Source organism: Trichogramma pretiosum, unplaced genomic scaffold, assembly GCF_000599845.2.
Source record: "Trichogramma pretiosum strain Unisexual culture from Peru unplaced genomic scaffold, Tpre_2.0 scaffold78, whole genome shotgun sequence".
In the NCBI taxonomy this organism is placed as follows: domain Eukaryota; kingdom Metazoa; phylum Arthropoda; class Insecta; order Hymenoptera; family Trichogrammatidae; genus Trichogramma; species Trichogramma pretiosum.
The window spans coordinates 542,058-614,146 of NW_019641605.1; the positions used below are offsets into that span (position 1 = coordinate 542,058).

General features: G+C 39.5%; 1 protein-coding gene across 1 annotated transcript; it reads left to right on the forward strand.

Annotated features, from left to right (window-relative positions):
- Window positions 1-24,284: 24,284 nt before the first annotated feature.
- LOC111693561 (basement membrane-specific heparan sulfate proteoglycan core protein-like) lies at window positions 24,285-52,994 on the forward strand. Its single transcript, XM_023458377.1, has 5 exons — window positions 24,285-24,439; window positions 25,877-26,120; window positions 28,178-28,610; window positions 52,761-52,879; window positions 52,947-52,994. Exons 1-5 carry the CDS (start codon window positions 24,285-24,287, stop codon window positions 52,992-52,994), a joined length of 999 nt encoding a protein of 332 aa, XP_023314145.1.
- Window positions 52,995-72,089: the final 19,095 nt, after the last annotated feature.

A 72,089-nucleotide genomic window follows, 5' to 3' on the forward strand; every position in this document is an offset into this window, starting at 1 on the left:
GAGGCATGCGAAAAGCATCGTATTCTTTTTTCTCTTATAAATAATAAATAATATCGCGATGGATGTAAATAAATCAGTACATCCAATGAAACAAAGCAGAGGTAAATTTAAAGGTCGATTTATTAAGACAAAACGTAAAGAAAGAACGGAAAAGTGTATATAAGGTGCAACTAATGCGTTGTTGGAGGCGAAGAAAAGGAAATCTGTGAGTATTTACATAAAAATATAATGCGATGTTTTATTTACTTAACGTATTTGTCAACATAAAATATAATTTTTTTTCAGTCTGAGCCTGATGAAGAAGAAGTTGAAGCGTCTAAGTACATCAATGTCTCAGGCAGCAGGATTGTAAACATTGAAACTTTGAAAGATAGCTTGTGGTGCTATATCTGTCAAATTCCTCTATCTTTTAAAAATGCATTGTCTGAACAGCAGCAAGGATTAGTAAGCTTTATAACTATTGCCTGCACTAAGTGTCAACTGAGATACAACTTAAGAACCAATGAAAATGTAATTAACGACCAGCTGGCCCTAGGTAAATCTAAATACATTTGTTTCTGTAATTGTTATAACTATTATGACGGCGCATCCGCGCGGGCGACATACGCCTCGCTTTTCGCTCGTAGATGCGCCGCAATTTAGCTTTGTCGTCTCGGTGTGCTCGTCGGCTTTACCGCAAAGGCGAAGCGCCAGACGACCGCGAGGTCGTCGCCGACGAGCGCCACAAACTACTCGAGAACCATGTGATATTGACATATAATTATGTCTACGAAATTGTACATATAATCGTACATATATAATTGTACATATAATGTCTATGAAATTGTACATAATATAAATAAAAATGAAATTGTACGTAATACATAAATGGAATTACTGATAGATTGATTTACATTCTACGCTATACAATTGTAATTCATCGTTAAGTTTTTATTTATTTTTTTATTGTTAATTTTTTTGTTACTCTTTTTTTACAGTGAATCAATTACATTTTACACCAATTTTTAAAACAATTTTTAACATAAATCAATTAATATTTTTTTATTTTTTTTATTTACAATTTATTTTTTTATTAGTAATATTTGAAATTATAGTAAGTTTATACGATTATTATCATTTTTTTAAGTACAGTTTTTATATACAAATTTATGATTAAATTAATGCGATTCTTTTATATATATTTTATCTGTGAATTCGCAGATACCAAAAAAGCAATAAATCTCACCACAAAACCAATTTATTCGTTATTTCTCTTATTTTACCTAGAGAAAATTCCTGCAACAATAATTTATCCTCAACTGCCTCGAAGACTTTATCGAAAGGGTCGTTTGACGGTGCCTGGCAAAAACGTGGAACCGGTCACGCGTACAATAGTTTGTCCGGTACACATATTTTATTTCGAACGTGCGTTAATTTCAGTATCGAGGCAACGAGTAAATTTAAATTTTAGGTCATGCAGCCGTTATAGGATACCACTCGGGGAAGATAATGTCTTATGCTGTCCGCTCGAAAGATTGCCGATTGTGCGCACTTGGACATGAACCACAAGACCATGATTGCCGTAAAAACCATACTGGATCGGCTAAATCGATGGAAGCCAGAATGGCAGTGGAACTTTATACGAAGAATGTTTTATTGGAAGATAATGGAGCTGTTTTGAATGTTTTTATCGGCGATGATGACTCGAGCACGATTTCTGCTATCCGAGAGAGCAGAGTGGTGATGGATAAGTGGTCCGATTTCAATCACACAAAAAAAAATTTTGTCCATGATCTCTACGAACTGAAATTATCGAAGGCCCTAATTGAATATTTCTCTTATAAATTCTCGCTCGCAATTAAAATGAATAAAGGCGACAAATTGGCCATAAAAAAATCATTAGATGAAATAGTTCCTCATGCATTCGGAGATCACTCTGGATGCTCTGATGATCGTGGGTGTAAAATTATGGGCGATACTTACGTTTACTTGTTTCTGCCACGTAGACGATGTCTGACCGATCTAAATTTGCGCGCAGATCTAACATCAATTATCGCTAGGTTCTCGCAAAATGCTGCGAAAATAACCCAGTGTGGATCAACTCAAGCTAATGAGTCATTTAATAATTTATTTTTGAAAAACCCAAAAAATAAACATTATGGTGGATCATCATCATTAAATTGTAGAGTGGCCGCGTCTGTGTGCCAAAAAAATATGGGATATGATTACACATCGAGAATTTTACAACGATTAAAAGTGAAATCTATGTTCATTTCCGAGCAATAGAGACTGAAACAAAAAAAATTAGCTATGCAAAACTGCGCGTACAAGAGCTCCAATAAATTCAAAAAACGCCGTCAGTCTTTAAAAAAACTAAGGAGCAATGACATTTCCAAGTCAAAGAAAAAAAAGGCACATCGTACAAGAGTGGAACGGGCCTATATGATGTGTCCAAACTAATCGATTCGAATCAAAATATATTGATCGTGGACGAACCACTTCCTCCATTAGATGAGTGCCACATAGTTATGTTCGACTTGGCGACAACTGGACTATCGATCTACGACGACATCGTACAGGTACAAATGCATACTTTACGTACATATATTTCTTTTGTCATTTTAAACGATCATTTATTATAGATATCAGCTGTCAACTCTTCCAATGAAGTATTCAATTGCTATATTTCTCCGTCAAGACCAATGACGAAACAGGCATCACAAATTACAGGCTTAACCGTGATCGACGGAGATCTGTACTTGAAGGATGAAAAAGTTAATGCAGTATCGGCCGAAAGTGGTGTTGAATCATTTTTAAATTACATGCAACAGTTAAAAGGTCCTGTGATTTTAGTCGCGCATAATGGTTTTAGGTACGTTAATATTTTTACGATTAATTTTATTGATTTCAATTTTATATTTTAACGTTTCATAAATCCTTCAGATTTGATACTCCGAAAATTATGAGATTAGTTTCGAAATTACAAAAGATGGAAAGATTTTGTCATCTCATAAAAGGCTTCAGCGACACATTGCCTATTTTTAAAAAAAAGTTGCCCGAGAGAGTTAAGGCAAAAGAAAAATTTAAGATATCAGCTCTTGCAGAAAGTTAATTGGGCAATGAAGATATTGGTTGTTTGCACAACGCAATAGAAGATGTGCGAGTAATGAAAAAATTAGTCGCTCATCAAAAAATCGATGATGAGCTTATTTATAAATTTGCTAAAAGTATTTCATCAATAAAAAATAGTGCCGCTAATGATGAAATAATAAAAATGAACAAAGCCACTCTTAAAGTTTTTAAAGATGACTTTTCAAGCTTAATGTTGAAAAAAATGGCTTCTCATGGCATTACTCATAAATTGTTAAGAGACTCGTACGAAAAAAATGGCCAAGAAGCCATTTTATTCTTATTTACAGAGAATTTGAATGGAAAACCCCGAGTCACTAAAGACAAAAAAATTTTGGAAATAGTGAAAAAGTTGTTTCCGAAAAAATGAAATTTTCATAATTTTATTGTTTTTTAATTTAAAAAAATTATTTGTTTGTTGTTTTTAAAAAAAATAGGTATAGTAGTTAATAGTATTTAAAAATAAGTAAAATAGAAAATAATTTAAAAAAAAATTAGTTCCCGAAAAATGTAATTTTTACAATTTTATTTTACGTCTTTTCAGTGTTGCAGTTGAGAGAGTTGGTACATTGAGAGCCGATAATAATGAGTTGACGTGTGTCTCTCCAATGCCTACATCGATCATAACTGAAATGACACAATTGAATAAATGTAACTAATTACACTGTAAATATATTATTACAATTTTCATGTTAACCAAATGTTATTACTAACCAAATGCTAAGGCATCATCGACTTTTCTATTGTTGGTATTGACATCTTTCTGAACCTTACATTTGATACAAAGTATAGTAAATATGCTTTCCAAGCCGATCCTTCTCTCAGAAACTGCATTTCTAAATGACAGAGGAATATTGCAAAAATTGCACCACATCTGAGTTTGCAAAGTTTCCATGTCAACAATTCTGCTCCCAGAAATTGCAGAAAACTTTGTTATTGCAGTACTGTCAGCAGGATGGTTTTTAGCCTGTCAACAACACAAACATAAAAAATAACGATACTTATAAGTTAGAATCAACATTTTTATAATGTATATATGTGTGTATTGGTATAAATACTTATCAATCAAAAACATAAAATACTTACTTTATTTTTTGATTGTGCCTTAGAAACGGCCGCATAAATATTTTCCATTCTTTAGACAACTTTTTTTTTGGCAAATTGGCCCTTTTTTTCCCCCGAAGCAACTTAACTCCATAGACTGCTTTTTTATCATTCATAATTATCAATATAATTATAATAAAAATATTCGCAATTATCGAATTTTATCGTAGCTACAGGTGAGCCGTGATGTAAATAAAAGCTGACGACAAGTCTGTTGCTCTGCCCGCGACTAGTCGCATAGCACATGTGCACCATGCATTAGCGCTCCGCACGCTTAATGTAAAAAACATTGCAGCGAAAGATCCTCCTTAAGTACGTCATAATGTCATCGTTCTGTAAGTATTCATGGTACTTGCTGACAATGGAAAGTATACGCTCTTCCCTTTTTACTCGTTTCGGATCCTGACCTTTTCTTATTCTTTACCCTACGTGCAATTGCCTCAACATTATTTCTGTATCGGCTTGCTCTTTCTTTAGTTTGGTGATGGAAGCGTATAAACTCGGGTGATCCTTTCCCATTACGACTTGAAGCCTATTGTGCCAGCCTTCGGAGATGTTGTTTGTGCCTGCACTTTGTGCCAACACAGCTTCATATTGACTCCACAAGCAAGGTCTGTATCGCGGGGGAGTAGTACGTGTTCGAATTTTACCATTGATCTTAACTCTCGTTGTTTTTCCACGTATGTAAGTGTCTGCAAAATACTTATAGATTATTTTAAACGTTTTTGAGATGTGAGTTCCTAGAGTGCGGAAATGGGTTTCGATGTCCTCGGGTGGAATGAATGCCAGAGCTATCATTTGATGTGTGGCATCTCAGATCCACGAATCTTCCTCACGAGTGTAATCCTTCTGAAGTCCTTTTTTTCTGCAAGTATCTGTACATACTTTGGCCGAGATAGAACAGGCAACAACGCACTCTATCCGAATTGAAAGCTTCTTGAGCTGCATTGATTATTGCAAGCTCAAAATCGCTCATAATTGCCGGAAATGTGACATTGAAGTTGTATTCGTTTGCTCGGATCAGAATGACATCGAAAACTTACTTATACGAACTTTGCCCTTTATTATAAAAAACCGGACATATGAAGAGAATAGCTATAACCACGCGACGATTTTATTAATTCTACTTGTGCCATTATATCACTTGTAAAAACTTTTTCAACGTGAGAATTTTTATTGCAGGTAATATTGCGGGTAACCAAAAAGTATATGAGTTAATAAAATAACAACATGAAGTTAATAACGTCATGTACATGAATACATGTATATGCACATCATGCACATTATAAAAAAAGTACTTTATAAAAGTTTATATTATAAAATATGGTTTTTATAAAATTTTATATTATAAAAAAATGATTTTATAAAAATGTGTATTATGAAAAAATAACTTCATAAAAAAATGACTTTATAAACACGATTTTATAAAAAATGTCCACCAACCCACAGAACATAATCATGACTTTGCGTGGTCCGATGTCAAGATCCTTGACAAAGAACCTAATTATCGCAAACGTCTTGTCTCTGAGATGTTACATATTAATAAAAATAAATCTAACATCAATAAGAAAGAAGATATTGCCTTCTTGAGCAAAATTCACAATCCTCTTTTTGACGTATCTTAACCGCCGAACTATTGTATTGACTGATCATTTGTTTACGAATGTTTTAGTCAGTAAGACATTGACTGTTGTACTGGTAACAGCACAACTCTTAACTGACTGGTACGAGAATCTTTGAATTAAAATTTTGTGTTATTTTATATATTTTATGTCACTTAATGGTAAATGTTTTCTATGTTACTCAATAGCCTGAAGACCGTTTCGTTTAGCTTTAGTTCTTTTATTTTCTTTAGCAGTTTGACAGGATCTCGCAGATGTGACACTTTAGAGTAATAAGAGATATCAATTCTGTTTATAATTAAATCTCTTACCCTAATTTTATCCTTTTCTAGCTGTTCTTCCGAGAGATTTTTCTCTCGACTGTTTACAGGATCAATAACGTAAAGTAGGTCGCACAGAGTGAGCTCAGAGGAGAGAAAATAAAATATAGAAGAAAATCATAAAATATTTCGTAGATGACTTCATTGGTCAATTTATAGTTTCTCTTGCTCGAGCTCTCTCCATTCGACACTTGTATCTGTATTTTGTCAGATACATTAAGCCTGCTCGAATTTTCTCTGTAACGGGTCATTTCTTCTCTAATTGTCTGCCAAATCATGTCTCTGCTTATACCTTGAAATTGATCAGGATCTCTTACCGAAACTTGAGGATTCTCTCCTTCCAACTTGTCGCATCGATCATTCAGCATGTCTAACTTATTTATCACCTGCTCCGAAAAGGTGGTGAATTTTTCGTACATGAAGTGCGCAAGTTCTCTTGCTACAGTAGAGTCATTGGCGCTGGTTTGTATTTTCGTTCTAGCATCTTCATTTTCCTTTTCTAGCGCTGAATTGAACTCAAGAGTATTAGATTTAACATTACTGTTCGAGCATTTGAAGGTAATTGACTCTTTCATACGAGGTGTGGATTTACCGGCAATTCTAGCATTTAGTTGCTTTGTCATCTCAACCAGCTCTTTCGACTGCTCCTCGGGTTCAGGTTTGTCACTTGACTCCCCTGAGTCATTCGCGGAGACGACCGAGTTCACCTTTGACTGTTGTTCGTCATGCTTGGTCTCTGTCAAGTCGATATTGTCACCCCGACGCTAGTTGGAGTCTGTCAAAGCGATGGATGCAGCGACGACTCGCCTGGTGTCGTCGGAGATTTCCGTCACTTCATGTCTTGCTCCAGACTCGGTGCAGACGAGCACCGTCTCTCCGTCGATCTCCAGAGAAATTGACTCCTCGCCGATGTTGAAATTCTCGAGCTGAGTCAGGATGAAGGCTTGAAGTGTCCTCTCGTCTATAATGGTAACGGCCAAATTAATTAGTTTTAATTCATTGCTCTATCTAGCTGTCGTCTATCATGTACGCATTCTAACTAACCTCATGTATTTCACGATATATAGCTAAATAAAATGTACACTTGCATGTCTCGAAACACACGATAACACGCAATTTACATATACTAAAATATATATCCTTTTCGAGTATTAGTTTTTGTATTGTATTACTTCGTCTAGCGTTCACATAGTTCGTTTGCTTTACACGTGTTTCGGAACGCACAATTGCACACGCACAGCTCACGAAGCTACTCACACCGTCCTAAACACATTCACACGTAACGCGTCATGACAGTTCTCGTGATACGTACGAGATTGTACTCCGGGCGAGCATGTAAATAACATAAATACGTATACATGCTCCATGCACAGCAACTCACACTCGCAGCAGTACACACGGGACACACATGAATATACCGATGCGAGTTGCGGCCCAGCGCACATGCACACACACACACACAATGATCAGCTTCCTTGGCTCAGTGGGTATAGTTCTTGCCTGCTGATACAAGGTACGCCGTAGGGCGTGGGTTCGATCCCCACCAGACGAATTTTCGAGGTTCGTTTTTTCGCCTGGTGTGGTCGAGCCTGTGCCTGAGGTGGAGCGGGTACCACTCAAAAAGAAGACCCGGGCTATGCCATCAGCCTCCGAAGCGGTAAAAAACCCCGATCACTGTGCGAGCTGGAAGCGATAGGAAAACCGTAAGTAGGAGCCCGAGGCGAGGACTCACAAGGCTGGCAATAGATGGAGCACACCACTCCCATGATGAAGTCGGAAGCGAGAACCACACACACAAGAGGGCGCCGGATGTGAGAGCCAAGGCTCTGCTGGAGCACAGATGGCGCCTGAAGCGTGAACCACACTCACAAGACGACAACAGAAAAAGAGGAGTTCAAAAACTCACGGAGACACACAAGGATAGCGCCGGAAAGCGAGAACCACACTCACAAGATGTAGCCGACAGAGCAAAGCGGCGGACTTGCCATCGGCTGCAGAAGCGAGAACCACACTCACAAGATGGCACTTGACAGCGAATTCTAAGAAGAGAGGCCCAACTCAGGAGGAGATGCCAGCAATGTGAGCCCACGCAATAGACGGCTCTGAAAAAGGGGATACGACAATCGCCGACGGCATCGTGCGGGATCGGAGGTTCACCAAGAAGATAAAGATGAGTCCCTGAACCCCTATTCGTCGCATATCACTATGCGACGGATGGGGGATGTATGGAAAACAACGACTAACAGGAGTAGCAGAAATGCTCAACCAACCCCGGCCTCACCGAAGCAATGCCTAACGACGGATACCGGTGAGTGTCCGAATGGGGTGGAGTAGAAAAAAAAAAAAAAAAAAAAAAAAAAAAAACACACATACAATGATGCCTGTATATGTGCGCACAACACTTTTGCAATTCTAGCAGTAGGCTCGACTACGAGTCGCAACACATCTCGATCGGCGCCACCTCTCAGTCAATCGTCCAACCACACAGTGACCGGCGCTTGTGCTCGCGCGCGCGTTTGACTTTCCAAGAATTTCGAACATTCGAGCAATCTTCAAAACAAATGAACACGTGATCGCGCATCGACTCGTTTTGTCGCTTGTGCGAATGTATGCGAAAATGGCCAATATCGATGTTCGTCTTTTCTTTACGCACTGCCGATTTTTTTCTCATGCACTCTATGATATTTTTACAAGACTTATCTCTTGTGGTTAAGAAAACCTTTCTTAACTTGGAGCCTTCCATTTTTCCTGTTAGGTATAGCGTGACGATCGCCTTTACCGACGCGAGCGCGACGGCCAGCAAGCTGTAGCCAGAGTGGGGACGCGTGACCTGCCGGCCCAGTCAAGTCTCTCTCTCGTCCTCCGACTGTGATCTACGCAACACACGCGTGTCTCCTCGTGAGACTCTCCGTTGTTCAAATCTGATCCCTGTTGTAGTTCATCTAATGTAATCTTACATTGCGATATTCATAACTAGTTAGATCGATAGATAGTGTGTTAATTAAGAATGATTGAATTATTTAAGTAAATAAATAAGTTTTGTTTCATCTTAATAAAGTAACAGTGTTGTATTCATTTATCATTTCATCCCGATAATCTCTGATGGCATAATATCCCTTCATTTCCAACTGCAAAAGAAAACTTATCAATTCTAGCTTTGTTTCACTGTTGTCGCTGCAACGAACACAATTGCCATACAACAGATTATTAACTTTCACTAAACCGCCCTTCAAACAAGCAAAAAAATACAAAAATAAGGTTTCAATCCCGTAGTCACGCAGTGGAAGCGTGCTGGGCCCATAACCTGAAGGTGTTTTGTGGCTGTGAAGGGGTAGGAGAATTGAAATAAGTACTCACTTCACTGTTTTATTTAAATAATCACTGATTTTTTTATTGAGCACACTTCTAGCTTGTTATTGATTATTTCTAGCGATGTTCTAACTTATTTATTAACTTAATAAGTATTAGTTATAAATGTTATTTAAGCAAACAAAAAGAATCGATCTGTTGAATGTGCCCAAGGCAGCGAGAGAACAGAGAGTGACGATCGCTCGTGTCGCAACGTGTCGGCCAGCGTCTCGCGGACCGTACATCGATGAGAGACGGAGTAGGGGAAGGGGCAACTGAAGGGTGATGCCACGCGACACCCAACAATATATAATAAAATTATTTTTTTTTTTTTGGTCATCGATTTTCCAGTTTTGTTGGGGAGGCCAAAATTTTAGCACGAGATTCATTCAACGCGTAATATATGGACTAGCGCCGTCCTCGCTCGCTAACGCTCGCTCGGGTGAATGAAATATTTGATAGAAGTTTTGGGGGAGTTAGAATTGTATTATGGTTTTAGCATCCACTATCGTACAAAACTGCGCAGAAGACTTATTGATTTATTATACGTAAATATGTATGTAAGTCTTTAATTTAATTATTAATTTAAATATGTATGTAAGTTTTGAATTAGACAGTGTAATATATGTAGAATAAATATGTTTATTTTCAAAGAAAAAATTTATACAAATTCATTTGTAAAACAAATGAAATTAAACTTAACGAAGTAAAGAAACTGGACTTATGATGACAATTGCAGAAGTTCTGGATGATACGAATGGTATCGTTGGAAGTACCAGTTTAATGAACTTATGGGTGTTCCAGCCTACATTGAAAAATAAAAATAAATATATTATAATTATTGGTAATGGAATGATAAATAAAAGTATTAGTTCATAACTGTATAGAAACGTACTGGATATCGCATGATGCATTAACACTAATAGCGGTTGCATGTTTGTAAGTCACCGTAACGCCATTGTAAATGACGATTCGATCTTTCGGCTTCAAATCCATAATTTTTTTGTCCCACATAGTTATTTTAATCTAGAACAAATAGTAATAAATATAGAACGTATTAAAAGCACAAATGATATCGTTAATAATGATGATAATGATACTTACTGAGACATCATTTTCATCAGCGATGAATAGGCTTTTGAAAGGGACACCCCTCCATGCATCCTCGGAATCAATAAATAAAACGGTACCACGAACGTCTTGAAAAAGAATAAATGTATACAGCGTATGAGTATAAAAATAAGAATAATTAGTGTATTTTCTTACTGCATGTATTTTTCGCTGTCATTTGTTTTACTTCTGGTATAGTGTTGAACTCGATTTCGGCTCTTGGGAAGTTAGGATGCTCTGAAGTCACGTCGAGTACCGTTGTATCGGGTCCAAAATGAATTTCCATAGGAAACCCCGTGTTGTTGAACTTAGAATTTGGTGGCGAAAAAAACATTTTAGTTATTGATATAACATTATCAACCTGGAATGAAAAATAAACGATAGATAGGTCTTATTTTGACTTGAATTTTAATATAATGAGAGAAAATAAATGGAGCATACTTTAATGGCCTCGTGATGAGATCGTGCATTAACAGAAACCGTGGCTTTAAGTTTCGTACCAGCGATATCGAGCAGTGTCATGAAAAACATGACCTGAATGCCTTCAGCACCATACGAGTTCTTCGAATCAATCAGGGCTGACTTGAATAAAACACGACATTCAATTTGATATCTGTAAATCAAAAAAAATTACGGAAATGAAAATTTTATCACGTTGTGTAATTTTATCGCAAAGTGCAATCGAGGTGCAATCAGCATCATAGCGTAATAATAGGGTATAGGAATCACTGCACTTACTTGTTAATGTTTCTGTGTAAATGAGTGAAATCTGTTGATTTTAACAACAGCGGTGATAGCACCGATTCGGTGAGTTTGGTTTTTTTCGTCGGAACTGGCGAATCTGGCGGAACTGGCGAACTCATGGTTAACTTTTGATTGCTTCAAAAGATGCACGTGGTGAACTGTTCTAAGTAACGAGTGATTTAGGTTAGAAAAGTAATTGTTGCCTGTACTATATCAAGCACGTCGAATGAATCGAACCGCATAAGAAATTCAAGTCGTAGTATTGCATGTGCGTTCACGTGTGCGCATATGCGCTCACGTGGTAATAATTACCGATCGAGTGTAAACATTAAAGAACTACCAACTGTGAAAAACTAAATATTTATACTGCTCGGCTGGTGTCACTAAATTAAATATGCAACACAAATGTTTATATTGAATAAATAGTATTGATATAAAATTGAATAACCCATTATTTATTCTAATTGTGAATTTCTATCAATTATTGGTTTATATATTTGATCGGTTAATATAAGATATTTGCTGTTCGCTGAGAAATTGAAAAATGTTAGGTTATGATATCTGCTTCCGCCAGCGAAATTCCACATCAAATGTCCCCAGATTAGTGTCAATAAATTATTATTAATTAATTGAGCATTAAAAAGGTATACAATGTCTACGAAAATTGAACTGTACGTTCTTTGATAGTTTATTATTATACACATAAAATTTTATTAGAATCTTTTCGGTAAATTTTGAGATATTCTCTTGTATGCTGACTTTCTTATAAGACTCAATGTTAAATTGAAATACGAATATCTTCTAAATGAAGAAATGAACTTGCATATAATTTTGCAAGTTCAGTATTAATTCAGTATTCAGTCAGTATTAATTGTGATAAGTTGGCAGTAAATGTTTATGAAAAATTATGTAGACATATAATGCATTTTTTCTTTAATTCGATCGATTTCGATAAATGTCTCGATTTCAATATGACCGATTGAATGGACGATCGATACATCGTTTATTCAGTAGGATCATGTAATGCGTATCTATGATAAAGCAGACGATTTATATCATATGGAAAAACATCCACGTGGTGGTTCTATCAACGCAATAACATATTATTATTAGATTAAAAATCAAGGTACATACATTGTTATAATTTTTATAGTAGATAGTACGATAATAAAAAGTCAGTGCTGTGGTGAGTGTGAATTAATTTATTATAGTACAGGGGTGAATGTAAACATTTACCTACGATATAATAATAACGACGCGACTGCATAGGTGGTGATAGTGAAAAAAGTTGAAAACTAGTAGCTGCGAAGAAATACGGTACATGTTTATAGTGTAGATCAGTTTTTAGATTATAGTAAGGATTAATTAAGCGTATTATCATGCTGTGTGAGGCCGATTTACAGATTGTGTTGTCGTCTGGTTACGAGAGTCAATTGGCTACGGAGCATATTGATCAATTTAATCAATTATTACGATTATACTCATGTTATGAGATACAATCACCAATTTTATTGCAGAGATTAGAATGTATTGCACCTGTCAATATAGATAGATCGTATGTGCAAATATTATTTAGTGGTCCATCAGTGGCAGGTCACTGGATAGCTATTTATTACAATAGAGGAATAATTCACGTATATGATAGTGCAAATAAAAGGTACATGCATGATGATGTTAAATTGTATATAAATAAATTATTTCCCAATAAGGACGATTTATATATAATATTTGAAAACGTTCAAGACCAAACAAATAATTTTGATTGTGGCGTATTCGCCATTGCAAATGTAGTTAGTATAGTTAATAATATAAATGCTGCATCTGTAGAATATGATATTCTTAGAATGAGGGAACATTTGTATTTGATGTATTGTAATGAGCAAGTGCAGATGTTTCCATTGAAAGTAAATACAAAGTATATCAATTTAAAGGAAAATAAGATTCCAACTGTAATAGCAAATGTTAGGAAAAATAATATAATACCACTGTCGTCAGTATTTGCTTCATTTGACATAGTAAACGCTGAAACAAAACTGAATGAGTCATTGCATAGCAGTCAACTCAGGTTAAAGGTCGGTAGAGTAAGTCATACTACGTAAAAAAATTTATATTTATATATGTATATTATTAATTACAAATTCATATTTCAGAATAAGAATGAAAAGGTAGTAGGTGATGAAAATCAGTGTAGTGCAGAGGAGTCTTCGGATGATAATGCCATTTTGGAATATACAGAAGCTGCGAGCTCATTTTTTTCAAAGCAGGAGAGATCTAAAGTAATCACAGTTGAAAGGAAACAAACAAAAGTTCCAATCAATTTTTCAGACTCTGAGTGCAACGGTAAACGTAGTATAGCATCGAAGTTGACAAGAATTAAACGTCATTGGAAGACAAATATAACATCTCAAATATCAGCATTTGTCAAAGATAATAGTAAAAACAGTCTAAACGGTGTTACAGTATTAGAAGACAAAACATTGAAATTGCGTGGTAATAGTCAGAACGATGTTAAATGTACAGAAAATATTAGTGATGAAGAAAGTAGAAAAAAACAATTGATTCGACAGAAATTGGCTAAGTTCGCGTGCGGGATAGGGAAAAGGGATATTCGAGAAAATCGTAAATCGTCCATATCGACGGTGAAAAAATACAATGGTGCAAATACTTGCGTACAGAAATCATTTTTACGGTCAGGAACAGATAGTTGTATGGAAGTAGACAAGAGTAATCAGAATGCATCAGAGTCATCGGATGATAATATCATCGTACATTATACAGAAGCGTTTAATTCATTTTTTGCAAAGCAAGAAAAAAGTAAAGAAACCAAAGTTAAAAACCAGTGTAATACAATTATAAGTAATTCATCAGACTCCGAGTATAACGATAAACGTAGAATAGCGCTAAAAAAGACAAAAATGAATCGTCGTAGAAAGACAAATAGTACATCGAAGTTATCAACATTAGTCAAAAGTTATAATGGAAAAATTATTAATGACGACACGATAATTAAAGGCAACACCATGAAATTACGTGATACTGGAAATAATGAAATTGAAGACACACAGAATGGCAGTGACGAAAAAAATAGAAAAAAGCAATTGATTAGAGAGAAATTAGATAAATTCACGTGAAAAAAAAAAGGAAGCTGGAGTAAGAAACAATTGTAATTCGTTGACCTCGAAAGCGAAACAGTACAATGTTACAAATGAAGGCGTTCTGAGTGAAAGGAAAGAAAATAAATTAGAAATCAAAAATAAAAAGAAAACGGCTCATTATGAAATAGCATCGATCGCCAATGCAGTTATCGATGAGGAGATGTACGAAGAGAATAATATCGGTAAAATGGATAATAAGTGTGAATATTGTGGTGCATTGTATTTCATAACGGAACTTACGACACGGAAAGAATATACCATGTGTTGCTGTAAAGGCGAGATAAAAATATCTGAAGATCCAGTATTTACCAAAGCTATAGAAAAATTAACGTATGCTCGAGAATTTCTAAACACATCTAGACAATACAACAGTGCATTTGCTTTTGCAAGTTTTGGAGCTGCAATAAGTCCGAATTTAGGTCTTCCTATTATTAAAATTTGTGGCCAAATCTATCATAATGTTTATTCGTTGCACCCCGAAGAAAAAACGCCTCGCAAATATGGTCAGTTGTACATATTAGATTCTGAGTCAGCCATAAATGAGCGCATGCTTAATGAATGTAATACAAAATGTGCACGAAGTATATTTCAAACGATCGAAATAATACTAAATGAATCTAATCCGTATGCCGCTTCATACAAAATGATGTATGAAGTAGAAAAGGAAGAAATAGAACGCCAAGCAGTACATGGAAAATGTTCTCGAGAGGTGCAAATGATTATAACGCGTAATAATAATCAAAATTTGGATAAAAATCGATATAATGTTGCAACATGTAACGAAGTAGCTGTTGTGTTTGTTGGTGACGAAGGTGCATTACCTATTGAACGCGATGTGTGCGTGTATTCTCGACCACAAAGTAAACCAATAAAAATTCCGTTGATTAGAAAACATAACGATCCAATATCGTATCCACTGATGTATCCATGCGGAGGAGCCGGATGGAGTCCGTACATGAAGAAGGAAAAAAAAAAGAAAAGAAAACAGATGATATGATAAGTACATGCGAATTTTACAGATATAAATTCGCCAGTAGAGTAAATTTCAATCCATTTATTCAAATGGGTCGATTATCGCAACAGTTCTTCGTAGATGCATGGGTTAAAGTTGAGCATTCAAGGTTATACTTTGTCGAAAAAAATCAAGACCTTTTAAGAACCGAAATGTACCGAGGACTGATGGATCATCTCGTAAAAAAGACGGAAGACAGCAACACTAAAATTGGCAAAATGCTTATATTACCTTCGAGTTTTACGGGTAGTCCTAGGGCCTGCAAAGAAAACTACCTAGACTCAATGACGTTGGTTCAATCGAAAGGTAAACCAGATTTATTTATAACCATGACATGTAATTCAGCCTGGTCTGAAATTGCAGATAATATGAGATCTCATGAGTCCACACTTGATAGACCTGATTTAATAGTTAGAGTATTTCATGAAAAGTTAAAAGCGATCTTGAATGATATAACGAAGCAACATATATTTGGTGAATGCGTAGCTTACACGTATGTGATTGAATTTCAAAAAAGAGGTTTACCTCACGCGCATATGTTGTTTTGGCTTAGTAAAGATTGTAAAATCAGGAATGCAAATGACGTTGACAAAATTATTAAAGCTGAAATACCCGATAAAGATATAAATCCACGATTATTCAGTATTGTAAAAAAATTCATGATACATGGGCCATGCGGTGAAGAAGACGTCTTCGCTGTATGTATGGATCCAGAAAAACAAATCTGTTCTAAAAAGTTTCCAAAATCATTTGTAGACTCGATAGTATATGACACTACAGGCTATCCTCTTTATAAATGATCACGAAGTAGCAATATAATAATTTATTATCATAAAAATGGTAGAAGGATCGCAGATAATAGATTTGTTGTGCCATATAATCCCTATCTACTGCTACAGTACAATTGCCATATCAACGTTGAAGTGTGCACGACAGTTTTATGCATTAAATATTTATTTAAATATTGTTACAAAGGCCCTGCCTGCGCATTGATCGAAATGACAAATACCCGAAAAGATGAATCCGAAGAAGTATCAGTCACTTTGAATCACGATGAAATTAAGTCGTATATAAATACAAGGTATGTATGTCCACCAGAAGCAGTGTACAGGATTAATAAGTATAAAATGAACGATATATCACATGCTATTATACGCTTGGCAATTCACAATAAAGATGAACAAAATGTATATTTTAAAGATGGTTGCGAAACTGAAGTACTAACCAAGGACGTTGAAACTACTCTGACGTCTTGGTTTACTTTAAATAAAGAAGATCCAAAAGCAAACAATTTGTTGTACACAGACATTCCTTATCATCACGTGTGCGAAAACAAAAAATGGAAAACGCGTAAAAGAATGACGAAACCAATAATAAGTCGCATGTATTTGGTCAGTCCCAAGCAAAAAGAACGGTATTATTTAAGAATATTATTATTGCATACCCGAGGAGCAAAATCGTTTGACGATTTGAAGACATTCGATGGAATAAAGTATAATACGTATTTGGAAGTCGCCAGAGCCAGAAATTTAATAAAAATCGACAATGAATGGGATTTGTGTTTAGCTGAGTCAGTAGAGACTAAATTCCCGCATGCCATTTGTGAATTGTTTGCGTTCATTTGCATTCATCATAATCCAATAAATAGCCGAGATTTATACGACAAATATAAAAGTACATTTTATTTTCCGCATATGTCCAGCGTAGATGGTGAGAATTGGGCTTTAGGCAAAATACAATTAACGCTGCAAAATCACGGCTACGAGTTGAAAGATTTCAATTTACCTGATATAACCACGCAAGAGTGTGTCGACTATAACAACGAAGAAAGTGTTACAGACTTATCTCATCAAGTTGCAAACGTTAAAGATGTACGTCTAACACAACCGCAAGAAGTAATATTTAATACCATTGTTGAAAGTTTAAGGTAATCGAGCGATGGAAAATTGATTTTTATTGACGGACCCGGAGGCAGCGGTAAAAGTTTTCTACTGAATTATATCATTAATTATATGATAGAACAAAATGTGGAAGTATTACCAGTTGCTTGGACCGGTATCGCAGCCAATTTATTAAAAAATGGCAAGACGTCTCATATAGCATTTAAATTACCTCTGGACATCACGTCAGATTTCGTTTGTAATGTATCGCCAAATTCAATTTATGGAGATTATTTGCGTCAAGTTAAAATCATCATATGGGATGAAATTAGTATGGCGTCAAAAGACGCATTTGAAGCGGTCGATCGTTTATTAAAAGACGTTAGTAACAACGATAAATTATTTGGCGGAAAAGTTATTGTTGTAGCCGGCGACTTTAGGCAGACGTTACCGATAGTGCGACATGGAACTAAAGCCCACATAATTGCGAATTGTGTGAAGCACAGGAATATAGGAGATGGTTTATTTAAAAACCAGTTCGAAAAAGAGACTGAATCAATCCTTGTTCCTGAAGACATGTTATGTACGAAAGAAAGTCTGGTTGATCAAATTTATGGAACGAAAATCGATGTAAAGGACATGCGTTCACGACATAAAGTGATTTTAGCGCCAACGAATGCTGATGTTATAGAATTAAATAAGGAAATATTGTCTATAGTTGAAGGGAAACCAGTTGAATATCTAAGTATAGATGTGGCTGTCGATGATAACAACGAAGAAATGAACACTTCAATGCCGGTAGAATTTTTAAATACTTTAACACCGAACGGACTGCCACCTCATAATTTAACACTGAAAGTAGGCGCCATAGTTATTCTATTGAGAAATTTAAACATCAACAATGAATTAAGTAATGGCACACGTTTGAAGATAAAGACGTTAATGAAATATAGCATTTTTGCTGAAGTTGTAAGCGGCAATGCAGTAGGATCATCAGTAATTATACCACGTATTGATTTAACTCCAGCAAACGGAGAATTACCGTTCAAACTGGTCAGACGGCAATTACCCGTGCGATTAGGTTATGCAATGACCATCAATAAATCACAAGGACAGTCATTCGAAAAAGTCAGAGTTTTGTTACCAGCCCCAGTATTTGGTCACGGACAATTATACGTTGCCTTGTCTAGAGTAAGATCACGTGCAGGAATTAAAGTAGTTTTACAGCACAATAATGTCAAAACGCATAACAACGCTAGATTGGGAAAAAGGAAAATTGATCAATCAAGTCATTATACTAAAAATGTTGTTTATAAGGAAATTTTGTAAATATTAATTATTTACTTTTACATTACATTACATTTAATTATTACGGTAATAATTTTTACGTCCACGTCCTGGACGATACGGCTGGTTTCGCTTGACGTACCAGTTTCGGCGCCTTTGGACCCCGCTCCCACGATAACGGACTCGTACCGTATTTGAAATAATAAATGTTATATGCACTCTATGCTGACATGGTACGGTTTGAAACTTAAAATAATTTACAAGAGAATGTAATGAAGGTCAATAATTATACTAAGTGGAAGGTACTAGGAGTACCTGAACCGGCGAATTGGCTGGTGCAGTACGGTACAGTAGTAACAACATAATTTGAATATATTTGAATATTTCATAATTGAAAAATATGAAAATAACGTAATTATTTATTAGTTTTGCTGGAGTGCAGAGTTCGCCGTTATATGAAAATAAAAAATGAAGTTATTGTATTAGTATATTACATTGTATGAAATATGAAAATTGTAGGAAAAATAAGGAAATGTGTGGCTCGAGTAAATATCGCCATTTAAGGAAAAATTAAAAATGGAATTTAAAAAAAACAAAAAAAAACAATCGAAAATATACGAAAAATATTAGACTGTGTGGTTCGAGTAGAGATCGCCATTTTTTAAAAAATATTATTTTTCTTTAGAGAATTTTAGTAAGGATTTTAGGGAAAAGCAAGAATTTAAAAAAGAATTTTTGACTTCACCCCTCAAGATATAAAAATTAAATTAAAAATGAATGAAAAATAAAGGTTCGTAAAAAAAAAACAGATCGATGCAGAATTTGATTCTCTTAAGTAAGTACGTAATGGTTATTTATGTGATAATTTTGAAACAGTTATGTCACATTATAGATGCCGTAAAAGTGAGCGGCCATAAAAATAATCATAGGCACGATCAGAGGCATATTTAGGTATAGGCTATATAGGCTATAGCCTAGGGCGGCAAATTTTGAGGGGTGGCAAGCTGAAGAGAAAGAAAGTAAGCATAAAAATGTCTTGTCAAAAATCCCAGAGTAGCCGCACGATACGTGCAGTGCACCTATCACATGCAGTGGTCCTGTATAAAAAAAATCGTAATTATCGACAATACCACACCAAGTTGAAGGCATAGAGGTAGATGGCGTATGCAAGTATATATTAATGCATGATTGTGTGTGTATCGTGGAGTATTTTATATGTTTAAAGAACGATAGCTCTGAAGTGGTTAATTGACAACAATTCTGTGCAGTGATAACATGAGTGAACCAGAAATTAGGATAACGTCACCGCAGATGATTAAAACAAATGGTTTTGATCATTTGCTGAAAACTATAGCAAAGTAAGATTATCAATAAATTATAATGGTCTTGATAATAAGAATACATAGTTATAATACATAGTAGCTGTAAGTATGAATAAATCATGAACGTTTCATGAATTGTTTGTAGAGTATCTGTTACGTGTCGTATAGTAAGCAAATCGAAGATTACAAGTTCGGAGCGTACAAGAAAACCAATGTTTCATTTTCTATGCATTGATAAAAGTGGAAAGGAAATGAAAACAGTCGTGACAACGAACGTATCGGATGTGTATGAAAAAATTAAGGTAAATATGAGGTATACATTGTAATGATACGACAAAATTTGTTTATAAAATAAATTGTAATGTTCTAGATAAATCGAGTTTATGAAAGAACAGACATGTTATTTAGTGCATATAATGAAGATGAGACAAGTAATTCAAGTATAAACATTATCATTAAAAAAACAACGAAAATTGAGGATGTTACAGGAATAAATAGGTCATCATTTATGCCAATTGAAAACAAGGTTGTATCGTTCAATGAGATTCGTTACACGAAGACAAATAATAAGTGTGTTATGTTGTGATATAATATGTATAAGTTAAAAAAATTTGTAATATAGTGTGGATTAAAAAAACAAAAACAAACAATTTACAGATGTACGAGGAATAGTGCATAAAATTTTTGCAATCGACAAGTGGATGAAATCTTTGCGAATGAAAATCGTGTTAAAGGACGGAAATGACGATGAGGTAACGTTGATCATGATAAGATGTTTATGACGAAAAAATAATTATGTTTAATAATAATATGTTTCAATGTGTATCGCAGATGATGGTAAGCTTGTGGAATGACAAGATCATGGAATTAGAAGAAGGAGATGCAATATATATAAAGAATGCATAGATTAATCCAACAAAATCGTGTAATAATTTGAGTGTAAAATTAGACAGTGTAATATATGTAGAATAAATATGTTTATTTTTAAAGAAAAAACTTGTACAAATTTATTTGTAAAACAAATTAAATGAAACTTAACGAAGTAAAGAAACTGGACTTATGATGACAATTGTAGAAGTTCTGGATGATACGAATGGTATCGCTGGAAGTACCAGTTTAATGAGCTTATGGGTTCCACCCTACATTGAACAATAAAAATAAATATATTATAATTATTGGTAATTGAATAATAAATAAAAGTGAATAAATATATAAAAATGTACTCGTTATCGCTCGATGCATTTACACTAATAGCAGTGGTATATTTATAGATATATTGCGGTAAGTACAATTAATGCTGCAAAATCACGGATATGAGTTGAATTAATTAATGCTTACGTCGTACGTCGTAACAATTGTTACGACCACGTCCTGGACGATAAGGCTGATTTCGCTGGGCATACCAGTTTCGGCGACTGCGGCCTCCGCTCCCACGATAACGGACTCGTACAGTATCTGAAGAAGAATGTTACAGGCACTTTAAGCTAACATGTTGAATGTAGAAATATGGAAGAATACGTAATAATATTTGAAGAATTTACGAAACGATCGAAGTGGCGGAATATATAAAACAAATAAAACTACCGAATAATGAATGAAACCTGAGAATTGAAGTGCTTACCGTTCGAGTATAACGTTGAAGGTACTACGAGGACCTCAACCGGCATATTGCCAGGTGCCGTACGTGACATCGCCACATATTGGGTGAAAGATCCACAGTGAGGATGGACATACGGCAATAATTGCATTGAGTCCATGTTTTCCGTTGACTGGACGCAGCTGGTTGACGATGAAGGTGAGGTTGCAGGCAATGAGGGTTGAGCACAAGGCGACGATGCAGTCGAGTTCACTGATGGTGAAGATTTTGCTTTTGCAAGCACCTTCGACGTATCATGAAGATCTATAGACACTTGTCTTACAGTTTCCTGCAACTTGTCAATTGCAAGGTCTTGTGTGTGTTGCAGTGTGTGCAATGCATCAACTATGTCCTGCAAGCTATCTTGCTGTGGCTGCGAGTATCACAACGAATTCACATATTAAAGAATGTATCAAGAAAATGTTTAAGAATATGAACAATGCACAAAAATTTGAGAGAATATGTATGAAAGTAATGCGTTTAGTTAATGCTTTTAGTAGGACGATTGAAATTGGATTGCATAAAATACGTACGAGATCCGGTTTTGAAGATGTAGATAAAAATGAACCCATTGCTCATGTACAATTGCAGACGAACTGTGAAATAAACAACGCATTGATTCAAAACTGTTGTAAGTGAAAATTACATACATACAAAATAAATAAGAAAATTAAACAGTTGCACTTACGTTTCTAACCACACTTATTCGAAAATATTTTATACACTGGATTGCACACGATATGTCCTAGTATAGTATAATATCACAACAGAATCGAACACACGTGTCTGACATTGTATCGTGGCTTTATCAATGTATACATGTCGGTAACATGTATTGGGCATGAGGTAATCGTGTTCTGTAAAATCGCAGTTGATAACATCGGAGTACGGTACAGTAGTAACAACATAATTTGAATATATTTGAATATTTCAAAATTGAAAAATATGAAACTAATAGAATTATTTATTAGTTTTTCTGGAGTGTAGAGTTCACCGTTATTAAGCACCCCTTAATTTTTAAAGGGTGCGGATAAGTTTTTTGGAATCAGCAAGAAATTTCGAATCGATCTATTTTTTTTTTTTTTTTTTTTTTTTTTTTTTTTTTTTTTTTNTTTTTTTTTTTTTTTTAGCAAGAATTTTGGGGAAAAGCAAGAATTTTTGAAAGAACTGTTGACTTCACCGCTTAATATATAAGATAGTCAAGGAGGATATATTGCACGAGTAAATGAACGCGCGAGTGAAGCAAGTCAGGAGTAAGTTTTTATAAGGAATAAAAACGTCTAGAAAATTTAATCAACACTCTTTCATGTAATGCATGCATTTGTATATGATGAAGTGCATGTGAGCATTACGGCCACGCACAGCACGAGCGACTGGAGCCTCTCGTCAAATGTTTACAATATAAATTTGTTATATCCGAAATAACAATCTACATATGCTTTAATGTGTTCAATATATCATATTTTCAAGTGCACGAGAAACTAATCAAGTGGTAGTCACCTAATGATTTTGTTGACAAATAATTATTATTTATAATAAGATTAAAAAAATGTTTGTATGTTTCAATTCTCTATAATAAAACTCTTAAATTACTTATAATAATTGAATTATAAATACAAAAATGTACTTGACATTATAAAGCTTATATTGTATGAATTCATAATAAAATTTTGTTCATGATACAGTACCTAATCATTTTTTTCAAAATTTTTAGCACACATACAACTGCTAAATGATTTTTTATATATTTGCATAGCGCACGTGAAAAGTTATTCGCGTGCGTGAAAGAGTATTCGTGTACGCGAAGCACGAAATACATAATAATAAATAATTTTTCACTAACAGCTATTGTCCTTAGTGTACGCGAAAAGTTATTCGCGCACGCTAAGTGCATCCTTCGCGTACGCTACGAACAATAGCTGTTTGTGAAAAATTATGCATTTCATACTTCGCGCACGCTAAAGTTCTGTTCGCGTACGCGAAGCCAGACCTCGCTGCCGTGACAATCATATTCTAACCTTTCGCGTACGCTTAGACACACTCTTTTACAAAACTTAAAAGCTCCTAAAGTTGATATTTCTCGAGAAAAAAAATTCATGAATATTTTACTTCCGAGTTGCATCTAGTATCGCCGTTGCTTACGAGTAAAAACACACATCATCGAAGCGCCGTGAAAAAAAACACACCTCTTTGGTTACCATGAAAAAAAACACACCTATTCGGAGCGCTGCGAAAAAAACACACCTCATTGAATGCCATGAAAAAAAACACAGCTTATTGGATGCCGCGAAAAAAAAACACACCTCATCGAAACTTGTTGCGTTTTTTTTCTGCTGTGTTTTTTTTCGCGGCATTCAAGGAGGTGTGTTTTTTTGTGGCATCCAATTTGCTGTGTTTTTCTTCACGGCATCCAATGTGCTATGTTTCTTTTCATGGCATTCAATGAGGTGTGTTTTTTTTGTGGCGCTCCGATGAGGTGTGTTTTTTTTCACAGCATTCAATGAGCTGTGTTTTTTTTTCGGGGCATTTTATCAGTATTTTTTTTTTCGTAGCGTTTTTCACTGTGTTTTTACTCGTAAGCAACAGCGGTATAATTCAGCATTCCACATGCACCAACCATTTCATTGTTTGGAGCAATGCCTAAACGAAAATTTTTAAAAATTTCAACGCATCGTCATTCTGAGTTGTCTCAGATTGATGATCCTGATTCTGAAAATGAAATTATTGTGATTCCTGATACAGAAAATTGTGGCTCTGATGGAGATTCTGCAGCAGATGATGAGAATTCTGCGTCTGTAAATCGTTTCCATAATGTTACATATCGATCGGTTTTAAAAAATTATTCCAAAACTTAAAAAAAATTGGAACCAGATCATGATTATTCTTGGAATCCTAGAGAAAAAGTTTATGAAGCAAACATTGATAACGAATTGTTCCCGAGCGATGACGTTTGCCGAAAATTATTGGCAATGTCGCACGTAGAATTATTCGAGCTCTTTTTTTCTGATGCTATAAAAACCTATATTATTGAAGCTAGTAGAGAAAACGGCTTAGACTTATCTCTCGTAAAACTGAATACTTTCGTTGGTATATTGCTGCTGTCATCATTCATCATTAGAAAAGATCAAAGGAAGTACTGGGACACAGATGATCTTGTATCATGCTCGGTAGTTCCTTTAGCGATGTCGCGTAATAAGTTTTGTGAAATTGAATCGAAAATAAAATTTTCGAAAGCTGACGATGATAATGATGCTAAAAAAGCATGGAAAGTCCGTAAAATTTTAACTCTCTTTACACAAAATATTCAACAGTTTGGTTTTTTTTCTACAGCTCATGCAGTTGACGAAATGATGGTTAGAATTTTTGGTCGATCAAGGTTGAAGCAATTTGTACCTTCAAAACTTGATCAACATTGGGATCGAGAGTTGTTTTACAAATGCTAAATCCACTCTTATGTAGTGTATCAAAGTCAAGTCGTGGTAAACTCGAAACACATTTCAAATTTGGTTTAAAAAAAAAAGTGAAAAAAAAGTGTTTTTTTTTTGTTTAAACTAATTTTTCACTGTGTTAATAACATTTTAGCGCAATTTAAATACCACCATTGAAAAGGAGAGATTTCAAACTTGAAAAATATGTAGGTCGCATTTTATTCAAACGCCAATTGCGTGAACTGTACAGCTCCGAAGAGTGACATTTAGCTTGGGTCGTTTCTTGCCGAAAAGGGTTAAAATCATTTTTTCACATTTTCTATACCGGCTTTCTCATTGTCCAACAAGGAAACCACATGAGATGCGGGTCACCAAATGTTCTGAAAATTTTGTTTTGGTCTCCTGGTATCAAATAATGAAGCCCCTTATGTTTAATTTGATCCAATGGGGAAATCAATACAAAAAAGTTGGGAATAACGGACAACCTAATTAACAGTCTAACAATATCAAATTAATACGTAATAAACCATATTCTTTGAATACTTAAATCAACTCACCATGGTAAAAGGTGAAAACGCTGCCACATGGTATTTTATTAAATCAATTAATCAGATGCTTCTTCGATTTGATTATTTATATTTAATGAATGCATATATATTTTTAATAAGACTATATTATGATAAATATTTTTTCAATTACGTAACATTATAATCATAAGAAAAATTGTCTTATGTTGAGCTAATTTTTTTTTTTAATAAAAGAATAATTCAAGTATAGTTATCGTAAAAAAAAATTTTCAGATACCCTAAGGCTACTGGAAATTTGAAACTTCATACATCTTCTCAAAAAAGATTATTTTGGATATTGCCTGAAGAATTTAAAGGTAATATGCTTTCAAGCTATGGAGGTAATTTAGGTATTACTCAGATCATAAAAGTTGATTCAACTTCAGCATGTTATCGTGATCAAGATATTGTAATCAATGGTAATGGAATATCATTGTTTTGGATCAATCCAATTAATTATACTTTTGGAATACCTATGGTATGTTTCGAATGGTAACTTTGTTTGTAAACAATCGCTAGATTTGATTCGATTTTAAATGCATTCCATACCTTAACATTTTGCTTAACCCATTAACGACCAATAAACTTGATTTTTTTGTTGACTTTGGAAGCGATTTGTTCCGTATTGTTAAGCCTCTAAAACATTTCGCACCCACTTATTTCAATGTAAAATTTAATCTTTTTTCAAAGACTGAGCTCAAAATTTTAATTTTTTGGACAATAAAAAAGTTATAGCTATTTAAACAAACAAAAAACGTAAACATTTTGGCAAAAAATAAATTTCTCGAATTTTTTAGCCATGTTACCGCTAAGGAATCAAGATATAAACATGATCGAAGTTGATCATGACTATCATAGTATTTCAGAGACTTTTTATGGAGTTTCTGAACCACTCCTTCAGACGAAAAATAACCCATATTAATATAAAAAATAACTCATTTTTTACTCGAAAACTATTGAGTTTAGAGAAAAAGTGTACAAAACAAAAATTTGAAAGGTGGTTCAAAAATTCCACAAAAATTCCCTGAGATACTTTGAGAGTCGTGATCACCTCTAATCATGTTTATTTCATGTTTTTGATTTACGCCAAACGCGTATTTTAGCCGCTCACTGCAAGTCACGCCGAGCTTTGCGAATCGACGCCGTTTCTTAGCCTCACTGTGATCGGCGCCGTTTCCCAAACCAAAGCGAACTGCCGGCAGCGGTGGTGGGGGCGTCGCTGCGTCGCGCGCCGTCCGCGCCGCGCTATATAAGCTGGCGCGCTAGGCCGCTGCCGGCATTCGCTCGCGAGCTCTTGCGCTGAGCACAACTCCTCGCCCCATCCGGAGAAGTGTGGCACTCTACCTAAGAGTCACCAAGACCCAAGCGAAGTGTTCTCTCCGATCTCTGGAGTTTACACGATTCTCTAGCCTTCGGAGCCTTTGACAACTCGACGCGCTCGACTTGTCAAGGTTGTTGGCTAGATAAGGACGAAGTTGTAATCAAGAATTTATTTTTGATTCGTCATTTCGGATTCTGCTAGTGACAACAAAAGATATCTCCGCTTCCGCGTGGAGAGACCAACTGACGAACGTTTGCCTCTTGAGCGCCTACTTTCGTTTGTTGTAATCCCGTCGGGCAGTGGACTTAATCGTTTCAACGACGAGGGACAGGCTTGTTTCCGTCAACTAACTCGGCCCGGACTCTCCGTGCTACCCGCCCGCACTCCTCGACCCGAGCTGCCAGGCCTGAGACAGCCAATAGCCCTTCGATCACCGGGCAGTCCGTTGTCTCCATATCTGCGGGAGAATCCGCCGATTCCGTTCCACTTACATCGGACAGTCAAGCTTCGATTGGAACCATCAGAGCCACCACGTCCTCGGCCGCGAGTCCGGACGCCGCCAAGGTCACCTGAGGTCCCAGTCAAACGCCACTTCGGACTGGCCTTCCTACAAGAAACGGCAAACACCTCGCCTCATCGACCATCAGCTCTCTCCCGTCTAGGACGACCAGTGACTCCTCGCTCTCCACCTAGAGCATTGACGCCACCTGCCTTGCCTGACGAGCCCACCAGTCTACCACCAGCCAAGCGTCCACGCTTCGCTCAGACCACCGCAAAGAACGGAATCACCAGAGATCGATAGCCCGGAAGAAGAAAAGAGCTGAACAGCAGTGACAACATTGCCCAAGAAACCAATCGGTCCTTTTCAGGACCACAAAAAAACTTAAGGCGAAAGGAGCATATTCACTCTCGTCTTAACATTTTTAAGCGGTAACATGCCTAAAAAAGTCAAGAAATTGACTTTTAGCAAAAATGTTTACGTTTTTTTTATGTTTAAATAGCTATAACTTTTTTACTATTCAAAATTTTGAGCAGTTTCTGAAAGGGCATTAAATTTTAAATTGAAGTAGGTGGAAGCGAACCTTGCTGCGCTTGGGCCCTAAAGTATGTCATAATAGAAAGTGTTACTTATGGCACTTGTATCATAAAGTACTATAATGCATTTTCATTAATCATTAAATAACATCTTGATTCATAAAAGTATTATTTTACAGACGTATGAAGTACCATTAACAGAGTCACATTGGCGTTACGTTTCATTGAATGGTTTCCCAAGTATAACAAGATTTGATTTCATGACAGTTCTTGCCAATGTTGAATCAATTTTAGTCCGTGCAACATTCTGCAACGACGCGAAATCCTCTACATTACTCAATTTGACTGTTGAAGTATCTACGAACGTGATAAGTAATAAAAAATCTAAAACAATAGAACTCTGTAAGTGTCCCTCAGGCTACGGTGGAATGTCTTGTGAACATTGTGAAGTAGGATATTACCGAAACATTTATGATAATTCAAAAAATGCTTTGGGAACATGTATTAAATGTCCATGTCTTGGATACAGAAATGGATGCTACATTAATACATTTGGAATTGTGACATGCAACTGTCTTCAAAACTTTTCAGGCTTATACTGTCAACTGTTGGGTAAGTCAATTAATTTCTCTTTTATTTTTTTTATTTTTTTTTCTCTCTATTACGCTTTCTTCTTGAGAAGGGCCTGCAGGAGACTACTGGCTATGCGCAGTAGAGATTACTATAATAACCCCCTTCCTACTGTCTCGCATTTTCCCAAACCCGAGGACCTGTGCGGCAAGGGAAACCTGGGGGTATACGTAATGTATATGCACTACACCCTCCTACTCCACCCTCCAGGAAAAAAATTTGCCCCGAGACAGGTGGAGCAGGATTTGAACCCAAGGCTCCTCGAGCGGCCTTTATTTCTGTAGCTAGCACGCTAACCACTAAGCCAACGACCTCTCAATAATATAATGTGAACTTATTATAAATTTTGCAGGGAAAGGGGAAGAAGGAAATGATCTTCAATTAAAACAATTTCCATTGTTATTCTATTATTTTGTTTATTTGTTTGATTATGTTTACTTTGACTATTACGGTTTTAAACGCTGTACCTTTGTTTTTTGTTTGATTAAAACTATTATCTCGGATAGTCCATGAAGCAAATTTATCATGATGCTTACAAAGTAGTTGCCTATTGCGAGACCGGTTTTTTAGTTGCGTGAACATAAGTGCCATTTTGGACTCCACTAAAAACCATCGCGAAAATTAAAAAACTTTTTTTTTAAAATTATTTTACACAGAACGACAAATTAAGTTATAATTATTAATATAGTCAAATTTTTTATTCAAGCTGCCATTTTGTTAAGAAAAAAATATTGTTTGACAAAAGTAACCATGGTTTCTTAAAGTAGAGACCGCGAGGTCACGTTCTACTTATATTTTACCCCCATATAACAATAAGTGGTTTAAGAATTGAAATGAAAAAAAAATTTTCTTCAAAAACACGTTTTTTTTTGTTGTAAATTTGCAATTTTTTGTTACAACTTGTTAACTTACACAATTTTAAACACCACCAATGAAAAAAAATACCCTTAAAATTATGGAGTATAGTGATTTTTCTAAAAAAAAATTTTGTTTACGCTTCACACCGCTAGGTGGCGCCTGCTCGTGAGCGTCGCGCCTATAAGCGACTGAGCGAGGAAAGGCGTATATAGGCTAATTAGGCTAAGTCTGCAGACTATGTGTAGTCGAGTCCACACTACAATTGTACTGACTCCAAGTCAGTATCGAGCTCCCATACAAGCTCGAGAAGGAAGGTAGAAAAGAAGGTGACAACGAGGTATACTTGTAAGTCGAATCAATTTATTAAGTCGGCAAGCTGTTAATCAAACTTGAGTGGAGAGTCAATGTTTGCGTCTCGAAGCCTCGTAATGATCTGGTCGACGCAGCGACCGTTACACGTGCTGTGAGGTGACGAACGCGCTCTCGTCGCTCGCGCGTGCGCGTTACAATGTCGAACATACGGCGCGTTCACACTCGTGAAACATAGTTAAACTCGTGTCGTGCAAGGTGCTTTCACACTAAAACATGCGCCAAACCCCATAATACTCCCCCTCTAAAAAAAAAGGAAAAAAAAAGTAAAAGGTTTAACCTTCTTTTTTTTTATCAACAATAAATAAATAATAACAATCTCAGTATTTAAATATACATTTTCAGCTTAATAATATTATCTCTTAAATCGACTTTTGGCATACTTAATCACTCTGTTTTAAATTTAAACAAACATAAAATTTTATACACCTTGAGTACTTAAATTAAATATTGTAATTTTCATAACAAAATATTACTCAAACTCATAAACGCATCGAACATGTCATTAACTTATCGCATCATGCTACAACGCTTAATGAAAAGGATTCTTAAACGAATTTAACATATAAAGTATTATATTTAATAATTTGGCATAAACTTAACAGCGTTTTTACTGCTAATAATATCTACTTTTTTCGCAGACTTAAGTCTATATAACCATAATGGCAACTTGCTTAAAGCAAAATTAAGGAGTTTAACAATAATGTTACTCTGCAAAACCGGAACTATCATTTCCAAATCTCCCATCGGATAGAGAGAGCTACACTCGATAGTCACAACCTTCAAACTTCCACGCGGAATACAGTTTAAAACCTGTTTCAAATTAGGTACACAGCTAAATTGTAATGTTTTTAGCTTCAGCAATTGTTTGAGAGATGTCGGTTCAATTATTTCTAAATTAAACAATATTACGTGTTCAAGATTAGGCAAATTGCATAATAAGGTATGCAAAACATTATTCAAAAAGACTGCATTAGTAATATCCAAGTAACGTATTTTTTCACATTCGCTGAAGCCAAAAACAGGTGCCGGTGCACCTTCAATAACAAATGGTTGCTTAAAAATGAAGGTCACGTGACTCAGAGATTGCAGATCAGAAAACAACGCTTCAAACAAGTAGGCAATATTTTCGTTAAAATCTGACGCCGAAACATTATGGAAAAGTAAAAAATTGATATTATTATTGGATCTTAAAGCGTCAGCAGTTTCTCTGAAAGAGAGCTGTATAAAATCAATTATTCTTATTTCAGAAGCCTTTGAGTCCTTTCGACAGGATCCATGCAACCAGAAGGTGTTTCTGAACTCCAATCTCTTCGTAATTATTTTCGCAATCGCTGAGTCACAGCGGAAACGCGTTTCGCCAATGACACACTCGTTCAATACAAACTTTTCAGATATGTAATTTAAAAATACATGATTCGTTTGAATCATACTTAAATCTAATATTCGCAACGCAACCACGTCCGAACTTCGCCGACTGCATCCAACGCTATAAGCTTTCTCGATCGCACGCTTACATAAATCGTAGTTATAATCATAATATTTACCATTAAATGTGATCGAATGAGGTAGGAAACGTTTAAAATGTTTTTCGATGAAGTCATATGGTGTGTCCAATGAAAAAAGCGGCCAAGCGAAGTCAAAGTGATTCGAGTAGAGAATTTCAAGCGCTATGGGATGATTACACAAGGCAAAGGTGAGATTCAAAGCGGCATCAGATCTAAGAGTACCATAAACCCTCGACAGTATAGGTCGACAACGAATAAACGTGTGTGACTCGAAAGAGGTTGAAAATTCCTGACGCAAAAACATAACTGGGTGAGCAAGACCGGCGTAACATTTATCAGGCTTGATATTTGCATAACATGGCTCGAATTTGTTTTCCTTAACGTTAAAAAACCCAACGTCAAGCACACATGTAAGCGCAGCACTCTGAAGACGCAGAGATGCAGCAAGGGTCTTACAATGTATAATACAGGTGGTTCCCTTAGATTTCTTATCTCTCGGGCGCTTGATACTTTTCAAATCAAAATCTGAGGTACGCGCTACGCTAAGTAAACTCATAAGTTCAATACGAGTCATAAACGAGTGTATATTGTATAGAAACAATTTCATTACTGGCCGACCACCAATTATTAATACTGGCAAATCCGGAAGTCTCAAACGCGGAGGATCCTCCGGTCGCGCGTCAAGTGTCTGATAAAAATCCGTTGTGTAATATTTACTCTCAACCTCTTCCAAAGCCTGATGAAAACCCTCAAAAATGGTATGATCCCCATCATAAGTAGCGGCGGCAACCGTGACATCGGAACGCAAGCGATCAAACGCCTGCACCAGGGATCTGAAAAATAGGTAAATTTTCACTCATGAGAGGAATCCTTACTAATCTTACTAGGAGGCTCAGAACTCTCAGTAGAAGATTTTCTTTTAACAGCTGAATGATTTGCATGAGATGAGGTAGAGGGAATCAACGGGGGAAGGGTTCCTTTCTGTCCAGACTGATCAACGACTTTATTCGGAGAGTTCCCTTCAGCAGTGTCAGCAGCAAGATCGATCAACGACTCAGTCGCGTCACTCCTTTGCGGAGTCAGAGCAAGTGTCTTACCAGAATCATTTACAGAAGGTTGTGGGGTCTCAGGAATCTGAAGCAACTCAGAGAGAATATATGCAGGCTTCTAGTGATTGACGGAAACCGTGCATCTCTTGTTATTAACCATAATATCCATATGCTTACGCGATGCATGTCTACCAACTACCTTATGAGGTCCCGTATAAGGTCTCATAAGTACACGTTTTCCGGCTTTAATCAACTTAAAAACATGCGAACACGTATCGAGATCCTGGTAATAAAAAGGTTTAACGTTTGACTTACGCTCAAATTCTAAAGGCTTAATTGCAGCCATATGTCTCAAAAACGAATTTCTAAAAGCCTCAACGTCCAACTCCTCGTTATCATAATCGCAAAATATACCAGGTATGCGAAGCGTTTTGCCGTAAAGCAGGGCTCATATCTGTATCCAAAATGCATCAAGCGCGAAGTCCCAACATTACAGATGGTAAAGCTACAAGCCACTCGTGTGAAGGGCCTCTGCACATAAGTGCAGCCTTCAAATCTCGATGCCAACGCTCCACAACGCCGTTCGACTGGGGATGATACGGAGTTGTATGTATGTGTTCGAAGCTTAAAGATTCCGCGAATTGACGAAAAACTGTGCCTTCAAACTGCCTGCCTTGGCCAGTTGTAATAACCGAAGGAATGCCAAAGCGAGAGATCCAATGCTGCACAATACCCTCCGTCACGGTCTCGGCGTCATATCCTTGACCGGCACCGCCTCTGGCCACCGCGAAAAACGATCAATCATTGTCAATAAATACGAATAACCTTGTACCTCAGGCAAGGGACCGACTAAATCTACGTGAATGTGCTGGAACCTAGAGTCCGGAGCATCGAAGTGCATCGGTGCAGGCTTGTTGTGACGAGTGATTTTAGACTGCTGACACGGGATACACGCTTTGCAATATAATGCAATATCATCTGAAATCTTTGGCCAAATATAAAACTTCCTTAACATTCTCTCAGTGATTTTAGCACTGGGGTGGGCCAAACCGTGAAACAACTCAAAAACAAGAGGTTGAAGAGACGCAGGGACATAAGGTCTTATATTAAATGAGTCAACATTAGCTTAAAAAAACTTTTGAGGCTCGTCAGGTGTAGATGACCAAGACAATTTATGGAACTTGATGGTAGCCTGAGGATCTTTCAACAAGTCTTTAAGTTCTTTATCAATAGACTGCTCGTATGCTAGATCATCGATTGGGATTTTAGTTGGCATCCTAAGGGCATCAATATGCTGGTCAATACCAGCAGCACTCAAGTCGTCCGGAAAAAAATTTTCATCATCCTCGGAAGAGGAATCAACTCGAGAAAAATTCTCATCGTCGTCCGAGATCGATTCAATTCGAGAGAGCGCATCCACAACCCTATTCTGAGGTCCCGGCAAATAAACAAACTCAAAATTTAACAATAAAAGATACTCAACTTGACGACGTCTACGCACATGAGCCTTAAGATGACATTGCTTTAAAACGAACGTAATAGGCTTATGATCCGTGTAAACTAAAAATTTTCGAGAGTCTAAAAGGAACTCAAAGTGTTTTATTGCTTCAACGACGGCAGTGAGCTCTCTATCATAGGTGGAGTAATTTAACTGAGCAGAATCCAATCTCCGAGAGAAGAAAGCCAAAGGTTGCCAATTGTCCGACACCGATTGCTCAAGGACGGCGCCCATTGCAATATCCGAAGCATCAGTACATACGCGAAGTAAAGCGTCGTCCTTAGGAAAAGCCAAGTACGAAACGTCCGCAATAGCTCGCTTCAAATTATCAAAAGAAAGGAGAGCCTTCTCAGTCCACGCTACAGGAGTTTTGTCCTTCTTCTTCTGAGAAGTCAATAATTTATTTAAAGCAATCTGATACTCAGCACACTTCGGTATGCAATAGTGGTAGAAGTTGGCCATCACAAGAAATCTACGCAATTGATCAATAGTCTGGGGCCTAGGAAAGTCAAGAATCCTATCAACCTTCTGAGGCAAAGGTTTAAAACCATTTGCATCCACCAAGAATCCAAAAAATTCAACTCTATCTTCCTCAAAATGACATTTGTCCAAATTAAGCTGCAAGCCTGCATCACGCAATCTCTCAAAAACTCTCTTTACATGAGTACGATGCAACTTTCGACTTGGAGACGCTATCAAAATATCATCTATATAACAAAAGGCAAAAGTAAGATCACCGAGAATCGAATCAGCATATCTCTGAAATGTCTGAGCGGCATTACGCATGCCATAGGTCATTACTTTAAATTGATATAATCCAAAAGGTGTAATTAAGGGGGGAGATACCTTTACAGGCGGTTATTTAAGCGTTTTTTTGCGATTTTTTTTTATTAGAAACAATGGTTCAATACGATTGAAACTTATAGGTACATGTTTTAAAGTATCTCTGTGAATTTTTTCAAGATAAAATCTTTCAAAATGGCGGAGTTACGAGCTCCTGCTCACAGCGTCTCGACGGCGGAGGTGCATCTGGCGTGCATTGTGGAGGTCACAAATCTATCCTGAAATCATCAGATAAAATTTTTTTTAATTGTTAACATCCTTCCCTTCAATATGAACCAACCAGATCATGAAAAAGTTGAAAATTTAAAAAATGGGGGCCATTTGAAAAAAAAATTGATTTTTCACAATTTTTTTCACACTTCGATGTGACGAAAAAAATATTTTTCATCATTTTTTCCATAATTTTTTTGGTTCATATTCAAGGTAATTTAATAACGAATTAGAAAATCTTTGATTTTTGAAGATCGGTTGATTTTTCGTTGAGTTATGTTGCACGCCAGTTGCGAAAATGTTATTTTGAGATAGACGCGTTTAAAGTTTTTGAAAACTTTTATCGTATAAAAAATTGTATTTATAATGGCTTACGTTCTAATCTGCTATTCCAGCGCCATACAACAATCCTTCCTCGGCCTGTAAAGCTTGAATTCGCCTTAAGGACTCGTCTTTTTTGGATTTTCTAGCATCTCTCGACTCGAGTGAACTACGTCTATTCTGTCGTATGACGCGGGCCGCGTCAATTTTTTCGACAAATTCGAAGCTTTGTGTACCAACTTGAAGACCAAANGAAGCTCGCAGTTTTTTCGCACTTGCACTTTCAACATCAGCATCATCTGAGTTCAAAGTATGCTGGTTACCATTGAATTTTCTTTTTCTCGGTCTACTGTTTCGATATGTTGTATCTTTAGATCCTTTTGGATATGATGACATTTTTGGAAATAATTGAGATAACTGCTGATCGAAGAAGGAAACTCGTTAATGTATCGAAGGAAGTTAGATTGTAATGAAAAGATCTTTCCAATTTTCTTACCGTACACGAAAATTTCGTGCTAGACGTGGTATTATATTGATATAATGAAAAATATACTAATTGTTGTATTTACTAATGAAATTAAAAATCCGTTAATTAGAGCGGTTCTATAAGTACAAATAGCTCCGCCCCATTACGTAGCAACTTTCACTTGCTACGCGTACAGACAATAGGCTGGAACGTGCTCAGCTTCAAAGCTGTATGAAACGAGAAATATTTGGAATTTCGATCTGAAATTTCCTCGAGCATATTCTGGAATACCTATACTTTTGATTTATACAATAAAAAAAATTTCGATTTTTTGACCCGTGTAAAGGTATCTCCCCCCTTAATGCTGTTTTTGGTCGATCCTCAGTACGCATAGGAATTTGTAAAAATGCTTTCTCCAAATCGAGAGTCGTAAAAACTCGAGCGTCATGCAATATCGAGGAAAAGTCGTGTTACCTCTTTACCGGATATTTATCCGGGACAGTTACCGCATTAAGTCTGCGATAATCTCCACATACTCGCCAAGTATTATCTTTCTTTGGTACCAAATGGATGGCTGATGCCCATCGACTATTTGAGCGCTCAAACATATCATTTCTCTCAAGCTCATCAAAATAATCTTGAGCAGCTTTTAATTTTTCAGGCGACAACTTTCTAAACGACTCGGATGCAGGCGGGCCAGTTGTAGTTATCGAATGACACACAGTACTTTCTTTAATCAATCGTCTATTTTTAGCATCAAAAATTGTAGGGAATTGAGCTAATAAATCATAATATTTTTGCGATGGCGACGAAATAGATAAGGAAAAAGTATCTACTTCATTACAATGACCAGAAGCAAATACAGAATTGTCTTGTTTAAGCAACTTCTTGCCATGCAAATCAATAAGCAGTTTGAATTTATAAATAAAATCCGCTCCTAAAATAGGATAAGGAACATGTGTTGCAATAAAAGAAAAATTAAAAGGTGCAACTTCATTAAAACGTACAATAACTTGATGCGATCCATAAGTACTCATAGCAGTGCCCTCCGCTTTATACAACTTAAGATTCGTCGGCTGATCAGCTGAGACAAGCTCCTTCGGAATCACCGACATATCGGCACCAGTTGAATCTGTACTAAATTTCTTATCACCCGATTCCGGCCACGAGCACGGCTTGACACATTTCAATGCCTTATCAGCATAGCGAGAATGATAATAACAAAGGTCTTTCGAATTTCCAGCAACCGGCTTGCCCCTACCTCAGTCCACCACCTTAGTCAAACCCTCGACCGCTCTAATTAACCCGTCAATCCTATCATCGCATTCTTCAGACTTTTTTAGATTAACATCGATTTCATTAATTGACAAATTATCTCTATCTTTAGTAAGATGATAAATTTTATTACCGCGAGTTACATTATGTTGCTCATTATCTTCGTTGATAATCATGTCAAGATGAACCGATATATAAGCAGGGAGATTCAAGCTCCATAATTGAAGGATCGCGTTTCTATCAAGAAAATGTCCACCAGCGCCAACTAAATAATCCAAATAATCGGAAGGCAAGCGATTGTTACAACCCGTTAATCCACTACGAAATCTGTTAAATTTTGCTTTATCATGTTCAACGTATTTTCTTAAAAGCATGCTTTTTAAGGCTGCAAATTTATTAGTACCCGATAAATTTCGAGTAGCGTCGGAAATTTCAGCCACAATATCACTGCCTAACGAAGTAAGGGTGTGATGGAACTTTTCATTATCAGAAACAATGCCGTGCAAACGCAATCTATGTTCTATCCCGTCTATCCACTGTTCTGGATTATATCTCCAAAAAGCAGGGAATTTAAAAGTCCACGCCAATTGAAGATTATCAACTTCTCGTTGGGGTAACTTAGCTGGGTCGTAAGGGTCAAAGGTAATAAGCGGTGGTGTGCCTGAGGCATTTATACTAGAATCGCGCTGAGTCGAGCCAACCTCTCGTGGATGTGGAAAACCAAAATAATTAGTTGAGGACGACTGTACACTAGGCTGAGCAGGAGAAAAGACAACAGAAGGCCGCGCATTAAATAAACCATTACCAGGACTCAAATTATCAGTTCCACCTAAATTTGCAACAGGAACCGACGTAGCCGCGTCCGCCGACGGAGCAGCGCCAATCAAACGCTCGTTCGTCTGTACGGGCGCAGTCAAAGGCCGATCCAAAATTGCTTGCTTCAGATCTCTCATACCTGCCGCCAGTAAGGATAAAGTATCTTTAATGTCCGAAAAAGGCGTAGAAATTTCAGCCTGCGTGACCGTCGAAACCTCTTCGATCAAAGTCATTATGTCAAATCCAAGTTAATTCAGGGTAAAGGAAGGGATAAGCGAATGAAAAAGAAATGAAAAAATGATATGACTTCAATCTGGGAAAAGCGATGCGAGATTGAATGATGAAAGATGAATAAATGAGAAAAAAGATATTATGGAAATGAAAATTGCTACCTTATAACCCGAATCAAACTCTTATAGTAACAATAACAATGATACAATCAATCAATCCACACAAATATAAGTCTTGCTCGCAGGCAATTCAAAAACACGCTCGATGATTCTAAACGCGTACAAATTGTTCTCACAAAATCCGAAAATTCCCGAGGCGACAGCGTACCCAGCACATAAATAAACAAAATACACACTAAAATTGTCAAAGGCAAGCTTACGCAATGTGTCGTGCTCAAGGTATTGTTATTGAAAACATCAATAATCTCAGTTGAGATAAACAGTCATGTAACAATCAGATAAGTTGAACTGCCTGAATTGAGAATAACTAAACTCAAAAGGCAGAAAATATCTAAACAAATTTGTGTCTTGTAGACAAGAAACACAAAGTCAATAATGTAGATATAACACAACTGACAAAACTCAATGTCAGAGTCGAAAACAAATGTATTAATATATATCTAGAATACAAATAATACTAGATAAATTATTGTCAAAGAATCAACAATGTATAATATTAAGCTTGAAATCAGCACCGGCTAAGCACTATAAGCGATCTTTCACGTCGTAAGAAGTAATCGACGTTAATCAAGGGACTTAGCATAAATATGTGCTGACTTTCAAGTGAAAAACAAAAGATAAACTCGAGAATAACACACTGCTAAGCGCTACAAACAATCTCTCACCTCGCAAGCAACGATCGACTTTTAAATCGAGGCACAGAGCAATAAATATGTGTTGATTTTCGAGTAATAAACAAGAGGTAAGCTGAATGAGCAAGTACCCAAAATAATATTGATAGATTTGCTTGTCGCAAAAGATAACGCCACGTGATTCGCGAAGTCACGAAGAGCGCTAAAAACATACAACAAAATTACGATGTGCGTAATTGGTATGTAAAGATCTCCTGGCTAAAGGGAGATAATACGAGTACGGTTGTACAAGTTAAATGTGCAATGCACAAAGAGGACGCCACGCGGTTAGCTATGCCGCGTAGGGCGTAATTTGAAAATTAAAATAATCTAAAATAATATCTCTGAAACTCAAATACGAGTAATGTCAAAATTAAAATTTGCTGAAAAATGTTCATGATATTACATGATAAATAATATAAGCTATGAGATTTGTTGCTGTGAAATTTTTCTGCTATGATTATTGTTGTTGAAATTTGCTGTTGTGAGAACTGCTGCTATGAAAGATAAGCTGAGCACGAGTTACGCAAGCTACCGACAAGAACAACAAACGACGCTCACGGTCAAATTCCACACACTCTAACAGTACCACTGTCGACTCAGAAAATTCGAGAAATTGTATATTCGCGAAAAATACAAAATTCTAAAAATTCGAAAATTCGAAATGCTTCAAGTTCGCAAAAGAAAATATTAACGACAAAATGGCAATTTTTGTACTTAAAATATACCAAATTGCAAGCTTTAATTTCACGAAACTCACACGCACACACTCAAATTATTGAATTTTCGCAAATAAATTAATCTCTGCTCTCGCTAAACGCACGCCCGAAAACGCAAAACGAATCTCACGACGATCGAATATGATCCACGCGAACACATGCCAAACAATAAATAATCAATGTCCCCGCAAGCAAGTAAAACTAAATTGGAGAATTTTTGCCCATTACAAATGACTCACAATGCACATGGCAGTATCAGAAGTCAATCGCATGAAACAGAAAATCCCACAAAAATAAAAAAAATGTAAATTTTAAACAACTATGCTTGCAAAGACATATCGTATCGCATAAATACTTAAATTACACGAACGCGATTAGATGCAGTCGACGAAGTAAAATAAACGAACTTACGAGCGCGCCAAAGTTCGCAGATCGTGGTACGACACCTCGGAGCCGCCTCGAAGTTGATCCAAGTCCATGAGCAGCAAAATGAAGATGACCACGATGATTTGAGCAGATCGGAGCAGGCGACGAACTCGTCGTCTCGTCGAATAATCAGCAGCAGCAACTGACCCAGCCAGCACAGCAAATGATGTTGGCGACGACACGCCAAAATGGCCGCCGTCAGCTCCAAAACCAGCAGCAACGGCAAAAAATATCCAAGCCGCAGAACACCAGCAGATGATGTTGAACCAAAAATCAGCCGCAGCAGCAGCAGCGTGCGATGTAATTGGCGAAGTCGAGCAGCAAAATGAATTTCGTTGGCTCAAGTCGAGCGGCAACGAAAAGGCGACAGCAACAGAGACTGCGTCGCAACTCGTACTCTGCCGACGCCGAACTGTAAGCCGAGACGACGAACTTGAACTCCTCTCACTCGGCAGGCCAAAAGTCGAGCAGAAAAATTAGATGATTTGAAAGTATACCTCCAAAAAGCGTTGTCCTTGTAGATGTTCTGACGAGATCACCAGTATGGGCTAATTAGGCTAAGTCTGCAGCCTATGTGTAGTCGGGTCCACACTACAATTGTACTGACTCCAAGTCAGTATCGAGCTCCCATACAAGCTCGAGAAGGAAGGTAGAAAAGAAGGGTACAACGAGGTATACTTGTAAGTCGAATCAATTTATTACCGGTCACCACGGTCCGGTTTAGTACCGGTCACCACGAAGCTCAGAGAATAGACGGTCGTGGAGCCAGCCTTCTAAGTCGCCGTTCTATTCGATGAGATTGACGGTCATAAAGCAATCGCTTTGAGGTTGCCGTCGCTCGTGATTAGGAGCGATTGAACTTTGTTTTGGCACTGTTTTTTGTCGACAATTTGTTATCGACAATTGTTTATACTTGACGGGTGGCTGTGTCTAGCCTTTATTTGTAAATCAAATAAAATACCATTGAGTGCCACCAAACTTCGGCATCTGGCTGACTAAATGATCCGACAGCTAAAACACACTTTGAATGCCTTTTTGACAGTCAGTGTTAAAAATTTTACACTTTCTGGGGTTTTTACCAAGCGCTTGAATTGCGTGCGTGGAGCATATTTTCATTTGTAGCAGCAAATACGACTGGGAGATTAGATTTTATATCAACTTACTCATTGATTTTTTGACGGGCAAATCACACATGAGATTATAATTGAGCATTAATGAAGCTTTTTTTTATTAAAATTTTTTTTATTAGAATTTAGTTTGCTTTTTTAAATTTTATATTATATTTAAATAGTCCTCAGACCTAAGCATGTAAGCTGATCTTCTACATTTATTATTGTCAGATGAAGAAGAAGATCTATAAAACATATAGAAATGAGAGAAAACTATTCTATAACTTTAATATCTAAAAAGTGGAATTCACTCACGTCGTCGGTTCATTTGATTTTTCCTGCGATTTAGAATCATCCTCCACGTTTAATATTTCATTATTTATAATTGTATCTCTGCATGAAATATTTTAATGAGCATCATATAGTGTGAATTATGAGAAAGACAATATTGAGAGTGTCTATTTTGCTGCCGTAACGTACGCATAAAGCATGTTCTAGAACAGCCAGCTTGTAATATTATGAGTAATTTTGATCGATGAAACACACGCTTTTGCGTGTGATAAGGCCGCAAAATAGACACTCTCAAATATATTACTCACATGAACGTTGTTGTCTTCAATATGATTAATTCATACAGCTTTTTGAGTGTTTTATAATTACTTTTGGACCTATTGTACTCTGCATCAAAAAGCTCTTCAGCTTTTTTCTTAGCTAAACTGCATTTCCACAGAGCGTTCCGTATTTCGGTAACTCGATTATCTGTGATTGGAAGATTCAAACCAATCAATTTTTTCGCGAAATCTCTTGCTTTTTCAAGAGACGTATGCACGATCAAGCAAATCTTATCCAAACGGATAATATTATGTCTGAAAATATTAAATTATAAACGATTTCGAAATTTACACTTTAAAATTAGATTACTAATAACAAATTTCATACTTATAAAACACAGAAATATACCAACAAGAACAAATTGCTGAATTCAAAAAGCTCAATTTTCAAAAATTCTTCCACACCACCATAAGAATTTATAAAATCGGTGAGATGAGCTGCACCGATAGGTTGTTCTTTGATATTAGTACCCAAAGCCAATTATGCTATACGCAGCCCCTGATCTTGGTTAATCAAAGTCTCTGTCGGATGATTACTAAACAAATAATCACTTAAGAATCGACTTATCAAGTTTCTTGAGAAAATAATCGCGTCCTAAAATGACTTGCTTTCTCATGATTGAATGATAAAAACTATCGAGTACTAATAACCTCAAAACAAATCTCAAGCTTAAGAAATAATGCAAAACACACCGCTAGCCGACTTCACTTGTTTAGAAGGGATCTTCAGGAGAGAAAGAAGAGAACAATTACTTAGACTTGCTGTCTAAATGATTCAACAGTGAAACCGTTATTTGTTCATTTTTTGTAGAAATTGAGTCTTTCTGGTGTTTTTGCCAAGCGCTTTCGTTATGTGTTTCCAGCATAAGTTCAAGAGTAAGAGAAAGTACGTTCGGGAGTTTTGAATTTACAGCTATTTATTCATTATCGACCTCCAACCGAAATTTTTAATATTTCGCACGAGACATCAAAATCGTTAATTATGCGTTGGAAGCGACGGTTGATTACTACAATAAACAAATTCGGGTTTTAATCACACGCAATTTCAAACATTTTTTTCCATATTATCTAATGATATTTGGAGTAATTTATGAATGTGAAACATAAATGTAGTTCAATTATTTACAAAACACTTACAAGAATAACTTTTTACCTTTTCCGATTGAAACGAACTAATTAAAACAAATAAAAAAAGCTATCGTAATTATTTTATTGGTTCCTTTCAATAAAGATGGGTGAAAAGTTCTGCTTGTTAGTATTTTGTAATTAATTGAAGTTGCTTCCACTTGCATGTGATTTTGGCCCACATTTGTTTCATTCACTAAGCAATAGTGGCTCCCGACGCGTTATTATCGTCACTATCGATTTTTCAGTCTCTTAGAAAACATTGAAAATGTCGGTTGACGTCTATGAGGCTTTCGACTATGCTGCTAGGAAATTTGTAATCAACCACGGGTACAAGATAAAATGCGGAGACGCAGCGGACTTCGAACTTCTATGCAAAACCGCAGCCGCTTACATGAAGAGGCTTCAAATTATATTCGTCCGCGGATACTTTACCGGTAAGCGATTAATTTATTTCAAATAATTTTTTTGTTTAATTAATATATAGGATATGTCCTTGCTTATTTATGAATTTTTAAAAGTAATTTAATATCTAACCAAAAAAAATTATGATAAGATCGAACAAATGTGGACACCTCGATCGAAAATAAGATATTTTACGGTTACGGAAAAATAAATTTGCGAAATAAGTTCAAAAATTTTGCTCTTACAGTAAATCCTCTTAATTCTATTCCAGCATTTCACTTTTGCTCGTTTTAATCCTAAGATTCTTTCAGTGTAGTTTGAAATATAAATTATTTAAAAAACTTTTTATCTTCTTTGTTTCAGGAAAGAATTTAAAACGGCTTTTCATTGAGGCGAGAATGTATGGACACAACTCTTCACTCGTCAAAACGGAAGAAGATGAAGAAATGGTTCAGCAGTACGAGTTTTTTTACAAAGCGTACCAACGGCGTGATGATGAGTTTTTGAAAAACTTATCCCTTGACAATCATCGATATTGTTAGAATGATTGTAATTCGTGAAATATAAATACCAGTTCAATGTTACATCGTAATCAATAAATTAAATTTTAAATTGAAATTAACCGATCATCTGCTCTCTCGCTCTCTCTCTATCTCTTTTTCTCACTCCCTCTCTCTATTTTCCCTTCAACAACCATATACACACAACCCACACATTGCATGCACAAGCACACATTTCCCCATGTACATACGGTCACTCACTCATGCACCTTGGTCGTACTGGGTACAGGCGTATCTCTATAGTTGAAAGAAAATTAAATGAGGTGCTTTGATACTACGGCCACTCAGTACTTTACTCATTCAACAGCCGAACAACGCTGCGTAAAAAATTTAGATGAACAATTCAAACAATTGTCTTGCCTGTTTTTTTCCTAAGCGCTTACATTACGTATGTCTAGCCTTTATTTGTAACTTAAATAAAATACCATTGAGAGCTGCCAAATATCGGCATCTCGCTAATTAAATTATTCCACAGCTAAGCCACACTTTTAATGCCGTTTGTCTACGTTATTGTGCTGCTACAACTTCACAGCGCATGGCCGGCTTGCCTGTGGTGAGAGTCACACCTTCCCGGCTTTTTGAAAGCTCTGGAGTCGATTATATTGGTCCATTTCACCTCAATGCTTCTAAACGCAAAGGTAATTTGTTATACAAAGGATATATGGTTATATTCGTGTGTATGGCTACTAAAGCTGTACATCTAGAAGCTGTCTCTTCTTATGACACTGCGTCGTATATAGCTGCATTTAGGCGCTTTACCTCTCACCGAGGTCCTTGTCTGCATCGATACAGTGACTGAGGTACTAATTCCGTTGGTGCTGATGCCGAGTTACGTGGTATGCATAGCAAGGGTTCGGAGTTTTACGACTCTATCTTCACGCAATTGCGCGACCAACAAGGAACGACTTGGCATTATAACCCTCCGGGTTCACCCCATTTTAGAGGCTTGTGGGAGTCAGGCATCAAATCAGTAAAGCATCATCTGAAGAGAATCATAGGCGACTCTTTACTGACCTACGGAGAGTTCATTACATTATTAGCACAAATCGAAGCAGTAATGAACTCTAGACCGCTTACTCCAGTAGCAGAAAATCTCGAGCCTGAGAGCGTATTGACTCCTGCCCATCTAATAACACAGGCACACAAAAAAAAAATGCTCAGTTCCAGAGACCGGACCCAGTAGACTTTATGTTTTTTGGGCCGCTGAATCCGAATCCGTCGTCGGTTTTTCGCCATCAGATCGATTTAAGGTCATTTGAAGGTCATTCAAAGGTCAAATCATGTAAAATAGGTTTTAAAATCTGAAACTATTCCTACATAGGTTTTTGAGGATGCTGAATTCAAATCTCAAGTCAGATGACCTCTACGACCTTACCTTTAAGGTCATTTGAAGGTCGAACTTAGAAAATGCGATATAAAAATCCGAAAAATATATTTTTTTATGTTTTGAGAGTCGCTGAATTCAAATTCAAGGTCATTTTGACTCAATGTTGACATCTAAAGGTCATTTAGAGGTCATTTGAAGGTCAAATCATAAAAAACATGTTAAAAAATTGGAAAAAAACTGCTATGTGGGTTTTTGAGGATGCTGAATTAAAATCTAAAGTCAGATGACCTCTCAGACCTTACCTTCGAGGTCATTTGAAGGTCAAACATAATAAATTCGATATAAAAGTCCGAAAAACATATTTTTTATGTTTCAAGGGTCGGTGAATTTGAATCAAAGTTCATTTCCACTATACTGACTAATTTTAAGCTTATTTCAAGATCAAATCTAGTGAAAACGACAAAGTATCGAAAAAAGATTGTGTATAGGTTTTTTGAGCTAAGTTATTCAGCTTTCTGATTGAGTAACCTGTAAAAAGTTAAGATCAATGTCATTTCAAGCTTAAGTTAATGAAAAGAGGGCAAAACTTGATGAAATATTGTTAATTTCGTATGCCTTTTTACTTTTTTCTGTTGCTCCATATGTTTGATGTCATGATGGAATCGTTCTCCCTGCTCGTCGCTAAAATCACCACAGTTTTTCGGGAACTCATCTGAATGGTTATGCAAGAAATGCAGTTTGTAAGACATATTACATTCCATTTCACCGAAATTGTTCATCATTGTTGATATTCGAACTTGGTAATCATCGCTTCTGCGATTACCTAGAAAATTTTCCACAACATTTTTGAAGCTAAGCCATGCAGCTTTCTGAACCTTAGTCATCTTAGTTGGAAAATTGTCATCTTTCAGCAATTTTCTTATTTCTGGTCCATCGAATATTCCTTTTTTTAATTTGGCATCAGATTCAAAGGAAAATTTAGATTCTAAATATTTGTAACCATTCATCACTCTCACTCAAAGCTTTTACAAATGGTTTCATAATGCCTAATTTAATATGTAAAGGAGTTCAAGTTTTGCCCTCTTTTCATTAATTCAATCTTGAAATAAGCTTAAAATTAGTCAGTATAGTGGAAATGAACTTTGATTCAAATTCACCGACCCTTGAAACATAAAAAATATGTTTTTCGGACTTTTATATCGAATTTATTATGTTTGACCTTCAAATGACCTCGAAGGTGAGGTCTGAGAGGTCATCTGACTTTAGATTTGAATTCAGCATCCTCAAAAACCCATATAGCAGTTTTTTCCAATTTTTTAACCTGTTTTTTATGATTTGACCTTCAAATGACCTCTAAATGACCTTTAGATGTCAACATTGAGTCAAAATGACCTTAAATTTGAATTTAGCGACTCTCAAAACATAAAAAAATATATTTTTCGGATTTTTATATCGCATTTTCTAAGTTCGACCTTCAAATGACCTTGAAGGTAAGGTCGTAGAGGTCATCTGACTTGAGATTTGAATTCAGCATCCTCAAAAACCTGAGTAGGAATAGTTTCAGATTTTAAAACCTATTTTACATGATTTGACCTTTGAATGACCTTCAAATGACCTTAAATCGATCTGATGGCGAAAAACCGACGACGGATTCGGATTCAGCGACCCAAAAAACATAAAGTCTACTGGGTCCGGTCTCTGGAACTGAGCATTTTTTTTTTTTTGTGTGCCTGTGTAATGATTTTTTTATATGGGCTAAGCCATAGTTAGAGTGATGGTCAAAAAAAATTTTTTTCTCAAATTATGTACTTTTAAAGAGTACATTGAAAAGTGAAAATCCTGAAAGTTTCAGCTCTCTAGGTCCAACCGTATTGGATTTTCAGAGTCTTAAAGTTGAATTTTCTTTTTCTGCCCATATTCTACTCGAAATTCTGATTTTCTGGGGTTAGTATGAAAAAATTGTTGAATCATGGTTTTTAATGTAAAATTTGATGTAGAATTCAAATTTGTACTTAAAAATCATATTAAGAAGTGGAGTCCCCATAAAAATGATATTTTCATGCATTAATCATGTCACTGTGCAAAAATAAACATGTTCGTATCCAGCGATATGGCCAATATTGTAATATGTTCATCGATACATCAAATTACAATTTCTGATAAATTTTGGTTATCAGCAGACCAACAGAATTCATCATTGAGCTTAATATGAGTCAAGAAACTTGGTTTTTCTCTCATTTACCTTGATTTTTGACATAGCTGAAACTTTCAGGATTTTCACTTTTCAATGTACTCTCTAAAAGTACATAATTTGAGAAAAAAATTTTTTTTGACCATCACGCTAACTATGGCTTAGCCCATATATACATTAATCACTATATCTCATATGATTTTTCTACCCGTCCAATAGCACATGCAGATTTAAGTGAAATTGATTGAGGTTTATGTTTTTGACTTGCACTGCAAAAAACAATGAAATACAATTTACCTTTTTCATATTTTATTTTAAATAAAATTTGTATTTCATAACGCACTTAAAATTCAATGCAAATTACAAAACTTACAAAAATGATAAATACTATCGAATGAACAATATCGTTGTATTTTAAAAAAATCCCAATCATTTTTATCAATTGATGCAAAAAATAAGAAATATTTAAAATTTTTCGGGCTTAATCGGTTTTTATCTCCGGTCAATATCCGACCAGCTTTAGAAAAAATATGTTCACACTGAGCCGAGGTAGCAACAATACTTAAACATTGTTTGGCTAAATAATCTTTGTGACCGGGCACAAAGCTGTGCGAGATCGCCCAGGAGGGCTAGTTATCGAGCGTGTGCTCGTGAAAGAATTCGCCAGTAAGGCAAGTTTCGCCCAACCAGGCCTGTGCAAGCCAGTGCACCAGTGCGAGTTTCGCCCAGTTGGGCCTGTGTAGGTGAGTGCACTCGTGCATATACAATTGGACATCGACGCCCAGACGTGGGCGTAAGAGCGTATATCGTCGCCGCACGTGCTTGTCGACGCCCGGACGAGGGCCGAAAATCAGCTGAGACACGGAGCCGATACAGCGTCGAGGCGCCGAAGATTTGGGGTTAGTTTTTAAGATTAGTTACGAGGTATTGGTCGACGCGACTGCCAGGTCGCGGGCGTGTGATTGTGTGTGTTCGAGCTTGGCTGACGAGTGTCGCAGCGGCGATACGCAGCAAGCAGAGTGTTTATGTGTGTGTGTGTACGTCGACATCCGGGCCGGCCGCTTCAGGGTGGATCGCCCGCGGCCAAGTACGGAACGCATCGTCGAGATCAACGTGCGAGTGCCACGTTGCGTCGATACACGTGCACTCGGCATCGTCACATAGATCGCGCGCACAGCGGCCATATTGACTCGGCCGATTAGGCTCGCATCACGAGATACGATCGACGCGAACATCACGCGCGCCCCTGGTGGGCAAAGTCGGAAGTAAGATTAGGTCGAACTTGTGCCTCGTCGCGTCATATTGTAAATCATCGCCCGTTGGTCAATTTAAAGTGATTTTCCGGCCAATTGGGCCTTGAATTAAATAAAGTACCGCATTTAATCGACAACATAGCCTATTTATTTCGCGACATCACTTTTCGCGGTTTCAGCAGAAGTTGCCGGAGTTCGACGGTGAGTCAGCGAGTCTACAGCAAGCTCGCACTGACGACGGGCCCAATATCCCCTCTGAGAGTAAGTGACCAGGTAAGGTGGTCCCATAACAAATTTATTCGACGGCATGTGATTTGCTGCTTTTCTCCACCCCGGGGTCAACCGTCCGTCGCAGCTTATGGAGAATTATTATGATTTTTCCAGTAATGAAGAGGGTTGAATGTTTCATCCTGTTCGGTCAGCTGATTTAGATAATAATTCGACTCAGCTGAGGCATTTTTTTCGGACGTTTTCCTTTGATTTGAACTCTTGTCTTGCAATATTCCCAAAATACATTTGCGCTAAGCAAAGTTTTTATGATTATAAGGCACATTACTTACGAATTATAATGAAGTAAAAACATACATACAAAAGACTCAAATATATACTTTTAAAAAAAGCAATAAAATACCTTTTTGAAACATTGTTTGTTTCTCGAATGTTTGAATCTATTTTGGCTACTTTGCTAATGAAGGCTTGGGTCGCTTCACAAATTGAATTGGATAGATGCAGCTTCTTCTTCAGCAATATCAGTGCTTGATGATACCTGAATGTGCATTAAACAAAAAAATCATAAAACAGTGTAAATTAATGATAAAAATTAATAATTGCTTGGTGCAAACTAACCTGATCATGCTTTCGTTTAGTGTTTTTGGGCATCGCGATATTGTGGTGTCGGCTCAGATGTGTGTGTAGGTTTTATGTACTTCCGCTCACTTGTATTTTGGTTTTACAAATCGAATATTCGGCTTTGCTGCCACCCAATTCCACGAAGTGCTGCAATGCTAGGCTTTTCTTAGGCATTAAAATGCAAACATAAAAAAATGTTCAATTTTAAATTCGCGGTAAAAATTGTTTCTTCTGTAAAGAACAATTGAATATTAGCTAACGAACACTAACGAACACTACTAAACCCTATAAGTTTGAAAGGACTTACTTTGATGTTTTTACCAGATTGATAATGAACCTCCTCATACGAAAGTGAGCTTCTCGCTCGTCAACTGCCTTTTTCACAACTGATATTATAGAAAATGTTTGCGATAACCCGTATTCACTCGATATTTCAGAGCGAGCAATGACGGTAAAGAAGATAACAATTAGTCGACGAGACTGTGCTGTCTTGCATAACTGGTTCAGATATTGAAGATTCAATTGTACTTGAAGTAAATTTAACCGTATCCCCTGATAGTGCAAGGTGCCCGTCTTTGTCAGTGACAACTGCTACTTGGATAGGTTTTTCTATTCTTTCACCTTTGTTGAAATGTTCAGCCACCCAATTAATAACTCTATTGCTCATTGCTCAAGCGATTTTGTGTATTGTGTATCCTTACCGATGGTCGTAGTTGAAATAGATTAAAACCGTAGCTTACCCAAAAACATAAATATTGCTGTAAGTCTGCGTATCGCCTTGGTGCGAGACTACGCTCTTGGTGCCTGACGGCAGGTTTTACGAGTCGGGTGAACTTTAGAAAATAAGGCGAGGAACAGGAGCTCTACACGGTGTCTTCGCCAAAAAGCTCCTTCAGGAGTTTCGAGTCGACACGGACGTGAAGATCAGCCGTGATCGTCGTGACACCTCGAGCAGGAGGCACTCCGGGACACACTTGGCTCGGTGGTGTCGGCGGCGGTGTCGCTGGCGAGGTGGACAGGACGATGACAATCCGGTTGACAGGAGCAGCCGATGGGGTGGCAGTGGCCAGGACGACCGTTGCGATGGGTCTCGGCTGTGGCCCTCGAGGTGGCGCCCGAGCCGAGGGCGCGAACACGTACGGTGTGATGACCGGGGCGATGCGTCGTGTGGTCATCGCCGAGGTGCCGGAGTTTGCTTGCGTCGATATTGTCCTAGGCAGGAGTCGAGTGGCGACCGGCCTTCGGGTCCCTGGCGCTAGTTGGGCGCCGGTCTGCGCTGCGGTGATAGTGGTGGTCGTCGTCTCCGTCTGTGTCTGCATTGAACTCCGTTGCCGAGGTACGCCTGTTGTCGGTATTTGTGTCGTGGTGTTTCCTCTTCCGCTTACGGCCTTCTCAAGCCTCCAGATGTAGCGAACGGCAGGCCACGCTCCAAGGCACTCCACTATTCGTATGAGCTCCTCCGACGGAATCTCCGGCGAATCTGGTCGAGGAGTGGGGAAGGACATGTGTAAACAATAAGAGTTTTACTTTTGATTTAATTGCTCTGTTTATTTTTATTCACAGAAAGCGAGCCCAGGAGAGTACATCTCCGGCTCTGAACAAGCAGTCTTGTAAGCTAATACATTGACTCCCTCTCTTGCACGAACTCGCCAACTTTGCGCGTTTGCCACCTAGCGACGACACGGCTCGCTTCCAATACACACATCAACATATACGCATGTATAGATGTATTGAAAGGCTATGCTGCTTATACGTAAGCTCTCACTGCATGTATTGCTTCCTCACTCGCGAAGCTATAGGTCTGGGCGTTCTACGGCAGTGTCCCTAAGATGCGCGCTGCGAGATGGCACCTATTCATTAATTTTTTTCTTTCAAGTGTTATTGTATGATGAGGGGGATTCGTGAAACACCTAGAGACTTAATACTTTGAGTGGGGGAATATTTTTTTTATTATTTATTCAAATATTCATTTCTATTGTCTTTTTTTTTATTTTACTCATTCAATAATCGATGATGCACTAATATTACTCAGCTACTCGTCACTGTCCTCCTCGCTGTCGAATAGTGGTACTGTACGAGGGGACTTTTCCGTACTTCTGGTTACCTTGACCGAATGAACTATACAGTGTGAAAGAGAGAGAGAGATGATGCGAAAACTGCCCCATGGGGGGGTCCCACGCGTTGAGCGTTCATATAAGGTAGGGAGGATGGTATTGGCGGCCCGATTTCTCCTCTCGCGAGCATTCAATTGCTGCGCTTAGATGCGTGGCTTATCGAACGCGGGTACGATGCGCGATGATCTGTTATGCCGACGGCCGCTGAGAATACTAGATCCCTTGAAGTATATTCTGTACACTAATAGACTGATAGTATATATGGCATGCTTGTTAGTGCAGCCTAGCGCCAATTTTTTGAATTTACAATGGCCGTTAACCACCGCGACGTGGAGCTTGGGAGTCGGGACTACTTATAATTTTGCAATGTATCGATACACTGATGTATAGAATGCGTAAGTATCTATACAAAATATCGATTTCGTTCAGACATCTTGACGGTTACACAAATACAGGCCAACTAAATAATTGACATGAAAATTAAATTTCGTATATGAAATTTTGTTATGTCAGTAAGACGAATTAAGGCATACTAAATAATTAACGTAAATATGAATTTAGTACACGAAGTTTCATACAATATGTATAAAAAATAATCATGCCTAATATTTTGTGATCGTTTTAAGTGGTATTTCGAACCTTATAGGTCAAAAAAATTTAATGTAAAGAGATACGTGTGATTCAAGCACAGCAATTTTCATCAAATAACAATTCTCATCACGTTATGCGTGTACGCATTCAGCAGATTGTACTGTATAGGGAAATGATAATATTTTTATATCTAATTGTGACTACGAGATATGTGCCAATGTCACTATTTTTAACTTTTTTTGTCTTTTCAAAATTGTCATGACTTAACCGTGGATTTTCTATATAAGAGTTAAATATGAAAGCTAGTGGAAGCAATTTTCTCAAAATATTTCAAAAAATAGGAAAAAAATCGATAAAAGTGAACAATACTTTCTTCATAAATACTTACACATTGTTCTAATTTTTAAATCCTACAAAATAATTGCTATGTTGAAAATGTGTTCTAAAATAATTAAAAAATTTTTTTATTCTCGAGATAGATAGTAATGAAATGATGATGATATAATTTAAACTTATCAATATAAAAGAATATCATTTAACATCTATTTTCATTTACAGACAGATTTAATCAAAGTTTACTGCATTCTTTTAATTCAACAAAAACTGAGTTGATAAGTCCTGAACAAAAAACTGTAACGAAGCTAGAAGGAAATATTAAGAACGATCATTTGCTTAAGGTTTGCATTTCAATTATAATGTACATTAGTCTAATAGCAATATAACTAATGGAAAAAATCATTGCAGTGTGCAGAGTATAAAATTTATACAGTAGACCCTCCGTATTCGCGGTAGTTGCGTTCTGTAAAAAGGCTGCGTACGACTTTTTAGTGATTATATTATGAATAATTAGACCCGGGCGAACATTGCAGGGTGAGCCTCGGCGGGTCTTTTGTAGTATGTGTAACCTAGAAATCTTACCCCGACGCACCTTGTCGGTTACGTGTGTCCTTTTGGCCGTTGAGTCCGTTCCACGTGCGTCTAAGGTTTACCTGTGGACGGCATGCAATCGGGTAGGGAAAAGATCATCGCACACACATTCATTCATAAATTATAACTCGCTATATTCTATTTGAATAGACAAACTATAACGGTTTATTAATACTAATAAGCTACAAAAGTCTCGGAGAGAGTGAGACCGGACCATCGACGGCTCGCAACAGCGTAGCTCTTTGGAGCGTAGCCGAACAACAAATACATAGATCAAGGTAGACAACGGCCGCGCTGTTCAGCTCACCGTTGTCGAGGTATTTGTTCTCGTGAAGCCTGGGGGTTGCCGTTGCTGGTTGCCTCGCTGGTGGCCCTTCCTCGGGTCCCTGCAACAAACGGGCGGTGTGGCTTCGTGAATACGTCGCTGGTCACCTCTGCAGCGGTGATCGGGTCGTATCGTTCACACTTGGCACACACACACACACACACACACACACACGAGCACGACCTCGAGCTCGCACTCACTCGCTCTCCTCGTCACGAGGACTTAAGATATAACTCCGCGATACCACACACACTTGCGACTCGACGTAGGTAGTCTCCGGGACTACCTCGTGCTCGTACTCACTCTCGCCCTCAATAATGGATATACAATATACGGTTCGCAAGAGTCACTCTCTTTACAGTTCTCCGTGTCTGCTGCCGATCAAACGGTAACTAACTCGTGTCGATCCAACGCTCATACTTTCATGCCTTCTTCTCTGTTTTCCTTTCAATCCGATCGTCCTCTCATCGACATACAACAGAACAAAGAAAACATCACGTAGAATCATCATTGTTATAATCATCATTATTCTCTCGGCTTGAATCCCGATCTCGTGCCACGCACCTGCACTCGCGCTTCTCCGCGTCACGGTACGCTAAGCCTAGTACCACGTGAACTCGCTCGCGAAAGTCCAAGGGGGATCACAGAGTCACAACACGTGCCCTGCTCGGATCCCGATGTCGTGACGCGCGCTTAACCACTAAGCGGAAGTGACCTCGCAACGTTCGGCCTGCGATGGCTCTACGGACTCCGTGCTCGCGGTGACGACGAAATGCAAAAATGGCCGTTACGCAATGACAAATACTTTACTCGACTTAACCTACTGCGCGACGTACTACTTCACACACACACACACACACACACACACACACACACACACACACACACATATCGGCCTCCTTGGCTCAGTGGGTATAGTTCTTGCCTGCTGATACAAGGTACGCCGTAGGGCGTGGGTTCGATCCCCACCGGGCGAATTTTCGAGGTTCGTTTTTTCGCCTGGTGTGGTCGAGCCTGTGCCTGAGGTGGAGCGGGTACCACTCAAAAAGAAGACCCGGGCTATGTCATCAGCCTCCGAAGCGGTAAAAAACCCCGATCACTGTGCGAGCTGGAAGCGATAGGAAAACCATAAGTAGGAGCCCGAGGCGAGGACTCACAAGGCTGGCAATAGATGGAGCACACCACTCTCATGATGAAGTCGGAAGCGAGAACCACACACACAAGAGGGCGCCGGATGTGAGAGCCAAGGCTCTGTTGGAGCACAGATGGCGCCTGAAGCGTGAACCACACTCACAAGACGACAACAGAAAAAGGAGGAGCACTCACAGGGTAGCGCCGGAAAGCGAGAACCACACTCACAAGATGTAACCGACAGAGCAAAGCGGCGGACTTGCCATCGGCTGCAGAAGCGAGAACCACACTCACAAGATGGCACTTGACAGCGAGTCCTAGGAAGAGAGGCCCAACTCAGGAGGAGATGCCAGCAATGCGTGACCACGCAGACGGCTCTGAAAAAGGGGATACGACAATCGCCGACGGCATCGTGCAGGATCGGAGGTTCACCAAGAAGATAAAGATGAGTCCCTGAACCCCTAATCGTCGCATATCACTATGCGACGGATGGGGGATGTATGGAAAACAACGACTAACAGGAGTAGCAGAAATGCTCAACTAACCCCGGCCTCACCGAAGCAATGCCTAACGGCGGATACCGGTGAGTGTCCGAATGGGGTGGAGTAGAAAAAAAAAAAAAAAAAAAAAAAAAAAAAAAAAAAAAAAAAAAAAAAAAAAAAAAAAAAAAAAAAAAAAAAAAAAAAAAAAAAAAAAAAAAAAAAAAAAAAAAAAAAAAAAAAAAAAAAAAAAAAAAAAAAAAAAAAAAAAAAAAAAAAAAAAAAAAAAAAAAAAAAAAAAAAAAAAAAAAAAAAAAAAAAAAAAAAAAAAAAAAAAAAAAAAAAAAAAAAAAAAAAAAAAAAAAAAAAAAAAAAAAAAAAAAAAAAAAAAAAAAAAAAAAAAAAAAAAAAAAAAAAAAAAAAAAAAAAAAAAAAAAAAAAAAAAAAAAAAAAAAAAAAAAAAAAAAAAAAAAAAAAAAAAAAAAAAAAAAAAAAAAAAAAAAAAAAAAAAAAAAAAAAAAAAAAAAAAAAAAAAAAAAAAAAAAAAAAAAAAAAAAAAAAAAAAAAAAAAAAAAAAAAAAAAAAAAAAAAAAAAAAAAAAAAAAAAAAAAAAAAAAAAAAAAAAAAAAAAAAAAAAAAAAAAAAAAAAAAAAAAAAAAAAAAAAAAAAAAAAAAAAAAAAAAAAAAAAAAAAAAAAAAAAAAAAAAAAAAAAAAAAAAAAAAAAAAAAAAAAAAAAAAAAAAAAAAAAAAAAAAAAAAAAAAAAAAAAAAAAAAAAAAAAAAAAAAAAAAAAAAAAAAAAAAAAAAAAAAAAAAAAAAAAAAAAAAAAAAAAAAAAAAAAAAAAAAAAAAAACACACACACACACACACACGACGTCGACTACGAAGAGCGAAGCGAGCAGGATGTATTCTGCTTGTGCTCCTACATTCTCGATCTCTTGTGACGGTACACGTTGTACCATAGTGCTTGTGCGAGTGCTGCGTGTTCTCGGTGGCGCGCCGCGTCGGTGCATGTGTGTGTGCTGCCCCGCCACTGTGTTCGTGCAGCTGTAACAAGCTGTTTTATATTGTGTGTCGTTGCCAAGTGCCACAGTAATGTGTTTTCCCGCGCTCGGTCCCATCCGTGTGAGCCGCGCGCGGTAGTGTGAGTACGAGCTTCGCGCTGCCGTACCGGTGTTCTGCGCTGCCGTGTAGACTCGCGTCGAATCGGTAGCTATGAGCGACGGGCAGCGGGGGCCACAGGCACCTAAATCGGCGTGTGATGACGGAACGCCGAGCCGATTGAAGAGCGTTCCACCGTTGCCGTTTTCATCGAAGATCAGGTCCTTGCCTTCGATGGCGGCGGCGGCCACCACGAAGAAAATCCTTGGCGCCCCTCTGGTGACAACCAAGGATGCTCCGCTCCCGACCATCGCAGACTTTGCGACCGGGAATTATGAAGAGAAGTGGACACGTATTGAAGGTCTAGTAAGTGGTCTTGCCAGCTTCATCGAGCCCAAAAGAAACCTGCACAAGGAGATAGGCAGGTACACGGCGTGCCTTGTGCAGGCCGTATCGGCGTTCAAGAAGGCAAAGAAGAGCACAGGGCCGGCCCCACCTCCTACTGCGGACAAGGCGGTCGGCACGTCTCCGTTGTTCTCGGTCGGCGAAACTAGCAAACGGCGTGCAATGTCACCACCGGAGACTCTAGCAACTCCGAAGCGCCGTGCCGCGACAGCTGCATCTAGGCAGCTAGACGAGAACAACAACGATGCCGCAGATCAGGACGGCTTTGTCCTCGCTGACCACCGTCGTCATCACCGCCGAAATGAGCCGGTAACAACAGTTGCATCTGCGCGCCTCCGGCAAGAGCCGAAGCTAGTTCACCACCGACCGGACGCAATCGTAATCAAGGCGAAAGATGCAACTACTTATGCAGATATTCTGCGTACCCTCAAGTCGGACACGACCTTGCAGCAATCAGTCGGAAGCAGCGTCCAAAATATCAGACGCAGCGCTGCGGGAGGCCTGGTTCTTCAACTGAAGAAAAACGTGGAAAATGCCTCCACCCTCGGCGCGGAATTGGACAAAGTCCTCGGTGACACGGCCACTGCCAGCGCCCTACAGCATACTACTGTGATCGAGATCCGGGATCTCGACGAGTGTACCACCGAGGATGAGATCGCCGAAGCACTGAGCGCATCGCTGAATGCCCCGCACATCAACAAGGATGCAGTCAAAACGCTGCGGAAGGCGTACGCAGGAACGCAGGTGGCTGTCGCCGCGCTCCCTGATGACCTAGCCCCCAAGGCTCTGAAACTTGGTCACATTCGTGTTGGCTGGGTCAACTGCCGCATCCGTGTTCGTGAGGATACCCTGCACTGCTATCGCTGCTGGAGCCCCGGCCACATCTCGACTCGCTGCAAGGGACCAGATCGCTCGGCGCACTGTTTCCGCTGCGGACAAACAGGCCATCGGAGAAAGAACTGCAAAAACAAACCAACGTTCGTCTTTTGCCAGGAGCAAAGCGCTGTCCACGACCACGCGTCCACAAGCCAGCAATGCCCATTCGCACAGAAGACAAACCAAGCCCGCTGATAATGAGGATCTTACAGCTAAACCTCAACCATTGCAAGGCTGCTCAGGATCTCCTGAGTCAAACCATTCTCGAGGAGCGCATCAACGTGGCCGTAGTGAGCGATCAATACAAGAACCTTGAACCGCCTTACACATGGCTAGCTGATGCCAACAGCCAAGCCGCGATCTGGGTGCAGGGAGGCAGCACGGTGCAGGAACGCCCAGCAAGAGCGCGTCCCTTTTTCACCTGGGCCCGAATCAACGGAATCTACCTTTTCAGTGTCTACGCTCCACCAAGACTCGCTGACGTAGAATTTTCCGCTCTTCTCAGTGACATCATTGAGGAGGCCTGGAATAGGAAGCCGCTCATCGTCGCGGGCGATTTCAACGCCTGGGCAACGGAGTGGGGATGCCGAGTGACGAGACAGCGTGGCACCATCCTCCTGGACGTGCTCGCCACCCTCGAAGCTGCACTGCTAAACACCGGTGACACACCAACATTCGCCGGTGCATTGGGCTACTCGGTCATCGATCTTACCTTCGCCAGCGACACACTCGCTCCCCAAATTACATCATGGGCTGTAAGCGAACTATACACACATAGCGACCATCAAGCCATTGTGTTTGAGATAGCGAACATCAGACCGCCTAGACCCACAACGCGCCAAAGCTGCAAATGGAACGCAGGCACCCTTGACACGGAGTGCTTCTCAGTCACGATGGCCAATGCTGCGGTTCCACCCGGGCCCACTGAAGAGATGGCGACGAGGCTCATGGCCGTCATTACCAGTGCATGCGACGTGTCTATGGCCAGGTCGGGCGGAAGACGCCGTCGCTGCGCGGTGTAATGGTGGACAAGCGAGATTGCCGACCTGCGGCGCTCATGCCTGCGGGCGCGAAGGCTTGCCCAAAGAGCACGTGGTCGGCCAAATGAAGGCGCCTGCCAGGCGAGCTATGCCTCCGCAAGACGTCTCCTGCGCACTGCCATCAAGACCAGCAAGCGCCTATGCTGGAGTAAGCTATGCGACGAGGTCAACGAGGACGTGTGGGGCAAACCGTACGAGACAGTCATGTCCCGTCTCAGAGGCCCGAGAGCAATTACTCCAAGCTCTCAGACCCTAGTGCGCCGCATAGTAGCTGCCCTCTTCCCCCGCGTGCCTGACGTGCCAGCTCTACCACCACCAGTCCAGGCAGGAGCATTCATACCAGCCGTCACCCTGGAAGAACTTCGAAGAGCATGCGGGAGGATCAAAGATCACACTGCGCCTGGGCCGGACGGAGTACCGAACTCCGCTATCAAGATCGCCATTGCCACGCACCCTGACATCTTCTTGCAGGTGTACACGGAGTGCCTGCGGAATGGTGTCTTTACAGCGTGCTGGAAAAGGCAGAGGCTTGTCCTGCTGCCAAAGCCAGGCAAGCCCCCCGAAGAGCCATCATCGTACAGACCGCTCTGTATGCTGGACACTGCGGGCAAGATTCTCGAAAGAATCATTCGTGACCGCCTCGAAGCCACTACTGAGAGCCCTGGAGGCCTCTCAGATCACCAGTACGGCTTCCGGAAGGGGCGATCGACGATCAACGCCATCGAGAACGTCATCGCAACCGCTCGAGAGGCCATCGCGGGCAAGAGATGGAACCGAGGCACCAAAAAGTACTGCGCCGTGGTGACCCTTGATGTGAAGAACGCGTTTAATTCGGCTCGGTGGAACAAAATCAACGCCGCACTACGCCGAATGCGTACGCCCGAGTACCTACTGAGAATAGTCGGCAGCTATCTCTCGGCGCGGGAGCTTGACTACGACACGGACGACGGACCAGAGTCCTACACAGTCACCGCAGGCGTACCGCAAGGATCTGTCCTGGGGCCCATCCTGTGGAACGTCATATACGACGCCGTCCTGCGCCTCAACTTCGGAGGCAACGTAAAGATTGTCGGCTTCGCTGACGATATCGCCCTAGTGGCCGTGGCCAAGCACCTGTGGCAGATCGAATACGATCTGAGCTCTGCCATCGAGCAGGTGCGATGCGCGCTCTAAGAGCTCGGCCTGGTAACGGCTGACCATAAGACTGAGGTCCTTCTCATCACTAGCAGGAAGAAAATGGAGACCATAACCATCACAGTAGGTGACTGCAGCATAAGGTTGTCCCCGTGTATCCGCTACCTGGGCCTACACATTAACGCCAGGCTGAGGTTCGACCAACATCTCCGAATCGTCAGCGAAAAGGCAGCAAGAGTGGCAGGAGCCCTCGCGAAGATCATGCCCAACACCGGTGGACCCAGAAGTAGCCGACGAGAGCTCTATGCTCACGTCATCGATTCGATCCTCCTGTATGGAGCGCCTATTTGGAGATGCGCGACGGAGACGCAGGCCTTGCGACGGACGGCTGACCCCGGGGTGGGGGAAAGCAGCAAATCACCTGCCGTTGAATAAATTTCTGTAGGACCACCGTACCTGGTCGAGTACTCCCAGAGAGGATATTGGGCCCGTCGTCAGTGCGAGCTTGCTGTAGACTCGCTGGCTTACCGTTGACCTCCTGCAACTGATGCTGAAATCCGCGAAAAAGAACGGTCGCGAAATAACTAGGCTATGATGTCGATTAAATTTAATGCTTTATTTAATCCAAGGCCCAACTGGCCGAAAAACCACTTCAAATTGCCCAACGGGCGATAACTTACAATGATACGCGACGAGGCACAAGTTCAACTCAACTTTACTTCCGACTTTGCCCACCAGGGGCGTGCTCGGCGCTCGCGTCTATCGTATCCCGTGATACGAGCTTAATCGGCCGAGCCAATATGGCCGCTGCGCGCGCGATCTATGCGACGATGTCGAGTGCACGTGTACCGACGCGACGTGGCACTCGCGCCGTGGTCTCGATGATGCGTTTAATACTTTGTCGCGGGTGATCCGCTCTGATGTTACCGGTACGGATTTTGACGTACTCACGCACACCAATACAATGCTGGCTGCGTATCGCCGCTGCGATACTCGTCAGCCGAGCTCGAACACACACGCAATCATACGCCCGCGACCCGGCAGTCGCGTCGACCAATGACTCGCAAATAATCTTAAGAACTAACCTCAATTCTTCGTTGCCTCGACGTTGGATCGGCTCCTTTCCTCACTGGCGTTCGGCCCTCGTCTGGGCGTCGATGATCACGTGCGACGGAGCTGTGCGTTCTTGCGCCCACGTCTGGGCGACGATGTCCAATGACGTATACACGTGCGCACTCACTTGTACGAGCCCTACTGGGCGACACTCACACGGGTGCACTGTCTTGCACGAGCCCGGCTGGGTGAGATTTGCCTTACTGGCCAACTGTTTCACGGGCACGCACAACAACTAGCCCTCCTGGGTGAACTCGCACTTGTAACTCTGCGTCGGCTTTATCTGTGCCGTCTACTACGAGCACAATAATCGGTGGCTCTTCACTTGTCTACCTTCGCACTTCGTAATCTTGCGATAACCTCCAAACTCGTCAATGGCTGCCGTGTATCTCACGTGTCTCGACTTGTTGCCGGCTCGAGCTATTCTGCCGCGATCTATTGCGCGTCGGCACGTCTGCTCACGCGCAGCAGTCTGTCTCTCTCGCACGCGTACACCGCCGCACGTGCCGAAACGTCGTTGCCCGCTGCGGCCGCTGCTGCTGTTCTTCTCGACCTGTAAGTCGCGAAAACATACACGCACACACACATGCTCGCGCGACTTATTCTAAAATTCACGGCGCGACGCTTATGTGCCTTGTGCCCCGTCACAGCCTACATCCGTCTAGCGGAGGCTGTGCATCGACGAGCCTGCTTGCGTGTGATCAGCGGTCGACCACACATCTCATACGACGCGACGTACGTGATAGCCGGCGTACCTCCGCTGGCCCTACTGGCGGATGAGCGTGCGCGCATATACCAGCGCCGCCCAGAGGATGTCAAGGAGGAAGAGAGAAGAGAGACGCTGAGAAAGTGGCAGGACCGGTGGGACCGGGCCTCAAAGGGTCGATGGACACACCGACTAATCCCGAACATCGAAGAATGGGTAGAGAGGGGACATGGAGAAGTGAACTACCATCTCACACAACTCCTGTCCGGGCATGGCTACTTCAAAAGCCATAGCCAGCGCTACGACAACACCCTTAGNAGGCACCCTTGACTCGGAGTGCTTCTCAGTCACGATGGCCAATGCTGCGGTTCCACCCGGGCCCACTGAAGAGATGGCGACGAGGCTCATGGCCGTCATTACCAGTGCATGCGACGTGTCTATGGCCAGGTCGGGCGGAAGACGCCGTCGCTGCGCGGTGTACTGGTGGACAAGCGAGATTGCCGACCTGCGGCGCTCATGCCTGCGAGCGCGAAGGCTTGCCCAAAGAGCACGTGGTCGGCCAAATGAAGGCGCCTGCCAGGCGAGCTATACCTCCGCAAGACGTCTCCTGCGCGCTGCCATCAAGACCAGCAAGCGCCTATGCTGGAGTAAGCTATGTGACGAGGTCAACGAGGATGTGTGGGGCAAACCGTACGAGACAGTCATGTCCCGTCTCAGAGGGCCGAGACCAAGCTCTCCGACCCTAGTGCGCCGCATAGTGGCTGCCCTCTTCCCCCGCGTGCCTGACGTGCCAGCTCTGCCACCACCAGTCCAGGCAGGAGCATTCATACCAGCCGTCACCCTGGAGGAACTTCAAAGAGCATGCGGGAGGATCAAGGATCACACTGCGCCTGGGCCGGACGGAGTACCGAACTACGCTATCAAGATCGCCATTGCCACGCACCCGGACATCTTCTTGCAGGTGTACACGGAATGCCTGCGGACCGGTGTCTTTCCAGCATGCTGGAAAAGGCAGAGGCTTGTCCTGCTGCCAAAGCCAGGCAAGCCCCCCGAAGAGCCATCATCGTACAGACCGCTCTGTATGCTGGACACTGCGGGCAAGATTCTCGAAAGAATCATTTGTGACCGCCTCGAAGCCACTACTGAGAGCCCTGGAGGCCTCTCAGATCACCAGTACGGCTTCCGGAAGGGGCGATCGACGATCAACGCCATCGAGAACGTCATCGCCGCTCGAGAGGCCATCGCGGGCAAGAGATGGAACCGAGGCACCAAAAAGTACTGCGCCGTGGTGACCCTTGATGTGAAGAACGCGTTTAATTCGGCTCGGTGGAACAACATCAACGCCGCACTACGCCGAATGCGTACGCCCGAGTACCTGCTGAGAATAGTCGGCAGCTATCTCTCGGCACGAGAGCTTGACTACGACACGGACGACGGACCAGAGTCCTACGCAGTCACCGCAGGCGTACCACAAGGATCTGTCCTCGGGCCCATCCTGTGGAACGTCATGTACGACGCCGTCCTGCGCCTCAACGTCGGAGGCAATGTAAAAATTGTCGGCTTCGCTGACGATATTGCCCTAGTGGCCGTGGCCAAGCACCTGTGGCAGATCGAATACGATCTGAGCTCTGCCATCGAGCAGGTGCGATGCGCGCTCCAAGAGCTTGGCCTGGTAACGGCTGACCATAAGACTGAGGTCCTTCTCATCATTAGCAGGAAGAAAATGGAGACCATAACCATCACTGCACACAGCCCAACACACTCACACACACACACACACACACACACACACACACACCATCACCGTGGGCGACTGCAGCATAAGGTCGTCTCCCTGCATCCGCTACCTGGGCCTACACATTGATTCCAAGCTGAGGTTCGACCAACATCTCCGAATCGTCAGCGAAAAGGCAGCAAGAGTGGCAGGAGCCCTCGCGAAGATCATGCCCAACACCGGTGGACCCAGAAGCAGCCGACGAGAGCTCTATGCTCACGTCATCGATTCGATCCTCCTGTATGGAGTGCCTATTTGGAGATGCGCGACGGAGACGCAGGCCTACATCCGTGCAGCGGAGGCTGTGCATCGACGAGCCTGCTTGCGTGTGATCAGCGGTCGACCACACATCTCATACGACGCGACGTACGTGATTGCCGGCGTACCACCGCTGGCCCTACTGGCGGATGAGCGTGCGCGCATATACCAGCGCCGCCCCGAGCATGTCAAGGAGGAAGAGAGACGAGAGACGCTGAGAAGGTGGCAGGACCCGTGGGACCGGGCCTCAAAGGGTCGATGGACACACCGACTAATCCCGAACATCGAAGAATGGGTAGAGAGGGGACACGGAGAAGTGAACTACAGGAAAACCCCGGTATACGCGGTTAATTCGTTCCGCAAAAGTACCGCGTACACCGAAATCGCGTATATGGAAGCATTGATTCTTATGTAAAAGGGGGATTACGTTCCAGAGCCTCGAAAAATTTGAAAATGATAGGCAATTTCATGTAATTTTAAGAAAATTTATTTAAATTTCATATACTATTTTTTATTGAAGTAATCTTTAAGCGTTTTTTGTTTTCATTCTTCGTGTCATATCTCGGTATAATTCTTCGTACGACTTGAATGCGATCTCGCAATCGTATTTAAAAAGAAAACTTCTAGTCATGATTGGGCCTTTGTGGCCGCGAATAGTCCTGATTGTCGATTCATTTACATCAAACCTTTTCGCAACGGCAGCCACTTTTTCTCCGTTTTCCAAAAGCTGTATAATTGTAATTTTTTTGGCAATATTCATCACAGTTTTTTTTTATTGCTTTATTGGGAGATTTCTTTGTGGGAGCCATAACGTTGCAAAACAAACCAAAAAATTTTGCTGTAAAACTACTATTAACCTTTACAAAAATAAGTAAATGTCAACAAACTTTTAAGAGAAATAGTTGTGAATGTTGCTACAAACCGCGTAAAAACGAAGCAAACACCGCGTATATAGAATCATGGCCTTTTTTTAAAAACCGCGTACTTGCGAATCCGCGTATACCGAGTACCGCGTATAACGGGGTTTTCCTGTACCATCTCACACAACTCCTGTCCGGGCATGGCTACTTCAAAAGCCATAGCCAGCGCTACGACAACACCCTCAGTGCACTCTGCCCGGCCTGCCCCCCCACAATGGAAGACGCGGAGCATGTGTTTTTTCACTGCCCGCGATTCTACGAAGAGCGGGAGAGACTTCAACAAGCTCTCCAAGAAGTAATCGAGCCTGAGAACATCGTCAGGCTCATGCTCGAGACCCCAAACAATTGGATGGCGGTAGCGTCTTTTGCGCAATCAGTCGTCACCAGACTGAGACAAGAGGCGTAAGAGGTTCAATAACAATCCGGACGATGCAGCAAGAAAAAGACGTAAACGACGCTTCTGGTTCCCGAACTCCTAATCGCCGTAAGGTGGACGGGGGATGTACGGAAAAGACACAGATGTAGCAGAGAAGCTCAATAGGGTCCCCACTGAAGTAATGTCTTACGACGGTTTCCAAGGGGGTACTCGTTTCGAAGGGCAGCTGGCTGCAGAGTTCACTCTGCCCACGTCCAAAAAAAAAAAAAAAACACACACACACACATCGGCCTCCTTGGCTCAGTGGGTATAGTTCTTGCCTGCTGATACAAGGTACGCCGTAGGGCGTGGGTTCGATCCCCACCGGACGAATTTTCGAGGTTCGTTTTTTCGCCTGGTGTGGTCGAGCCTGTGCCTGAGGTGGAGCGGGTACCACTCAAAAAGAAGACCCGGGCTATGTCATCAGCCTCCGAAGCGGTAAAAAACCCCGATCACTGTGCGAGCTGGAAGCGATAGGAAAACCATAAGTAGGAGCCCGAGGCGAGGACTCACAAGGCTGGCAATAGATGGAGCACACCACTCCCATGATGAAGTCTGAAGCGAGAACCACACACACAAGAGGGCGCCGGATGTGAGGGCCAAGGCTCTGGTGGAGCACAGATGGCGCCTGAAGCGTGAACCACACTCACAAGACGACAACAGAAAAAGGAGGAGCACTCAAAGGGGAGCGCCGGAAAGCGAGAACCACACTCACAAGATGTAGCCGACAGAGCAAAGCGGCGGACTTGCCATCGGCTGCAGAAGCGAGAACCACACTCACAAGATGGCACTTGACAGCGAGTCCTAGGAAGAGAGGCCCAACTCAGGAGGAGATGCCAGCAATGCGTGACCACGCAGACGGCTCTGAAAAAGGGGATACGACAATCGCCGACGGCAGCGTGCAAGATCGGAGGTTCACCAAGAAAATAAAGATGAGTCCCTGAACCCCTAATCGTCGCATATCACTATGCGACGGATGGGGGATGTATGGAAAACAACGACTAACAGGAGTAGCAGAAATGCTCAACTAACCCCGGCCTCACCGAAGCAATGCCTAACGGCGGNAAAAAAAAAAAAAAAAAAAACACACACACACAGATCGGCCTCCTTGGCTCAGTGGGTATAGTTCTTGCCTGCTGATACAAGGTACGCCGTAGGGCGTGGGTTCGATCCCCACCGGAAGAATTTTCGAGGTTCGTTTTTTCGCCTGGTGTGGTCGAGCCTGTGCCTGAGGTGGAGCGGGTACCACTCAAAAAGAAGACCCGGGCTATGTCATCAGCCTCCGAAGCGGTAAAAAACCCCGATCACTGTGCGAGCTGAAAGCGATAGGACAACCATAAGTAGGAGCCCGAGGCGAGGACTCACAATGCTGGCAATAGATGGAGTACACCACTCCCATGATGAAGTCGGAAGCGAGAACTACACTCACAAGAGGGCGCCGGATGCGAGAGCCAAGGCTCTGGTGGAGCGCATGACGGCGCCTGAAGCGAGAACCACACTCACAAGACGACAACAGAAAAGGAGGAGTTCAAAAACTCACGGAGACTCACAGCGTAGCGACGGAAGCGAGAACCACACGCACAAGATGGCACTTGACAGCGAGTCCTAAGAAGAGAGGCCCAACTCAGGAGGAGATGCCAGCAATGTGTGACCACGCAGACGGCTCTGAAAAAGGGGATACGACAATCGACGATGGCAGCGTGCAGGATCGGAGGTACACCAAGAAGATAAAGATGAGTCCCTGAACCCCTAATCGTCGCATATCACTATGCGACGGATGGGGGATGTATGGAAAACAACGACTAACAGGAGTAGCAGAAATGCTCAACTAACCCCGGCCTCACCGAAGCAATGCCTAACGGCGGATACCGGTGAGTGTCCGAATGGGGTGGAGTAGGAAAAAAAAAAAAAAAACACACACACACGAGATTTATACGCATCCCTCATGCACGAACATACATGCATAGAATCATACGACATTCACACCCTCACACATACACATTCAGCCATGCACGCACGAAACTGACACATCAACGAATACATAAATCTACATACTAAAAATTCACACTCACACGTAAGCATACGACATATACACTTGAATTATTCATATTCACTCACTCAAGCATAAAACATATACCCAGGTACATTTATACATTCAGGCATTTAGCGTCTTCGACACATTTCTGCACTCATTCTTAAAGATAGACTCATACCAGTATGCTACATTTACATCCTTGCTGATTTCATAATGCACAGATCATACTAAAATATTTGCAAACATTACAATGACTCGATACATACGAGATTGCAACCAAATTCCGAACTTATCCATATGTACTATATTTACCCGTGAATTATGTGTGATGATTATTATTAATATTTCTTAGAGAAAAAAAATTGGAAGAGGCATTCCAAGTTGAATTTAACAATAATAATGATTCAGAATGTTCTTTCGAATCTGTTGACCTACTGTTTGGCAGTCCTGTTGTCGTAAGCGATTTTTTCATGTTGAAATTGTAAATTTACGCTAAACATACATTTCAATAGTTTTACAATCTGCTCTTTTTTATTCAGCAACAATCTCCTCTGCCATTGGATGCTCAGAATGCAAATGGTGAATCTTCATTCAGTGGAAGTGAGCAATATAACAGTCCTACTTTCAACAGAAATATTATAGATGAGACTGGACCATTTTTACAAGAAGCAGAGAAAAACGTCAATTTATCGTTGGGGATTACAAAGAAAATGAAAGCTTGCTCAGTAGTTATAAATAAAAAAGATTTATTTTGGACCAAAAGGTTTATGGTACATGATATTGTATGGGCGTCATGGGGAAAATGGGGTTGGATGCCTGCTATTGTAACATCGAAAACTGCTGAGATACTAAGGATGAGATTTTTCTCTTACAATGGCATCTATAAAATTAGTAATAAGAATAAAGTTTTGCATTTTAGAGATAAAAATATAGAGGATGTAAAAGCATCAGCAAAATACGAATCGCAGTTAGATAATGCTCTTGCTTTCATGAATCAGTATCTAAATAAGGAAAATAATATTAAAAATCAATAAATATTGTGTTCGAGTTACAAGATGACTCATAGTTCGTCCTAGAGACAATAAAAAAAGTTTAGTGATATTTGTGATTCTTACGTAATTTATTTGAACACCTTTCTTCTACACACGCAGAAACCACAAAAATCAGCTCATGCATACATCCAGAATCCCTCTCGTATACACATTCACCCACGCACGCACGCGACTTATTTACACCCTCACGCTCAAACATACACGCATACAAGCACACGACATTCTTACCCTCACATATACAACCCATCTACGAACGACCGCCACCGATACACCCGCACATACGTACACCTGCATACTCCAAAATTGCATTCATACGAACATACACGCATACTAACACACTTTGTTCACCCACGCACGCACGACACCAACACATCCTTACATATTTAAACCTTATTCAAAAATCACAGACACACGATTTATACGCACCCTCATGCACGAACGTACATGCATAAAATCACACATACACATTCACCCACGCTAGCACTACACAGACACGCCAAAATATAAATAAATATACATATTCAAAAATCACACATACACGACTCATTTAAACCCTCCTCCTTTAACCTACACTCATGCAAACTCACGACAAACACACCCTCACATATACACATTCGCACCCTCACACATCAATTTACAAGCTTACTAGCACACGAAATTTACACTCATTCATACGCAATCATTCATTCTTTATCATTTTTGATTCGAGTAGACCGAACACGTCTAACTTCGATCATATCAATTTTCAAATATAGCTGTGTTCAAGTCGTGATTATTTTATATTCATATCCACGGAAACCTACTTTTTTATCCGCGGCGAATAGTCATCTGTTGACCGACGCTACAACAATAAGTTCTTGAAAAAAATATTTCTTCGTCAAACTCAACTTAAAAGTTAATTTTGTACCAATCCTCAAGCTTATGAATAACAAAAAGCAATTTTTTTCAACAATACTCTTTTGACGTGTTACAATAGAAATGGGTGCTCAACAAACGGTATCTCTCTGACCTGAAGATTATCCGAAACGAGTGCAATTCTGCGAGTGGATGCAGAGCAAGATTGCAGAAGATGATACGTTTCTGGAACGCATACTCTTCACAGATGAGTTGGTGTTCGATAGTAAAAGCCCTTTTATTCCACACAACACTGGGTTTAGGACCACAAAATGGGTTGGAATCATCGGCGATACCATTGTGAGTTATTAATACTATACGAGTAATTCTATTGATAAGGCTATAAAATTGTATTTTAAAATTATTTAGATCGGGCAAATCGATTTCCCTCCTCAAGTGACGACATCTTTTTATCAGGATTTTATTGTATATTCGCTTCCGGACTTGCTTCAAAGAAATAATGTGAATGATGTAATTTTTCAACACGATACTGCACCCATTCACACGGCAAAGAAAGTAGTCAAATTGCTGGACGTAATATATCCCGAACGTTGGATTGGTGCTCGCAGAGATGTTGATTCGATGTTTTCGTGGCCAAAAAGGTCGGCTGACTTGAATCCGGTCTATTATTTCTACTACGCAGCAATAAGATCTAAAATTTACACCGAAGAAATACGGAGTTTGGAGGACTTGGAAGAAAAAATTTCAAGAGCAGCAGCGACTGTGACGAGCGAGATGCTTAGTAACATGAGAACAAATTTTATAATGAGATTGCAACAATTTTTTTTTTTTTTTTATTTATAGTGCTTGCGCCCGTTAAGGCATTGCACTTACTTTAATCTTAATATTATTTAAAAATTACAGAAAAACTTTACAGATTTGCAAATTATAGACAAGTATAACAAAAAAGTGCAACAATTCAATGAGCTAAGAAAAGGAGAAACGGATGGTTCTTGTTACACTTTGATCCCGCACTCGACGAAGAAGCTGCAAATGATCTGACAGGCCCAGATGTTCGGCCGCGCCAGCAAGCTTTCCACGTTGTACGGGGGAAACAGTTTGATCTTAAAAAGCTCCCTGGTCATTTTCTTCCTCTGAGCCTCTAGTAGTCCGCAGTTCCACAGGACGTGATTGAGGCTCTCCTCCTCACGGCCACATCTGCAGCCGAGATTGCAAAAATGTATCGAGATGGGAGGCGCAAGATTTGAGCGATTTATGTAATTCAGGTAGTTTTATTGTAGATTCAATATTTAATAATTATTTGCTGAATAAAAATAGTATGTTACTTGTTTGTATGAAATATAAAGCTTAAAAATATATTTCCCCATTATAATATACATCCAACACGTCAATGAACACACGTACACACACACACGCACGCATGCACGCACGCACGCACCGACGCAAACACGAATACACACACACGCACGCACGCATACAAACACGCAAACACGCATACTTTTTTTTTTTTTTTTTTTATATTAAGGGGGGAAAGGTACCTTAAACCTGAAAATTAAAAAAATTCATTAAAAAGTATGAAAAAAAATTTTTTGGTACTATACAGAGAATACTCTCTTTTTTTCACCCTTTTTCCAAAGTTTTTCACTATGGAATATTGAAATTGAGGTCCCAGTCGCCATAGAATCCTCCTTGATGATGCAAGCCCACAGTCCTGAGAGGTACCCCTCTGCCGTAAGATCCAGCTAAAACCGATGATTCAATCTTGGTCATTAACGTCTCATTTTGATCATTAGATGTGTGGTTACAAACGCAACCACTTTCAGATTTTTTAATTAGTTATACAAAATTTGCCAGCCACATATACACTTATATTCATTAATATATATGATAAAATGACAGATTATGCTACATCATAGCCTGAAAAAAGTGCAAATTTTGTCAAATACCTTTGAAAGTGCTTGCGTTTGTAGCCATTCTTATGTAGAACAACCTCTGAAAGTTTCAGCTCAATTGCTCAAACGGTTCTCATTAAAAGTTACGGCATGCAAGCAATTTTTAGATAAAATATAACTGCCCAGAATTGAAAAAAAACAAAATTATCCCAATACATACACTAATAATGTATTGAAGTTGCTAAGGCCATGCCAAACTTTTCAAACTATGAAAAAACAGTTACACTACATATAACTTGAACAATAATGACCCTTGAAATCAATATTTGATTATCCCAGACAACTAAATGCGCTAAATTATAATCAAACACTGTTTCACAAGTTATCCATGAATATACGCTAAGATTGGTTTCATGATGAGTTAGGTACTTTCACTTTTCACATAAAAATGAAAAACCTCACATGAAAACTCAAACTTACACTAAAATTCATTGCACTAATATATTTTTTACACATAAATCTAAAATATTGACAAATAAGTCTGAAATCACTTACAATGTATCACTATTTTTATTTGTACATGAAAAAGATTTTCTGATACACATCCATAATCAGTGATATCAATGATCAAAGTAATGATCTTGCACTCATCCAATTGCTGCTGAATTTTTTGATTTTCACTGTTACTCAAAGTCAATTTCAAAAAATAACCTATTGAAACATCTTTATAAGCTTACTATGAATCTCTGTGTAAAGTTTCAAAGATATAATTGCACTCTGCATACACTTTTTTGACTTGTAAAAAAAATGTAATATTTACTGAATGCAACTGACTTGTTGACATTTCATATAAACTAGGTTAGCACATGAAACTGGTGGTGGCGTTACTGACTGTACTGTTTACATTATGTAGCAGACTGTAAAGTTTGTTGCTTCTGCTTGCAGTATAGAGATGTGACAGGTCTGCTTCTTATATATCAGCAAAATAATACATTTTTTTTACAAGCAATAAAAGAATATGTAGAGTGTAATTATATGTTTGAAATTTCATATAGAGATTCATAATAAAACCATGAAGCGATTTCAATAGTTTTTTTTCCAAAATTGTCCCTGTTTAGCAGCGAAAATCAATAATTTCAGCAGCAATCAGATAAGTATTTTACTTTTCTATGTTTACATATATCACTGATGTAAGAGTAGTGATACTTTGTGTTTGTTTTCAGGCTTATTTGTCATTCTCAACACAGAATGACTAAAATATTCATAGATGCAGTGCAATAAAAGAATAGAAAAAAGAAGAATAGAAAAATGATGAAATGATTAGTGAATTACCATACAGTTATGTAGTGTAGTGAGAAGTGAATTCAGTGGCCTCCTGGTACATAACTGTCATCATTTTCATGAAGTTTCCTCTTGCGGTTAGATCTTCTGACTTCATGGGAGGCCATC

What these genes read in the sequence shown, in the direction of transcription:
- LOC111693561 (XM_023458377.1), top strand. Translation starts at nt 24,285, where the DNA reads ATGCCTAAACGAAAATTTTTAAAAATTTCAACGCATCGTCATTCTGAG. An exon ending in ATACTTTTGGAATACCTATG is followed by an intron (nt 26,121 to 28,177) that starts GTATGTTTCGAA and finishes ATTATTTTACAG; the next exon opens with ACGTATGAAGTACCATTAAC. An exon ending in CTTATACTGTCAACTGTTGG is followed by an intron (nt 28,611 to 52,760) that starts GTAAGTCAATTA and finishes TTTCATTTACAG; the next exon opens with ACAGATTTAATCAAAGTTTA.